Here is a 72089-nt window from a genome sequence, read left to right on the forward strand (position 1 = left end):
TGAAATATAAATTACTGTTTCAATATTACAAAAAACAGATGATTGGATAAAAGATGACTATTAATTAATCAAAATGTAGGATCACTGTTGGTGAGGATTTATTTTAAAATGGTTTAAATATAAAAAAATGAATCAAAATATTTAAAAAATATAGTAAAATTTTAGAACTATCAATGATAGATGCTGATAGACACGGATAGTTTATCATTGATAACTCTAAAATTTTGTTACATCTTGTAAATATTTTCAACCGTTTTACCATTTGAAATAATTTTCCTTAAATTTATACGAATGTAACTAATAAGCTTTCATTCAAATATGTTAAAAAAATATATAAAAAATTACAAAATAAATTTCCAAATCAGATCTAAAAATTATGTAAAAAATATGAATATGCTATTTTATTTAACGTGGCAAATAAAAATAAAACCTAAAAAATAATATAATTAAAATTAGGGGTTTTTAAAAATAGAAAAATAAATATAAACTATTTACATAGCAAAATTTAATCTTCTTCGATCGAAGCTAGACCGATAAAAATCTATCATTTTTTTTCTATGTTGTAGACAGTTTGACATTTTTCTATATATGAAAATTTTCCTCAAAATTATCTCATCTATCCATATAACCATAAAATAAAATGGACAAAAAAAAAAAAAAAAAAAAAAACTCCCATTAACCCCCTTTTATATAGTACATAGGTACACATATATAGATTTGCCACATCAAAATTTAAAAGACTATGTAAAAGTACGAGCAAGATTATATTCAACTACAATCTCCTTCAAATTTATTTCTCGTTCACTTAATCTATCAAAACCCAACATTAACATGCTTTGCTTGACTATGATATCAAGAATTTTTTGGAAGTACAAGAGCAATCTAACTATCCATAAGGTTACGTTATATCATGTTTCTTAGTACGTCTCTAATTAGCTAATCCCAATCTAGATTTGATTAACTAATCGTTGTTTTTAATTTGAAATGAAATTGACAACACAATAAAATAGAAATACTAAATTCAATTCTAACTTATTTTAAATAATCCATCCATCTATTTATATATATTGAAAATATTTCAAAGCTATAATTCAATCTATTTAAATATTATTTTACATTATAATATATATTAGGTTGATGGGTAATTATATTATTTTATAATTCGACTTTTCCCCGGTATAAACAAATTTTAAAAAAAGAAAAAGTAAAAAACAGTGAAGATATTATTTCCATTAAAATCTATAATTTCTACCGAGGCCGGGCATATTTAACTCGTTGAAGTAAAAAATATATAATTGCATTTGGTACCATTTTGTTTTTGCACAGTATAATAGTTTTAAAGTTTCGCGGTTATGCCCCCAAATCCCATTGTTGTTCTGCATCTTCTTCTTCATCTTCCTCTTCCCCTTCATTATTGTCGACTCTCTGGATTTCTTCGTCGCCTTCTTCTTCTTCTTCTGCTTCATTAATCGCTTCTTCAACCTCTTCAGTTTATGCTCCTACTGTTTGTTCTATGCTCTGGACCTAGACGCGCTTTGACGGGGACCAGCCATTTGAAAATCGGTAATAATCTCATCTTTGCATCTGCTAGGGCTGTTTGTTGATGACAAACATTTCTCTTCTTCTTAATTCTGTGTGGATTTTTCTTTTCGAGTGAATTGATGGAGACTTGTATTTTGTTTTCTTCTTGATGTCGCATTTCTCTAACTCGGTTCGAAATTGAGATCACTTCATTGATACGGTTCTATCCAAGTTTTCTTGTATCATTTTCTTCTGTTTATTCTTCAACTACTGGATTTTGATGGAGTGTTATCGCAATTCAAATATCGATTTATTCGTTTCATGCCGTTTTGTTAGTTATTAGCTAACATGCATTGGGTTACTTTTGATGAAATCATGTTTCATCGCTTCTCCAGTTGCAACGGTTTTCTTTTGAGTTCTCCTACGCATTTGACCGGAAGCTGAGCAGCGGAAAAAAGGCGATTTTGTTTAAATATTGATTTGTTTCTTTTTTCTATTCGAGTTTTTGTATGTTGGATTCGTTAAAGGAAACAATGGCTGCCTTTTCTTTTATTATTGTTTTTAAAGTACAATTTCTATGAAGAGGTTTTTGGGTGAATGTAAGTGCCGGACTGGTGCTTCAGTGGATATTTAAATCAGTGTGCTAAAACATATCTATATGCGTGTTACAGATTGCTAGAGCTCATGGCCCCGTCAAGAAAGTCCAGAAGTGTTAATAAGCGGTTTTCTTCTTCTAATGAGGCCTCCTCAAGTAAATACGTGGAAGATGCTAGCAAAACCAAGCAGAAGGTATGTGTGTTTGTGATGGAAGATGACCTTTCCAAGATTTTGTTTAGTTGGTCGACTTTCCATTTGCTTCTATATGAAAATGTATGATATTTTGTCGTTTCAATTTTGAACTTGAGTTGCTATTTTGGTCCCGTTACAGGTTATCTTGAAGTAAATTGCACAGTGTCAGTCTATCTATCATTATTGTATTTCAGTGTTAAAAGCTAAATGTCTAAATCACAATTTAAGAAGTAGGGAGACTTTAGCTTGGCAAGTGTGTCCTTGTCCGACATGTGTTGGACACTTGGACACTCCAACACTTGTTCGACAAGTATCGGACACTTGTTAGAGTAATAGATGTGTTAGACGCCAGTTGTACAAAGTCAAAATAGGACCAACATTTGATATACATGCATCAAACACTTGTTACATAACTAAATCGACTCATATATGACAAACATAATAAAATTTAGGAACAAAATATGTCAAACTAATTTTTTTAAGCATATAAATGAATAAACTCATTGACTTTGAATTTTCTTATTGTTTAGAAATGGTATATATTTTAAAAATATATGTTTTATTTTAACGTGTCCTTGCTGTGCCTATGTTCTAAATTTTTAAAAAATGTCACGTTGTCATGTCCGTATCATGTCGTATCCGTATCCGTACTTCTTAGATCATGACTATATTCATATTACTGTACTGTTAATGTAATGTAAACTCCATTTTCCTTTTATTTCTGTAGGGCTTTGGTTTTCTATTTTTTTTTTTCTTTTTAAATTTTCATCAGTATATCATACTTGGGATTAGAACTAATATGGAGTCAATGCCACCATTGATTAATGTTGTCATAGAAATCTCATTGTGAAAGGAACATAACAACAATAGGTTCAGTTCAAGGTAGTTTTGTAACTATTTTCTGATTATTTGCAGAAGAGGAAATTTGCTGACCTGTTAGGGCCTCAATGGAGTAAGGATGAGGTTGAGCAGTTCTATGAAGCATATCGTAAATATGGAAAAGATTGGAAGAAGGTTAGTACCAATCTAGGGAATGGCTACGACAATGTCCAAGTGCCGTGAGCCAAGTGAATTTCTTTGGCACATCAAACTTGAGCTTTGTATTTTTAAGTATCGTATCTCAAAATCATGCAATACTTTCTTTTGAAGTATTTAAAAAATGGGCTTATACTTTTAATTTTCTTGTAGATGTTAATAATAATTTGTTACTGTAGTTGCACCTCATTCTTTAATCTTAAACAGGTATAGTTCTATATTTGGGTTGCAACATTTTTATTTGGTACTTTTGCAGGTTGCTGCTGCAGTAAGGAACCGTTCTACAGAAATGGTTGAGGCTCTTTTCACCATGAATAGGGTAGACCCTTTTTTTCTAATGATCTCAGGCCTCCCAACTATTTATCTAAAATATTTGTATTGCTATGAATATTTATATACAAACGACTTTTCTTGTTTAGTATCCTGTAAACTTGTCTGTTGTACTCCTAGTATCAGGGACCTATACTTTGTTAGTTTGTATTCGTAGGACACAATCCAGTTTACTTCTCCAAACTTATCATCTAATCGTAATGTCCCCACTGCACGTTTATATGTTGCATGTGTATTCGCTTATCTCTATTATCATGCACTCAAGATCTTGAAAACTTTGAGTTGTCATTTAATATTGATTTTTCTTATATCTGATCAAAGAACCTTTTAATCCTTGTCCACTTTGATTGTTGAAGCTCTTTTGGAGTTTCACTTACCTGACAAATTGGTATTAGATTTATCTTGTTACCTTTCCCAAATCATTGTATTTTTTGAAATTCTGGGTTTGGGATAACCCGGCTTGTAAAATTGATTGAAAAACTTAAATAGTTAATATTTGGCAATGTCCATACAGTGACACTATCTTGTTATTGTGGTTTTTCTATGCATTTTCTGCTGATTTCAGGCCTATTTATCACTTCCAGAGGGCACTGCTTCAGTCGTTGGGTTAATTGCAATGATGACTGATCATTACAGTGTACTGGTGAGATTTCTGTTTTACCTGTGGGTGCTTTTCTCCACTTTCCTTTCTACCATCCCCACCTTGTGACAGATCAGTTTATTTACTCAATTGATTTTTTTTTGTCTCATCAATGTAAGTTTTGGTTTCCTCAATATCGGTCTAGAAGCAAATGCATTGCTTGGCCTTTTGTTTTCGGTTTTTGTTTATTTGAAAATAAGATACTGTATGCATTGATAAACATGATGTAAAAAGAGGCTTATAAAGGTTAAGAAGGCCTTTTAATCTACAAAGCTCTGAAGATTACATAAGTGCTCTTGCTACAAAAGGAGAAGGAGAAGAACGCTATTCAAATAGGATCTTTATGATACATCGGCAAGCATGAGAGGAATCATTTGTTTGGTTTGCACTTGCAGATTCTTTCTCCTCTAATAGCTCAGGATTCCCTCATGACCCTACTACTGATCTGAAAGTAATTCTCCTTTTAGACTGACATAATAATGAACCAAAATGTATACTAAAGTCTGGACATGGGAAGGAAATGGATAACACTTTAGCTTTATTGTGTTTTATTGATCGGAAGATATGTTGGGTGGTTTCCATCCTTCATATACTCCGAAGACATCTTTCCCAGCCTCGATCATGGCGATAGAGTATTGAGGTTTGAAATTCAGGAAAGGTTTCTTGCAAGACCAGGTTTCATTTATTTTTGACAACATGAAGTCTACCCAAAATTGTTTTGTCAAAAGAATGTAGAATCTCGAAGTGCAAAAGGAAATCAAGTTTTTCATGTGGACTTTCTTCCATGCTAGAATCAACACTTTGATGAATTGATTAAATTTAGCGAGGGAACAGTAGTGTCTCTCTCCGACCCTCCCTCTATTGGTTTATGCTGTGAAATAGCAATGAAAGTTAGAACTTATCTCCCTTAAGTCCTTTGTGCTCCTTTTCCATATTTGGTTTTGGTAGTATTTGTTAGGAACCAAGGTAGTATGGGTTACCTTTGTCCCGCATTGGTTAGAATGTGATGACCGATGTTTTACTTGAGTGGCTTGGCTCTCTCCAATGTTGTTGTTGAGGCGCAGCTAGGCGCTCGCCTTAGGCGAGAGGTGAGGCGATGGGAGGCCATATTGCCTTGCAAGTACCTCAAGTGAGCACCTTCAATGGGGCCCTCACCTTTTGTGCCTTTATGTTCAAGGTGACACAGGCGCTCACCTTTATGTTCAAGTTTTCTAGTTTTTTGCTTTCTTCAAACTTTCTTCTTTAATATCAAGAATCAAGATTTAAACAAGAAGTTAAGAAAAACCAAAGAAATGGAGAGGAAATGAAGAAAAAGAATAGCACAAGTAGTAGAAAAAAGTTGAAGATGTCATCTTTTTGTTTACCCATCGGGCCATCCATCGGTTGCTTTTCAAAAATGAAGCAAAGGGAGAGGAAGAGGGGTTGAAAATCAGAAGGGAAGAAGAAATATTCTTTTATTTTTTACATTTCCTTGAAGAGAAATGAAGGGTTGGCTGCCAGCATTAAAGTTATGTTGGCTGTATGCCAACGAAACTGCTAAATGGCAAAATTTCTACCCCATTACTCAAAGAACTAATTTTTACCTATTTAAAATCATTTCTATTTCTATTTCTTTTTCCAAATATATATTTCTTTCTCATATTGTTTTAGTTAATTTTTTATTTTAATTCTTAATAATTTTGTTAATATTTTAATATTTTAACATTTTAAAAATCCATGTATTTTCTTTTATGAATAATTGTAAAAATAATATTTTTTTATTAATTTTTTTTAAGTGCGCCTTGCTTCAGTCAGGCAATGCTTTCTGGTCGCCTCTCGCCTCGAGGCGATTAAAGAGCTTGTCGCCTTAAAGTGCACCTTGTGCTTTGAAAACACTCTCTCTCACCTCAATAGCTGGCTTTTGGGTATGGTTCTCCAAGGTGCTTAAGTACCTATCAACGCCAATTGTCGACGTTCTGGAGAGGAGCACCGATGGAGGGTTTTGACTGGGTGTTTTCGAGTGAAGTCCTGTCGGTCTAGTCGCAGGGATGTCGACTTTCCAGGAATATTAAGAACCAAGGTAGTATGGATTACCTTTGTCCCACATCAGTTAGAATGGGATGACCAATGTGGTACTTAAGTGGCTTTACTCTCTCACCTCAATAGCTATTTTTTGGGGTGTGGATCTCCAAGGTGCTTAAGTACCTAACACATTTATCAAGCTCACGTGGGACCGGAAAACATTGGTTCGGAAAACGTGGGACCAGAAAACATTGAAGCATCTTCCCATTCATTGGTTATGTATGAAATATAGGATGGGATTGCTGTAGCACATATTTCTTCTGCAACATTTGGTTCAATATATTTTTGTTTTGTTTTGTTTTGTTTTTTTTTTCTCTACATCAGCATATGGATTTTACATGGATGTTACAGAATATTGTAAAGCTATTGTTGAGGTCGTATGGTTGTTTTTATGGCTCTTCTGAGGTCTAAATTGATAGATTAATTGTCAGAGGGATAGTGAAAGTGAACAAGAAAGCAACGAGGATTCTGGAGCAATAAGAAAGCCTCAAAAGCGACTGCGTGGAAAGCCACGAAATAACAATTCTAAAGGATCAGATGCACATTTCGGAGATGCTTCACAATCACAGTCACTTCCAGCAAATTATGGCTGCCTGTCATTGTTGAAGAAGAGGCGTTCTGGTAGGAAATGTCTCAAATTTCTCTCTTAGGTGGTTTAGGTTTTCTTTACTTGTACTTCATTCTTCACCTTAATCTGTGGAGGTGCAATTACTGTATTTCATTTCATTTTTGGGCACATGGATGGGCAGTTTCTGGAGTTCTATTCTGGAGCCAGCCATGTTTCTTTTCATACACTGTCTGTTATTTAACTTTTAAAATCATTTACGGGAAATTCTGTCATGTTTTCGGATTTGATTTAGTGATGTTAATGTGGGTGATGTTAGGAATTAAACCTCATGCTGTTGGAAAACGGACTCCACGGGTTCCTGTATCATATTCATATGATAAAGATAGTAGAGAGAAGCTTTTTTCACCCTCCAAGCATAGTAGCAAGGCAAAGGTTGATGATCCAAATGATGATGATGTTGCTCATGAGATAGCTTTAGTTTTAACAGAGGCTTCACAACGAGATGGTTCTCCTCAACTTTCACAAACACCAAATCCAAAAATAGAAGGTCATGTACTTTCACCTATACGAAATGACAGGATGGTAATTATTCATAGCTTTTAGACACATGCTATTGCTTTCTTTACTATTATTTTGAACATGATAACGATCGACTGATAAGTTTGATATTCAGCGAAGTGAATCGGACATGATGAGTACGAAGTTTCGTTGTAGTGAAATGGATGAAGGTGGTTGTGAATTAAGCTTAGGAAGCACTGGAGCTGATAATGCAGACTATGACCTGGGGAAAAATACTCGTGAGATTCAAAGAAAGGGTAAAAGGTACTATGGAAAGAAGCCAGAAGTTGAAGAAAGTATGTACAACCACTTGGATGACATTAAGGAAGCTTGCAGTGGGACTGAAGAGGGACAAAAATCGAGCAGTTTGAGGGGAAAACTTGAAACTGAGGATTTGGATGTAAAATCTGCGAGATCCTCTTTTAAAGGCCAGAGGAAAAGAAGTAAGAAAGCTCTATTTGGAGGTAAGCTGAAATATATATCTGAATTGGGTCGTTGACCCTGTTCTTGTATTTTGTATTTATCTGTTTTATTAATTATTTCAGGAGGATGAATTCTTAGTTTAGCTATTGTTCTTGACTAAAGTTGTACCTATTTTCCCTCCTTTGTAATTACATTTCAATGGTGCATATTCTCTTTTGTATGGGATGGTTATGTGAGTTGTGAAAGGGACGGGAGATTATAACTGGAATGTGAATTCCTTGTTCATTAAAGTAGTTTTTATTTTGGCTTGGTGGTCAGTGCATTCATGTTTTCAGAAGCTTTAACAGTTTATGGTTTAGTTGTAGCATTAGCACTTCTAGATTTTGAGTCTATTTTAAAATTATTTTACTTATCACATATCATTAGAATTATTTTGCCTTTTTTGCAATCTTTTTCTTTTAATCAACCAATTAATTGATGTTCAAAATACAGTAAAAATTCGAAGGATAAGTTAAAGTGTCCTACTTCTGCTATTTTAAATTTGAAAATGTGAATTTGTATGGTTTTATTTTAAGATGTTGCTTCAAGCCACTATTTCATTAGATATTCAAATACATGCATGCCTATGGATATTTTCATAACTGAAGAAGCAAGTTTGTGTTTGTATCTTCATTCTTTTGGCTGTTCTCTGTTCAGATGAATGTTCAGCATTTGATGCACTGCAAACTTTAGCTGATTTGTCTCTAATGATGCCAGACACAAATGCAGAGACTGGTAAAAGTTATTCTTTGATTAAAGTTTATTTTTAAGCTTGTCTCATGAAAGCTACTTTTACGACATGTCTTGGTTTTTCATTATTATTATTATTTTCATTTTTTTGGGTTGCCAGCAATCCTTCATCACTTAATGCATTTATCTAAGTTGCATGTTTTTTTCTGTCTTCTTTCTTTTTAATACTAATGGGGGAAGCTTATGGAAAGGTAGCGTATGAAACTGATTTTCTCAAAATATGAAGAAAATGTGAGGCAGTCAGAAAAATTCAGTAAATAACGTGCCAGCTAGAAAAAGATTAGATGTCAATCAGTATAGCATGTCTGCAATTGCTAGAGGTCAAGTAAGTTGTAGTCTTCAGCTATTTGAAGCTGGGGGCTAGCCATAAGTGGGTAGGATGTCATAGAAAATGGTAGCTTCATTGACACTTGTATTACTCAACGTGCATTTGTTTTATTCCAGCAAAGAAGCTTGACTTGTCTCATTTTATGTTTGAGTTATCATTTTATAATTTGGCATGTTGCATCTAGTATCTAGGATGGATGCACACATTTGATTTAATCAACGAACTTTGGGCACATTCTCTATGTTCAAACTCTCCCAACTTGTTATTTAAATGATGAACACCTGCAATTCAATTCACCTTAAATTTATGAGATGAACTTAAATTTGGTGGCTATCAAATTAACTGTTTTGTGACTCTCAATATCAATTCTTCCCCCCTCCCCTTCTCCCTGAACTGTTAAGAGTGATGATGAACCTCATCTTTTTGTTTCCCTCTATTAGAGCCTTCTGCAAAGGTTAAAGAAGAAAATCTTGATGTCATGGGCAAGTCTAAACTGAAAGGGAGTCATTCAGTTGCTGGTGCTGAAATCTCTGCTCTCAAAACATCTAAGACGGGAAAAGCTTTTGGCAACAATGTTGGCCCTATTCCTGAAGCAGAGGGAATTCAAGGATCCAATATCGGAAATCGAAAAAGGAAACTGAAGTCTTCTCCATTTAAAGTAAGGATGGTTTACAAACATATTTTTTCTGGTTTTAAATTGCCAACTCCATCTTTTAAATAACTTGTCTGTTGTGGAATAAATTTTGACAATATGGGAATTTATGGTCTCAGATATCATCTAAAGATGAAGATAACAATGATTCTCGTGTCAATGACATTCTGAAAATCAAGGTGTGGCTCCTATTTGGTCATTGTTTTAGAAGAGTCCCCTCCTATTTTATCTTAATTTTTATTTTTGAATGTTATAAGAAGGAAATTCAAATTAACTTACATTTGAATGTGTGAATTTTGTTATCCTATTATTTCTTTCTTTCTTTTCCTTTCCCAACAACAAAAAACTTTCTATTGATGGATGAAAAGATAGAAATATGTTCTTCGAGCTCTCAAATGGAGTCAAAAGGAAACCAAACAACCAAATAAAGTAAAAATCTCAAAATATTAAACATTGAAGATGAGAATGCCTGTGAAGATCTCAACGAGCCAAACACCCGAAGTTTGGCTTGTTTGGTTTTCAAACTGAAGTGAAACCAATTGGATTACAAAAAGTTCTGATGTATTTACAATAACCTCTCATTCTCACTTTGGCTTCTTTGGTTTTCAAGCCTGACAAGTGAAACCAATTGGATTACAAAAAAGTTTTAAGTACTTACTGACTGTAACCCCTCACTCTCATCAATAGAAAACTTATCAAAATTAAATTTAAACTCTCAAGTTTCCAAACGCACGGTGAGGGGGAGTGTTAAAATTTTGATATAATTACATTTACCAACCCACCAGCGTAAAGTTTTGATCGAATGGTGATTTAACTTAACAAAAAACTTATATTAAAAGTTAATAAAGCTTTGAAAAAGAAGATGACAATACATCAGCCCAACCAAAAACGATTGGGGTTTTATAATGTGCCATACCCATGCATCTAGAATTCCTCTACAGAGGTTGATCTTCAAAATCTGCACTCTGTCTCCTTAGGTACAACCTATTGAGTAGATCCTGTTCAAGTAAGGTCGTAAAAATCTGCACCTAATTCAGACTTTAAGCTCATCAACCACCTCGTTTGCCACTAAAGCTGAGTCAATAATTTGTATCGACTTTCCCATTGATAAAGGCTCAGAACTTTATGATAGTGCTAGGAAGAACCATTTTTATATCTATCTGCCAACTGAAAAGTCATTACAAATAATTTTAATTGCTGTTCATTAAACTAATCTGAAAAAGCTATCACCTTTAGGGCCCTATCCTATTCTTTTTTGAATGAGGCAAATATATTTTTTTCAAAAAGGAAACAAGACTTTTTGTTGATGAAATGAAAGGAGACTAATGTTCAAAGTCCAGAAATCCTGAAGGAAGAAAAGAAAAAGAACACCAAGAGAATAATGACTAGAGCCACATTTTTCTTAAGGAAAAGGAAGCAAACAGAGGGAGACGATGCCCAAATTGAAAATATCCTCTGATGCTTATCTTGGGTATTGATACTTCTGTGAGCAATAGCATATAGGAAAAATTCAACTTTCGTGGAACTGTACCTTTCCAGACTTCCCTTCCTGTTTCATATTTATCTCTAAAAGCTGTGCCATTGAAGTTTTACAGAGTCCATGTTCAACAATTAACCAATACTTTCATTTTTCCTTTGTGTTTACTTCATAGATTTTGAAACCCCCACCATCAGCACAGTCCCTCTTAATTTCATAGTTTTTGACTTCTGTTTTTTGTTTTTTGTTTTTGTTTTTCATTTTTGTTTTTGTTTTTTTTTGCTTTAGGCTGCGGATGAAGCAAAGAGTTCTGTTGGTAAAGTTAAACGTTCCCCTCATAATGCTGGACCTGCAAAGTCTGGCAAAATATCAAAACCTCTAGATCATCACTCATCTTCAAGTACTGACCATAAAAGAGAAGACGGTGACTATGCTTTATCCACAGCCCAAGTTCTATCAAATAATCCAATCAGCTTACCTACCAAACTGAGGAGCAGGCGGAAGATCAACCTGTGGAAGTCACAAAGAGAGACAAAAATTTCTGATAGTACTTCGATCGATCAACTTAACATAACTGCTCAATCAATAGATGATAGATCACATGATCTCAAGGTTAAATATTTATGGTCATGGCATAAATTTTCTTGGATGCTGGATTCTGTATAATTTACTGTGTATGTTTATAATTGCAGGAGCGGCATTCTAATTGCTTATCTTGGCATAAATTGCGTAGATGGTGTGTTTTTGAGTGGTTCTATAGTGCAATCGATTTCCCATGGTTCGCGAAATGTGAGTTTGTAGAGTACTTAAATCATGTTGGATTAGGTCACATTCCTAGATTGACACGTGTTGAGTGGGGTGTTATTCGAAGGTATTCTCTTTCAACTTGTCCATTTGTATCCTGTAAACTCATTTTGAGACACTTTCTATAGAAGGCCAAATATTCTAGTTCTGCCTTGATTCAGTTCCCTTGGGAGACCACGGAGATTCTCAGGTCAATTCTTGAAGGAAGAAAAACAGAAGCTAAATCAATATCGGGAATCCGTTAGGAAACACTATGCTGAACTTCGTGCAGGCACAAGGGAGGGACTTCCAACTGATTTAGCTCGGCCATTATCTGTTGGACAGCGTGTTATTGCGATTCATCCAAAAACAAGAGAGATCCATGATGGAAGTGTACTTACCGTTGACTATAGCAGATGTCGTGTTCAGTTTGACCGCCCTGAACTTGGGGTTGAATTTGTCATGGTAATTATGTTTTCATGAGTTTATTTTTATGGCATTTTATTTGTTCATTTGAGAATTGAGATTAATGTCGATCTTTACAATTTCTTATGGGCCTTCTCATCCCCAAGTGCTAAAGAGTAAAGATTCCCAATCAAACAACAGTTTAAACTACATGTTGGAATTATAAGCCACTGTTTCCTGCAAGATTTCTTAATATTAGACTATGATTATGGGCTTAACAAATTGCTTACCGTTGGTATTCTTTGCCACAGACAATAACTGTTCACTTTTTATTCTTCATTTTATATTTACTTATGTATGATACTGTTTATATTTGTCTCCTTCACACAGGATATCGAGTGTATGCCTTTAAATCCAGTTGAAAACATGCCTGCAAATTTGTCAAGACACGGTGTGACTCTTGATAAAATATTTGGGAACCTCAACGAGGTTAAGATTAATGGCTTACTGAAGGAAGCGAAGATTGAAGACTACATAAAATCAACCAGTAATGATAAACTTGAAAGCACCGAGGGTTCTGTGTATATTTCCCCTTCCACTCATCATATCAACAAACTAATTAAACAAGCAAAGGTTAGTGTTCTGTTGTTTTCTTGAGTTATAAGATATGCATTAGAATTACTTCGTGCTTACTTCTCCACCAGCCATCCCATTAGCATGCGCATATGTAACTAGAATGTTGCACAGAGGCCATATTATTACCAATATAGAACTACGGATTATGTAATAGGAATTTATTTTTCTACATTTTAGACATGGATGATTGGATTCCATGACAGCATTCTTTGAACTGGAAGAACTGAATGTCACTGTAATAGAACTCCATCAAATATAGGTAATTCAACCTCACCTAGAGCTTTTAGAGGAAGACATTAGAATCAAGTATCATGCGGATGATATCCATGAAGAAAACCAAGCACCATGCTTAAGGAAGTTACAAAAAACTCTTCTAAGTTGTACTAAGAGAATTTAGATTGCTGACGAAGAACACATAAAACTTGTGCCAAGAGTTAAAAGCAATAAAAATGAGAATATCCAAAAATTTACAAAAGGATTTTTGTATGGTCGTTGAAGATTCTACTGGTAATTTAAAGCCATAAATGTTAAGACTTAAGAGAAGGTTCTAATAACCTGTAGTCATAGAATTTTCTTCTCTTTTGAAAGGGTGGTTATCTAGAACCAAATTGAGGAGGCTTTTCATGTTGAGGGAAAGAGCAGTGTGCCAATTGAAGTTGAGAACCATGAAATTCCAAAATTAGATTAGGAAAACGGCAATTTAAAGGAAAATGACTTTGTAGAAGAGGAAGTTGGAAACTCTGCAGCAAAAGAAGGGTCAAAGAGGTCTCAGTATGAGAGGAGTTATCTGGAGCTTCTAAAGTCTTCCTTTGTATAAATATGTCCACAATGAAGCAAGAATCTGGGTGAGGGGCAGGGGCACTGTCTGCAAAGTCGGTGTTCTCCAATGAGGAATAGAAGGGCTTTCCTCATGGGATTAATAGCTGTTTAGGCCTTAGGGGAACTTGGGGTTGTTTGCGGGTGGAAAATGTCAAGCAAATCATCCGATTACCTACCTTTTCCTTGGAGGAGGATTTCCCCCCCTCCTTTTTGGGGTAGAAGACTTTTCAAGGCCAAACTTTTGAATTGGGTACACCCTAGGGCCGTGAAATCGAAATAAATTAACCTCTTGATGGGACGTTCGAAATGGAGGGATCTGAATAGCCCTGATATGTGGGGGTGCATACAAATATATATTATGTTAGCTTCATTTTAATACTTCAAATTTGTGTAGTTTGTTTGTTTTATTATTTTTAAATTTTTTTCTTCTAAGAGGGAATTAAGAGAATCTTCCACTGATGGTGTATAAAGAACAAAAAGAGGTAAAAGCGCATCTTAAACCAAACCAAGGGTGTCTCAAATAAGTTGCTTCAATTGGTAAGAATAAAAAAGATACCCTTACTTCCGAATACGGGAAAATTATACTAAAAAGCATATAAATGCATGTCTCCTCCATCTATTAGCTTTATCGTTAAAAAATTGTTATTCCTTTCAACAAAACCTTCCAAAAATAGCCTTAATTGCACACAATTGAAAAACCCTAGCTTTTCTTTTGAACAAATTGTGAAGAATATATTGAAAAGATCAAATTTATCCTAGCTTATTAGCCCAAGTCTTTGAGTTGGAATGCTTACAGTATGTTTTCTTTTTCTCCAATCCATTCCAGAATATTATTGTGTGTTCATCCAAGCTTACATGTTACATGTGAAGCAAAGTGTTTAAGAATATATTGGAAAGGCCCTAGCCAACTTATCTTATGCTTCTGTGTCTAACAATGACATAATACATATTATCAAAAAGGAGTTGCTGTATACTGGCGGATAGCTGCTTGGGTAAACACAAGCCATTTTGACCCAAAATCATTCAAAAGTTTGGTCCAGAATTTGGAAGTAGATGCTGCTTCTCCAGATTATGATGGCATAGATCACACCAGTTAGGGAACAATCGACTTACGGATAAAATCCTAACTCCATTTTCTTTTTTCTTTTATTTTTTTTGGTTAGGTTTAACATGAGAGACAACACAAAATTTTATGGTCTGAAGGTATATTTTTTTCTAGATTCCCTTAGCCAAGCTCTAAGATAAGGCCGGAGCTCTAGAATCAATTATCTAAAGGAAGTAATATATTGACCTTAGCTGCTTCAAATCCATATAATCCTATTCTGACCAGTTGTTTGGCGATGATTATTCAAAATCTCTGAAGAAATTCCCCACTCTGCCTAATTTTCAGTAGATATCTTCTAAAGAGAAAGGTCACACTTCCCTCCAAACTGTTTGATTACGGAATTTGGTTCCAGAAGAAGCGGCACTGTACTTCCTAGGGAAAGTGTCTTTCAAAGGCCAGACATTTTTCTGGAAGAGGGTTTTATTTTCAATACCCGAAGTAAACTTTGGGGGTATTTGGGGCATGTTTGGGATGGAGAGTTGAAGATGGAATTCTTCGATAAATGTGCAAAATTGAGAAAGAGGGAAAGATGAAGTTTCTCAATACATGTGCAAACTTTAATCGTATTCACTATTGAAGTTAAGCTGTTTACCACCAACTTTATAAATTGGTGGGCCGACACTCTCTTTGAGAAATGTTTTAGTGGACCATTGCTGCTGGAAATGAAAATCCACATGCTCTTAGCACTTAAATGTTTGACCTTCTCGAAGGATCAGCGGGCCTCATTTATTTTATATTTGTAACCGCCCATTAATCACATAGGGATTTTCCCTTCAGGTGAAAACTTTGTACTTTGTTTTCTAACGTTAAATTTCTAAAGGAGTACAGTTCTTTTTGAAGCTTATATAAAAGTATGTATATCTAATTGTCAATGTTGCAAAATAATTAAAGCAAATAATAAACCTGTTATTTTCCTGATTCCTCTTAACTGAGATGGGAGATTCAGACAGGAGAAAAAAGATGAGCTTTAATCAGTTTTAGTTTTAGTATAGGACTTCTCTCTCTTTCTATGGACAACGAAAACAGTAAGGGACTTAATAGGAATAGGTTCAAGTCATAGTGGCCATCTACATAGAGATTGAATATCATATGAGTTATGTAGGCAGTTGAATGTAGTAGGGTCAAATAGTTGTTCCATGAAAATGGTCGAGATACGTGCAAGCTAGCTTGGACATGCACAAAGTGTACACACACACAACACACTACAGATATTTAATAGCTTTGGGAAAAAAAAAACAAATTAGTTAGTTTGGCTAGCATGTTCATGTCTCACACTTGTTTGATATGTATTGGACACCTTTTCACACAATAGATATATCTTAAATACTAGTTGTACAAAGTCAATATCAGTTCAATATTTGTTAGATATTTTGAAAACATGTTAAATATACTGTATAGCTCATAATAGTATAGGACAAACAAATAATGTTTGAGATTGCAATACATCACACTGATTTTTCTAATCATATAAATGCATAAACGGTAGGGATGCTTGGTTCCTTGCTAGATTCTATGTTTCTCTTTGGTTGTTGGTTTCAAATTCATTTTGTAATTATCCTTTAGGTCTTATTTTGGTTGATTGAACTCCCTTCCTTTAGTGGGAATCCCTCTTTTAGTGGGCTTAGTTTTTTTTTTCTCCTTGCATTCTTTCATTTTTTCTCCAGGAAAGTTTGATTGAAAAAAACAAAAAAGAATCATATTTTAAAAAGTGTACATTTTAATAAATTCCTTACTGTCTGTCCTAGAAAAAGAAAAACATGACATGTCACAATATCCGTATTTGTGTCTTATATCTGTACTGTATCCACCCATCCACGCACATGCACACGTGCACACATGTGTGCATACACAATATTATATTGACACAGATTAAAATTTGTGTTCATGAGTTCTCTCTGAAATCTAAATTTGTCCCACTGTTTCCTCACCTGACCAACTCCATTCTGGCTAACATAAATTATCAAGACTGAACAGTTACATTCTTTCCTCATCTCACTTGTTATTATCAGCTGTTCTCTAGCCCCAGCGGGACATTTGCATAAGCAATACAAATAGTTGGTTGATGAGGCCTTGTGATTACACGAGGGTTCTTTATGTTCTGTCTTGAATGCTATATAGAGAACATTCTGTCAAATTTGTTCAAATTTTACCATAGCTAGTATTAAACAGATCATGAGGGTGCATAGACGTCTTTCTTTAAGAAGATAATATATTTAGAAGTACAAGCATGTTGCTTCAGGTTATTGCAGGATTTAGGAAGAGCCATATGTAAGTTTGTATTCGAGTGATTATTCCCTCATCAGACCCATTCACATTCTACCAAAATAATCTAGTTAGAAACTGAATTGCCAGTCACCAATCAGTACTGGACGGGGTTTATTATCATCAAGAATGTTTTGGTATTTTCGTCCCTTTCTAGCAGTGAGTGCCTGTAAAAACGCTGTACTCTTGGTTTGATCTCTTATATTAAGAGATGAGACCTTATCTCCTAAATTTGTTCGTTTACCACTTTTATTTTACTCCTTTAGTTGGAGCTGTTTAGATAAGGTCTTCTGTAACTATTCCATTATGTATATTCAACGTCAGTTGAAAGTCTATTTTATTATTTTTTTAGTACTGTTCGAGTGATTTCTGATCCCCTAGGATTTCTTCAGTCATTCCGCTGTCTAATACACACTTACTTTCATAGATAACAAAGACTTATCTTAATTCTGGGGTTTTGAGATGACTGAGTTTAGCATAATAATGCTTACTCTACAATAATGCCAAGACATGATCATTGACCTGCCTTGATGTAGAAACATCTAAAGAGTATCGATCCTTAATTTCAAGAATTTTATAAGTGATAAGGAGTTGTTCTGGCCAGGTTGACCTTGGGTGCTCTAATCTACCAGCTAAATTTGGGCTTAGTGAGACTGTCGGTATTCAACAGGAGACAAGTTCCCAACCTTGTGCCCTTGCTCAAATTCAAGCAAAAGAAGCTGATGTTCATGCTCTTTCTGAATTGTCACGTGCACTTGACAAGAAGGTAGTACATCATATTAGCTTCATATTATCAACTTTATGTAAGGATTTCGATTGTAAGAAAACAACCGTGTTATTTTATATTGCAGTATCAAATAGAAATACAAATACAGAGGATTATCTCTCTCCCAACTCCCAAGTCTCACAATGGACTGATTCCCCAAACTTTGCCTAACTCCAATCTTCCTAACTTCCTCTATTTGTAATCTTACAAAACCCTAACTAATTACCATAAATTCATTAATAGTATCCTAATAATATTCCCAATATATTCTCATTAACATTCTAACACTTTATTTGTCCTACTCTGGTGGAGACTAGGTTGAAAGGCAGAACACTATTTTGCTAACATTTACATCAAATTAGTATGTCTTTTAACCTGACCGATACATGCTGAAATTTAGGAGGTGGTGGTATCTGAATTGAAGCGCTTGAATGATGAGGTCTTGGAAAACCAAATAAATGGAGACAACTTACTCAAGGATTCAGAGAACTTTAAGAAGCAATATGCTGCCGTGTTATTACAGTTGAATGAAGTTAACGAACAGGCATGAGTTTTGATGAACCCATTTCCAGCTTCATCCTGTTTTTTTTGATTCAATTACTTATTTTTCTCAATACATATAGGTTTCCTCTGCTCTGTATTGCTTGAGGCAGCGCAATACATATCAAGGGACTTCACCATTGATGTTCCTCAAGCCAGTGCCTGATTTGGGCGACCCTTGCTCTCATTCTCAAGAACCCGGTTCCCATGTGGCTGAAATTGTGGGAAGTTCCAGAGCAAAGGCTCAAACAATGATCGATGAAGCAATGCAGGTTTGATCTTTACTATTGTCTAACCAGACATTTTTAGCATCGGTTGGTTGGTCTTTAGTAATTATGGATACTCTCTATCTTGCTCGGGGTGTCAATGTCAAAAGTGGACATGCATGTCTAATCAATTGTTAATTAATATTAATTTTAACAAAGTACTATTAGTTATAAAATAATTAATATCACTGATTCGTAATTTAATATCACTGATTCGTTCTTATACATTTAACTAATTGATTTCATAAATCTACTCTGTAGACAGATCTATAAAACAAAAACCCAAAATTATTTCCCAAACATTAATTCTCTTGTATTTCCGTACATATATTTTTTTTTTAAGATTGCATTAATTTAAATCCCATATTCTTTAACCCTCAAATATTTAATGTTTATTTCCATTGAACAAAATTCACAATCCAAATGAACCATTAGAGAGGAAATAATCTTAGATTGGCTTAGAGGTAACTAAGAATACAATTATCATGGATGAATTTTTAAATCTTTACAATGGAAATTTCATCAATTTGTTTAAAGCGTCCCAAGTCCTAAATGCATCCTTTAGAGTCCATGTTCGAGATTTCTTTTCCTGTAGATTTCGTGCCTCTGGCTTCATTTGCTGTTAACAATCATTTCAGGCAATTCTAGCTCTGAAAAAAGGAGAAAGTAATATGGAGAATATTGAAGAAGCCATTGATTTTGTGAGTAATAGACTCTCGGGGGATGATTTTGCCTTGCCATCTGTGAGATCAACAGCTGCAGATACTAGTACTGCCGCTCTATCATCTCAGAATAATTTGAATGCGTGTACTTCAAACCCATCGTCTGCTAATTATGTAGTTGGTCCCAAGTCCAATGGCTCATCAGAAAAGACTGAAGTGGAGATCCCGTCAGAACTTATTGCACACTGTGTAGCGACTTTACTCATGATTCAGGTAAAGGAAGCTTCATTTCAGTCTTCCTCTCAATTATGTTCTCTTTCTTGGCATATCGATGTTGAATCATTGATTTATGATCCACCAATTTGTTTGAGATTTTCTGTTCTGCATGATTAAGAAAATGATGATTTGGGTTGTTTATTCATCACCAACTGTTTCATACAGTTGAAAGGGAGTGTTATATTGTTACTGTCGATATATTGAAGTAGCGAGTTCTTGTTTAGGAGAGGGTCTGGGAAGTTGTCTCAGCTAGTAGCTGGTTGACTATTGTGTTCTTGCTTAGTATTACTGTATAGTCAACTATGAACTTTTCCCGTTTGGTTCTAGTTTCCTCACATGCATGGTGATATTAGTCTTAGATCTCCAAATCCTGATTGTTCCTAAAAACATGCAGAAATGCACAGAACGACAGTTTCCACCATCTGATGTCGCTCAGGTACTGGATTCTGCCGTCAGTAGTTTGCAGCCTTGTTGTCCTCAGAACCTTCCACTATATGCGGAGATACAGAAATGCATGGGAATTATAAGGAGCCAGATACTTGCGCTTATACCCACATAGGTTCGAATCCACTTCCCTTGTATTAAGACAAATTGAAATGGTGAGTAAATACGTCTTAGATATAATATTTTGTCCGCACCTTTTTGAATTATAGATGTGCATCTCCTTGGCTATCAGTTTCTTTGTTCACTGTATCATAGACTGGAATTATGTATAAATCATTATAGTTTGATCAAATTGTAGTTTCATTGAATGAATTCAATCTTCCACCTGCTTTTGCATTAGTTGTATTGTTCCTTCCTCTTTTTGCTCAGCTTAATTACTTATTAATTTCCTGATTTTGGCATTAGATTAAAGCTTGGAAATTATCCCTTCGTAGAATATCTAATTTAGTAGGAAATAATTAGGTTCAAGGCTCGTAGTAAAAGCTAAAGTCAGTCAATGAGTAGAACTGCCATTTAAGCGATAGAAGTGATGAATGTACATATAGGGAAACGACTTCTCATACCAAGAATGAATTCAAACCATTGGATTTAAAGAAAGTTGCAATTTGCCAACCAAAAAAATGTTGCAACGAGTAAAAGAAGCTAAACAGCATTCTTCCACTAGAGAAAACAAGTCAATAAAGTGTTTTATACTCATGAATATGAGGCTTAATAGTTCTCCTTGCTCAAAAATATCAGGAACAGCAACCCTGTAGAACTGCCTTGCTTCCAAAATGGTTTCATCCAACTCCTTCCAAGTTAATTCCCCAATCTTCTGAAGACTTGGATATCCTCCAGTTGCGTTTCCTTTCAGCTCACAATCTCAACTTCTTTTTGGGTTTTTTCCCAACGCCACACCCGGAGTCATTAACAATCTGCAGTACAATCACAACAGATTTATCATGAGGAAATATAGAGGCAACACTAAGACTATATAGAGCTGAAAACAAAACCATGAAGGAATTCCAACCTTCTGCCTTTTATTCTTCTTATTTTTCTTCTTCTTCTTCTTTTTCTTTTGTTGTCTAGGCTCAGAATTCATAGCTTCCCCATCGTCCAACGAGGCCTGAATCATCACCATTATCATCAGTCAAGTTATTACTAGAATGATGATAATACATTAGATTCAAGAATTCTGAATGGAAAGAAAACCTCAGGATCATCAAATGTGTCCACATGGCGAATATTTGTGCCAGAACCTGACGAGCCACCTGATAAAAACATCATAAATATATATAGAGAAAAAGAAAAAGGAGAAGGTGAGACAAGCAAAGTTTCAAGTTGATTTGATCAGATTAATTAATTTTATTTCCTATTCAACACATTTCACAAGCCCATTTCCTTAATTCCCTCCGAAGATCGATCCCCACTTGAAACAACAAAGGAAAACAGAGATTAAAACGGGGAGGGAGGGAGAGAATACAAACCGGAAAGAACAGAGGCTTTGGCATTGCGAACAGCGAGGTCCAAAATCTGGGGATCAATAGAAGATAAAGCATTAGGATCTTGGTGCAATTTCCTCTTGAGAAACTTAGCCAGAGCCGCCGCTTTGTTGGTCTTCAATGGCCCACCTGGATGAGCCAACCTTTGAATAGAAAGCCATTGATTAGGATTTACAGAAGAGAAAACCCTAGAGACCGAAAGAGAAGAAGAAGAAGAAGAAGAAGAAGAAGAAGAAGTAGAAGAAGAATAAGAATAAGTGTTTTCTTTAGTAATTACAAAACCTTGGCTGAGATCGAGAGGAAGTGGATTGGGATGGGAGAGGCGCGAATTTGCTGCCCCGTAAAGCACGTCTTTCTTCTTCGGTAAGATCCTCCATGGCTATGATTTTTCTCTATTTTGTTTTTCTAAAATCTGAATACAGTTCCCTTCTGCAGCTTTTACGACTTCGTCTCTCGGGGATGAGAGCGAATGTCGTTTTGTCGTTCCCCTGGAGCGGGAGGTTGAACGACGTGTCGAACGAGTAAATTCCCTTTTCTTTTCTTTTTTTTTTTTCTTTTTAAAAAATAAAATCTATTAACATTTATAGCAAATGGTAATTTATACCCATGAACTTTGGAAGTTGTATCAATTTAAACTCTATATTAATAATTGTACCTATTTAAATATCGATCTTTCATTAATGTATCAATTTAAAACATTCATTATGTTTTATTTGAAAAAAATACCGTGCTAGACTTGTAATTTTATTAATTAAATCCCTAAATTTATATATGTAAATTAGTTTAGACTCTCAATTAAGATCTTTTTGAAAATTGTCCATTCAAATTATAATGTCAATTTTTTTAAATCGACATTTATAGAAGTCTACACATAGATGATTTTTAAATATTATTTTAAAGCGACTCACTTCTATCAAATTATAAGTTTAATTGAAAAAGATTAATGTTTTGCATGATATTTTTCAAATTAAATATGAAAGAATATGTAATTATTTACGAAAGTCTAGAATTTAAATTGAAACAACTCTGGTCTAAATTGATACAATATTAGTTTAGGATTTAAATTGATATAATCTAAAAATTTAACGGAATAAATTGATATTTATCTCAATATTTAATTCTTAATTTTAAAAAATGATTATTAGATCTATAAATTTTCAATTTGTATTTAATAGATTCTCTAGTAACTTTATTTGTATGTCTAGCAGTCGATCTATGACTTTAAAAAAATATTAAAAGGGAACGTTTAGGGCGTAATTTTTCCTGAAATTCATTCTTATATTGGTTAGAATGATCATTTCTTTTTAATATTTCAAGGATTTATTCGTCATAAAATTAGGTCACCAGACATTTTTAATATCTAATAATTATATGACCTATTTTTTCTATTTATGGTATAATTTTGTCTTTCACTAATTTAATCATATACATTTTTTTTTCTTTTATTATTATTATTGAATATAAATAAACATTTAGGTGTGGGTTATTTTATGTTTATTAAAATTCTCTTGAAGAGAGCCCTATAAATGTTAGTGCTCCCGAGAACGAGCACATCTTTCCTTTCATGCGTCTTTCAAATTTCAGTGAATACCAATAGGATAGCAATCAGAAACATTTTTAGGGATAATATTAAACTGTATAATAACGTTTATTTATTATTATTTTTAAATATAGCAAAGTTTATCAAGAATAGATTTTTATCGACGTTTACCGACGATATGGTCTATCACTGATAAATTCCTACTAACAATATGATCTATCGATGACAAACTATCTAAATTTGGTCATATTTATAATTTTTTTACATTATGCTATATTTATTCCTACTTTGAACTTAATTGCTATATTTACCATTGTCTCTTTTAAATACTATTTTCTAAAACTTATTTTTACTTTTCAGTATGAAAATCTTTTCATATCTCCTAAAGGTATCCACCAGAGTTCAATCTAAAGCCTCCTCAGAAATAGCATAAGAAAACCAAATAGGCAACAATGATGCATTCATAACTTCTTCAAAAAAAGGAGGAAGAAAGAGATTACTAAAACAAATCCCAAAACCCAAACTCCGTCGTTGTCCCATTTGTTGCCCTCAAACACCAAGCGAAGGACACCATCTGGATAGTCTCAGATAGGGAGACAATCAACTTCACTAAACTACTTAGTTTCATCAAGTCACAACCTAAATGATTGTCGGCGATAATAAGCTTAACACAGTCAGATTCAACAACCAAGGAGAGGGGGGACCAACCATGAACACGATTAGGAAAGTCGAACAACTCCTTAATCACCATGAGCGCCTCCAAATTATTGATAGTCTAATTAACCACCACCTTCTCACAACTTGCAAATGTTACAAGTTATGTGTTGGCAATATTTGTTTAAGGTAGGTAGATGTTGTTTGAGTTGTCTCTACATTTGCCCTATCTTTTTAAGGAATGTTTTCTGGAAATGTTGTTTCTGTAAAATACTTTTCTTTTGTGGAAAATCTTGTCTACATTATTTTTGCAGATCTTTTTCCTTTTCCATGTGCAACTATTTTTTGGAAATTAGGGTCGCCCAGTTGTGTATCCGTTGTGCATATTTAAAGACCCTTAGTCTTTTGATTCGGGTTGGCCCTTTTTACGAAAGAATTTGAGTGCCACTATCTTATGAAATTCTTCTATCACAAGTGTGTTCTGCCAATCTTTGAAGGCATTGAAGATTGTGCTTTGCTATAAAGTTGGTGACATACTCTAAGCTATTTGTGCGCGTCATCAGTAGATTGTTTAAGAAGAGATTCTCAAGCTTAGGAGGAGCCTAAGCAAAACGAGTAAAGTGATATTTGCTTGAGAGGGAAAGATAACGATCAAGTGAGAGAGAGTCTCATGACTTAAGGGGAGTTAAGTCTAGCCGAGAGGGAGTCTCAATCTTAGGGGGAGCCTATAAAGTTCGTCATTGATATTATTACTTAGGGGAGCCTAAGTTACCAACAGGGAGGGAGTCTCAAGTTTAAGGAAAGCCTAGGTGAATGGTCGAGTAATTAAGTCATTGTATCTTGTTGTCATTACATATAAGTACTATGTTGTAATTACTTATCATCCATATTAGTGAATTGATCTTTTTTGAGCACATGCCTCTCAAACGTAGGTGGTATTCAATGAATTGGGTTACCAATCTTTGGTATTCTTTTTATTGGTTATGTATGTCTTTGAGATGTCCTATAGAACGTTGTAATATTATTCTTAACAACGTTTAACGTGCGGTAGGTACTCTAATATTATTTTTGGCAAAGAATAGAGATCCAATAGAGTCATGAACGTTTACATCTCTCTCTATCTTTTTGGGTTAATTACAAATTTAATCTTTGAACTTATAGATTTATATATCTATCTAAAACTTTAAGATTATTTAATGACTTCTTAAACTTTCAATTTGTTTATCTAATAAGTCTCAATTTTTTTTTTTAATTTTGTTTGTAACATAGATTGTTGGCCTATCCAACCTATTTTAAAACTTACGAATCTTTTAGATGAAAAATCGAAAGTTTATGGTCCCGAGTGCTGTATGTTTATCCTTCATGAAAATGAGTTGAAATTATTATTATAAACCTATAAGTAGTGTTTACTTTCATGAGCAATAAGAATGAAATTTGGATGATTACCAGTCTCCTATTTATATTTTTAATAAATTTAAAACGAATTAACTAAAAGTATTCTACAGGAAATAAAATGTTTTAATTTACTTATCCAATTATTTTATTTTATTTACTTATTTCAATTTTTATACTTGAATTTTTTTTAATACTTAAACTAAAAAAACATGTAGAGTTGAAAAAAAGGGAAAAAGAAAAAAGAATAAAATAGTATATCTTAAATTTTTCTTGTCAATTTTTATGATATTTAGGTAATTAATTCTCTTAGTGGTCAGCACTTAAATGATTGATACTTATATATATATAGATGTGTGTATATATAAATTCGACAGAATTAATTTCTCTCTGATTTAATAAGATTCATCATAAATAATTTTTTTAGTACAATAATGGTAGAGGAACTTGAACATCTGATCATTAACACATTTGTATGCCAATTAAGTTATGATTGCTCTGATAATTATAAAGATGTTAATTATTTTTCATTTGGAAGGACAGTCCACTCATTTTTAAAGCTACAATTTAAGTTTAGCTATATACTCCAAATTTCCAATTAAGAAAGTAGTAAAGCTTGTGGCCTTTTTTAGGGCCACTTGATGAGGCATGATTGAAGGCTTTGATCAATGTTGTAAAAGGAGAAAAGCAAGTTTTGATCACCTCCCACTACCCTTATTATAAGTTAATCCAACCACTATCAACATTAATTTCACTGTGGTTTGTGGGTCACTACCACAATTTGCTTGTTGAAAAGTTCTTGGAATCTTCCTATGCATGAGAAGATGCTCCCACTTTGTTCTTTGTTTGCTAAATTACTAATTTCTTTTATTCATAATTATATCCTCTGTTTTGGCATATGGATTTAATTGGATATAAGTTTAAAGTTCCAAAATTTTAAAATATGGAAGGGCTGCAGTGGTGGGGGAACTAAGTTGATTTAAAATTATTAAAATTTATTTAGATGCTCAATTGGAATTATAAAAAACCTGTTTTTTAAAGTACAAAATTCTACTGACATAGCTTACATGACATTATAATCAATAATAACAAAACGTTGTAATATTAAACTGCAATGCATATACGACAAAAGAGTTTATTGTACCAATGACCTTCCATGAGAGTCTTTATGTTTTTTGACCCATCCCTCACATATATATGAAATCTAACTTTTTGCTTATATCATATTAACCCACTATCGAATTTTATAACTTATCGTGTTAGGAATGACCGAATCTATTGCTTAACGCAATAACTATCTCTATTGTGATCTCACAATAGAAATGATTACCACGTTAGGGTTACACATAGTCATCCCTAGCGCGATAAGTTATAAATAACATAAGTTTGTTGTGTTTTCTCCAAATTTATCACAGTTGTAAATTTTTTTTTATCACAATAAGGTTGGCCATTGCATCAAAGATAGTGGGTATGACGTAAACAAAAGGTTAGATTTCATATGTGTGAGAGGTGGGTCAAAAACTATTGACACTTGTAGAAAGATCATCCGTACAAAAACATCTATAACAAAACTTGACAAAGAAAATATAAAACTAATTTAGAATTTACTTAAATGACAATGAGTTTGCTAAATTGAATAACATAGAAAAACTATTTATGCATATGAATGAAATGACTACATCGATATAATGAGGTCTACATTAGAAAAAAAATGGAAACGAATTTATGTCAATTTAAAACCGATTTCAAGTTTCTTTTACTTTATATTGCAACCACACGTGAAATAATTTTTTTCAACAAAAGACAACTGTGAAATAATTTCAAATCTAATTCAAACTCTCCTAGAGTTCCAAACAGAAATTAAGAGTTGTATAAAATAAAAGTTTAAAAAATACCTAATAAGTTTATGATTTTTTATCCTGTCTAATACATCAATGATCAAAGTGACTAACAGCCATTGACCAAAAAAAAAAAAAAACTAATATGCTCAGTTACTACCATTACTTATTTGACATTTTTTTTAAGAAAATCATAACTTATTAATTAAAAACAATTAAATTTTTTATCTAATACAACATTTCATTCAATTTTTAGGTTTGTGTCGAATATGCGTGTATGTATATATATATATATTTGATTTTCTGAAACAAGAGAACAAATATCATAGGCTGTAAACATAGTATAATCAGAATCTAATATTCCACAAAGGACTGTTAAAGAATTAACCGAAAGCAGGATGTGCATACTTTAGTTTTTTCTTTCTAGGATTAGTATCTAAGCTAACGGCATAGCATATTATTGGTCCACAAAATGGAAAAATAAAACAAAAACATTTTCTTTTCTGAAGAGAGTTTTCTTTTTTTTTTTTTTTTTTTTTAAAATAAATATTATGTAAATGATGATTGACTTGAAAAACAGAACAAGAAGATATGGGTCATAAGATTGGCTGACAGAACTCTCAACTTCAACTGTGTAGAAGAGCCATCAGCAATTTTTGCTTTGGAAAAAAAACAGCTTCAGAACCCAATCTTCCAAAATCTTGCTGTAACAGGAAAAGGGAACACAAGGAATTAATATGAATGACAATAAAAATTAATCATGTCAGGGAGGAAATAAAGCAACATTTAAAAATCATAAATGCTTTAATATAGTGTTTGTCAAATGTAGCTGTTAAGGCAGGACGAGAATATAAAGGCGATATGGAAACGGATGTAAAGAAAGAAATATTTAAGAATGATGGACCCTAGAATGAAAAACATTAATAAACCATCTAAATGATGTGTCAAATATTAAATAGGAATATGAACTACAGTGGTGTTAAAAATTTTCGACATTTCACATCTCTAATAGGTAGAATAGAAATAAGATGCATGTCATATCATTCTTAAAATTGTATTTATTAAGGCGTAATCATTTATTTTTTAAAATAAAACTTATTTCGTCCACATTTATTATAATGATTTGTATATTTCTTAAAGATAATGGTTGAATTTTTAGCCAAATTTCAAAATAAAAACAAATTTTTAAAAACAATTTTTTTTAGTTTTCAAATTTTGGCTTGATTTGTTAAACCATAAGTAAAAAGTAGATAATAAAATTTAAAAAACTTAAAGGTGAAAGTAGTGTCAATAAATTTAATTTTCAAAAAAAAAAAAAAAATTATACGATTACCAAACGGTATCTTAACAATTCCATTAACACATTTCTCGAAAATTTAAAAAACTTGTATATATAGAGAGAGAGACAAAGAGAACGAGGGAGAGAACTAGAGTAAAAGCGTAAAATTTAATGGTAGAAATGTACCCTTTTAAAACCTAAAAACGTTCACAAGACTAAGGAATTAAAGTATTTTTCACTTGTAATTAAATAGAAGGGTAAAAGTAAAGGGGAAAACGACAGAAGCATGTAATATTGTGTAGAGCTTGGAATATAATTGCATACTTTTAAAGGAAAAAGAAGAGAGAAACATACGGGGCCTCTATCAGAACAAACAGCGATTTCAAGTAGCAGTGAGTGAGAGTGCCCCTGCATATCTGTCCTACTCCTCCAATTATTTCATAACATACAAAAATAGTAATTCCAAGGAAACCAGAGAGTTCAAGGAGGGTTTGGAAGTCATGTACAGTACCATCAAGGAAAGGCTGCCTTTGGATAGGGAGAACCCCCTCGAGATCACCAGAGTATACCAAATTTCTATTAGGCTGCCTTGGATAGGAGAGCACCAAATAACGTATCGATTCGTAATCATTTGAATTTTTTAATTAAATTTTTTTAAAATTAAACTTATTTCATTCGTATTTTTTTACCCCGATAAAAATCCACTTTAAATTGATAAGGAGAAAATCAAAGATATATAATCAGGGACATCTTAATATAGAATTTTTGGGTGGAACAAAAAGTAAAGATAGGAAGACTTATGCCTAAAGTAGACATTAGACAATATCACGGTTTTATATCTCCAACTCATTATGACGTTTATTCAATAGGATTTTTTATTTAAATTTTATGAATAAAATTATTATTTATTTTATTTACAAATTTGGACGCATACACATACTGACAGACAAAACTCGATCTTCCTATCAAAAAATTCATTTTCTTGAAATGGCATTCCTAATTTCCTACAAGTTCAAAGATGCTAATATTTATTTATTATTATTTTTTTCCTTTTTTTTTGCAAATATATTGAATTACAAGAAAGACAATGAGATCTCACGACTTGAAGTCAATACACAGACAAAATACAATCACAAAAATTAGAACAACAAGATAAAGAAAACAGACAAACTTATTCCAAAAATCCCAAAACATACCTCAAGAGAACATATCTTAAGGAGAAGAACCTACATAAATCCCTTCAATGGAAGCTCCAAGCCACTTGAACAACCTGATAAATCACATGAGGAGGTGCAAGATAGCACCAAGGACTCGAACGTTATATTACCTACAAATATAATATATGACAACACATCAAACTACTTCTTAGATTCTTTAACTTGTTTTAAGAAGTATCAAAGCACTTTGAGTTGAATTCTACTAAACTAAAGTACTATTTTTTGTCTATGTACTTTTAGATTCATTTAATTCAAGTCCATGTAGATTTAAATGTTCGTATTTAGCTTTTACATCATCAATAAATCTTAAAATTAGTTATAATCCTTAATTTAAGTTAATTTTTATCAAACTTTTAAAAGGTAATAACAATAATTTCCATTCAACCTAAAGAGTTTTCATTGTTTTAAAACGATTAACCACAAATTAATCATAGAGAGTAATTTTAAAAATTAATAAAAGTACAAAAATTAAAATTGAACCAATTTCAAAATACATAAACAAAAATGATGTTTTAATTCTTTTAGTAATACTTTTAAGAATATCATATCCATGTTTTCCTTTCACCTTCATCGATATTTTTTCATTCAACGGTAAAAAAATCAAGATGTGAACGTTTGATTGACACCTAAATTAAAAGTTTTGCTGGGACTTGGGAGAAGTGGAAAGAGGTGGAAGGCAAAAGCAAAGGATGATTTATGACAGCACTAGGATGGATAGGTAGCAAGATCTGTAGACACCAAATCAAATAGGAAACCAGAATCTAATATGGCCCCTAGGCCCTACTAACTGCTGCTTCTTCTCATTGTTCCCAATACCACTTCAGGCAAGTCAATCTACTAAAGTACATTTCTGATACCACACTAAATATATCAAATAGCTAATAATTTTAGGGTATTCTCCTAAATTAAAATTTGATAAAAAAGTGGGTGTTTTTGACCCAATAATTTGGAAAAGAGTAAGGAAGGACTTTGTGAACTTCACTTCCTGTTTGGCTTAAAGAGTTGGTACATCTCACTATTAAAAAACTTAAATTTTATATCTTATCAATTCTTTACATTGTGAGCGACATGAATTTACAACTCCCTAGATTTTATAACTCTTTACTCCTCACTATTCCACTGCTTACCCCAATTAATTTGTATAATTATTACACAAATCATAATAATAATTTTCATGCAAGAGAAGACACTGCGTGAATATATTTTTACAATGTAAAAAAGAAATGCTAATAGTGACTATTTTTTAAAAAAATAAATAAATAAAAATTAAACTAACTATAGGTACTAATTTTAATATTTATTGAAAGAATGAAGGCTAAAATTGGACAATAAAAAATACCAGGACCAAAATCGTATTCTACCCTAGAAAATTTATTTACCATTTAAATATTATATTAGGTAAAAAAATTTAAACAAAAAGTCCAAATAGAAAGCATTATAGATTAAGAGCAAAATTAATTTTTTTTCTTTAAAAAAATTAAAGATAAAATTGAGAATGACCAAAAAGAGTATTGACCATTCGGTATATTTCCCCTTCATCAGATTCCATTGCTTTTAAAATCCCATGTTCCACCGCCACCACCAAAAAGGAAAATAAAAATTCAAAGAGTAAAAGTAGACTTAATTTTCATCAAAGATGGAAGAAAAAAGTATGGAAAGACGTACACTTGTCTTTTGTTGCCTAACTCATACCTCGTTCTGTCATCAACTAGGTATATAATATTCTCACATGGATGAACTTTGAATATACACGATCTGGCCACTGCCGAAGCCTGGAATTAGAACAAAAAGACTTTAAACCGTAATACAATCTACTTCAAAATTCAGTCACCAACTCAATACATCATTCATCATAGAAAAGCGAATGGTATTTCCTCAGTCAAATCCTGATTCTTGCACAATTCGAAAGGGAGCTTTAAAATATATTCGATTTCGCGTTACCCTTTTCAGCCGTCGAAAATGGAAGAGAATCTTGCATTTTAGTTTCATGGCATACAAAAGTAACACCACTTGCTGCTTTATTACCCACTCATATTACAGGTAAAAGTTACTTCAGTCAAATGAGGTGAGATTCATGAAATGATATATTATTATTTAACCATTTGTCAAATTATTATTTAATAAGTTTTTTTCTTTTTAAAAAATACATTTTTTATTTCATCCTTAAATTTAAAAAAGTTACATTTTTTTCCTTGAGTTTTGAGTTTACTTTTCATTTGATCTATTTTAATATAACTAACTGAAAATTAACATAAAAGACTAAAAGTGATATTAGTGAGAATTCCACGGTAAAAATGTAACATCTTAAAACTTATGAACCGAATTCAAACAAAACTCAAAGTTGAGAGATAAGTAGGTAACCATTTAAAATCTAGAATCAAATGAAAACTATATTTAAAATTTAAAAATTAAAAATAAATTTTTTCCTAAAATTAATATGTGGATCTGCATGTAAGAGAGAGAATGGGTGGTATTTACATGTTAGAGAGAGAAGAGTGAGGGAGGGAATCAGAAGTGGTGGAGACTCTCATGATAGAGAGAGGCAAGAGAAAAGAGAGAACAGGTAGACAATAGAAGAGAGGTAGATCTCAATTTGCATGCTAAAAAGAGAGAGAATGAAAAGATAAATATTCAGGGTTGGGTCCTACCTATCTTTGCCCAACCCATTAGTTGTCCCATTAAAAATTAACATGTGGTAAGAAATTTTAGTTTTATTAAAAAAAAAAAACTAAAATTGTTGTTTTTTCGCTAGGTAATAAGAGAGCATTTATATGGAATAGGTGCAACCTAGGTTGCAATCCATACCTCATACTATATCGGGATCAATTTGATTAGTTTCGATGGGTAAAGTTAGTTTTCTGATTTTTCTTAAGGACAGATCGGCTTAAAAGCAAATCAAATATGTCAAAAGTTTAAATAACTTACAGGAAAAAGATACAACGTAATTTATGTCTCAAATATTGCACCAAATTCCAATGCCCCACGAATCTCAAAATATTGACAAAGAAGAAAACAATGCATCAAGTCTCTTTTATGCATGCTAATATTCGCTCTATTATATTAAATGAAATTTGATTTTATTTTTTTTTAATTCAACAACAAAATTTAAATAAAAATTTTTAAGGCTTAAATAATTTTCGGGAAAAGATATGTAAGTGTAATTCAAGTGTCAAATAATGCCCCAAATTCCAATGTCCCCACGAACTGTAATATATTTAAAATAAAAAAGAAATAATGCATCAAGTAGCTCTGAATGCATGCTTGGGTAGCTCTATAAATACAGGATCATCTTAGTGTAGGGATACTTGCATTTTAAGTTGGACTTCCAAGAGTTTCAACCTTCATCTAAACTCATTTCTTTCTTCAGAACTCTGTTTCTAACTCTCTACTCTCTATGGCTCCAGTACCTATTTCTCCAATTAACGTAGGACACATTGATGATGTGCAAGAACTCAGAAAGTTTAAGCCGAACACCATTCCCGAGAGATTTATCAGGGACATACAAGAGAGGCCAACACCAGCAACACCTTTAATCTCATCCTCTGACATTCCTACTATAGATTTATCCAAGCTTCTAAAAGGAAACAGAGATGAAATTCTGCAACTAACCACTGCCTGCGAGGAATGGGGATTTTTTCAGGTAAAAACTGATTGTTTATTTCCTTTTCAGTCACAGCATAAGGCCGGCTGTGGAGACTAATGCCCTGTTGATCTATTAGGTAATCAATCACGGAATTTCTCTGAACCTACTAGAAAATATAGAGGGGCAGGCACTGGAATTCTTCAGGCTACCTTTGGAAGAGAAACAGAAGTACGCAATGGCACCGGGCACAGTTCAAGGATACGGACAAGCATTTGTGTTCTCTGAGCACCAAAAACTAGATTGGTGTAACATGTTAGCTCTAGGGGTTATACCCGACTCTATAAGGAACCCTCTATTATGGCCAAAGAAGCCAACTAACTTCAGGTGGTTGTCCGTGTTTTTCCTTTCTCAAATACTGTCACCATTGCATTAGTCATCCAGTATCTTACAATTATGCACCTTTTTTTGGCAGCAATACTGTGGAGATTTACTCAAAAGAAGTAAGAAAGCTTTGCAAGAATCTATTGAAGTACATAGCTTTAGGCCTTGGTCTAAAAGAGAACCTATTTGAAGAGGCGTTTGGAGTGGCCGTACAGGCAATAAGGATGAATTACTATCCACCGTGTTCGAGACCTGATCTTGTTTTGGGGCTGAGTCCACACTCCGATGGAAGTGCTTTAACTGTTTTGCAGCAAGGAAAGGGCAGCTCAGTAGGCCTCCAGATCCTTAGAGACGACAAGTGGGTTCCCGTTCAACCCATCCCAAATGCACTTGTGATCAACATTGGCGATACAATGGAGGTACGAATGAAACTTTGTCTAATTCTAGAAATGATTATCTATCTCATAATGGAGACTTAACCCTTTCTCATTGTTACATATGCAGGTTGTTACAAATGGCAGGTACAAAAGCGTGGAGCACAGAGCTGTGACTCACAAGCAGACTGACCGACTTTCCATAGTCACATTTTATGCTCCTAGCTATGACATAGAGCTTGGTCCAATGCCAGAATTCGTGGACAAAAACAATCCATGCATGTATAGAAGATACAATCATGGAGAATACAGTAAGCACTATGTAACAAACAAGTTACAGGGAAAGAGAACCCTGGAGTTTGCCAAGATTCCAACCAAAAACTCCTGCTAAAGCACCACTAACTTTCCCACCTAAGGATACCAACGCCAGAAAATGTATAGAATTTAGCACAGCGGTACTGTGACGTTGGCAACATGGAAAAAAAAAATGTCAGTCAACATGCAGAATGTACATCATGTCTTTAATTATTTATCAATTTAAATGGATTGAACTCTCTTATCTAGTTAAGCTTCGTAAATTCTGACAAATTGGTTTTTGGGGGCCTCTGGGATTTGACGCTTCTCTTGTCAAGTCATGTTTGTCTTTGGGGATTTCAACCAAATAATAGCTGTACTTAGAAGAAAACAAGAGTGACGCGACGAAGATGTCTCTTTTCAACTAGATTCTTACATACGAGCAACCATCTAACAATAATATCCATAGTAGATTGTTTAATACCACAAAAGGAGTTAATCGACGAGGTCTCTATGACCTATTATTTTGGCAAGAGAACATCTGGGTGGTGGTCAAAAAAGAGCTCATAGAATATGAATATGTTCAAATCAAGTGCTTCAATAGAAGCACAAACCATATTACTAGTTTCTTTTTGTTCTTAATGTTATATTTAGTTCTGAGTGCTAACAACAAGTAGTCCACAAAGCAAAGCATGATGAGACCGAATACAATAATGGCTTGAACAAACAAATCAAAAGATCCCGTGTAATAATGGCTTCATACGGACCCACCACGAAGCTTGGCAGATTAGTAAAACGGTGTTTCATCCACCACGAGTTAAATCAGATATGGCAGAGAGTGCCGATGCAAGTAGTATCTCCATTAGTTAGAAAAGGTTCAATGGACAGAGTGGTTGTAGATAAAGTCCGCATGCAAAGACCAATATATCTGGTGCAATGTCTTGGAAGAAATGGAAGAATATAACCAATTAGGAATTTGTAAGTTAAATATTCTAGTTACGTCCTGAGGATTTTGTTTGACAAGGATCCAAAATCAACAATTTTAGTCCATGATTCTTGAACTAATTCGAGGAAAAAAAAAAAAAAAAAGACACAAACGGTTCAATGGAAGAACCAAAAAATTTAGAACATCTTATCGTCCTAGAAAAGTCCTGTACCTTGAAACTAATCCATCTGGTTGAAGAAAAATAGACTGGCGTTCTCTTGTAGTGCTCGGTATACAACAGGTGGAATAGAAAATAGAATTTGGAAGCCGGACAATAGGTGGAGAAATTGAAAGATAAGGCAATATAAGGATTATTTATCTCCATATTTTGAACCTCGTATCTTCTCCATTTTTCAATTTTAAAAACTTTATTTTAGATAGCTACGCAGAAGGATTAGGAAACTAGGCAGAAACGAATGACTAACATTTTTTTAGCATTTAGAAGGTTGATTAGCAAATCATACAATTAAGAAGGATGACTTTTTTAATGCTATAATATAATTGTTGTTAACTTGCGAAATTAATAGGACTAATTATTTTATTGGTAAGAAACGTTTTAGGTAGTGACCTTCAATTGGAAAACCTTAACATACGGAAACAGGAAATTTATAAATCAACTTAAGAGTAATTAATTAATAGTTACAAACGAGAAAATTTCTCTTGTTGCTTAACAAATTATAAAAGGCTTGGCCAAGTAACAATAACAATAGGAAGGTTCAGGTGAACAAAGTGCATGCTGTCATGTTCACATTGCTAGTGCCAATATAGGTATGATGAATGTAAGCAGTCATAATCGCTCAACAAAAGCAATTAAGAAATGATTGCAGTAGAAGAATTTCTTGTCATACATACCTCATTTACCATCCAAATTCATCAGCAATCTCAACTAAAAGATCGCAAAATTTATCACGGGCATCAGCTGATTGCTAAAATAATCATGGGAAGCTAACACTTGTCAATTACTCCAAATTCTAAATCAATAGGGGAAAACGAGTAAAACAGATAAAAATAAATAATATTGATGGTAATAAAGTTCAAATATGGTTTTGGTCCTATATAATAAAATTGAAGTAATTACCTAGAAATACCTAAACGTTGTATTATGTTTTTCATTTTCGAATGAAGTAGATGATTCAAACTTGCTAAAAGAAGTAGAGATTTCTTAACAATTGAATTAAGGCCATGTTTACATTAGGAAAAAAGTAATAAATGAATGGTAATCTAAAAAGTGGGCTCTAATGTACTTGTACTAACACATGAGACTCACTATCCAATTTATGATAAAATAATATAAACGATAATCATAAATGTGACAAATTCATATTTCTAAGTAAATGTGATAAAAGTAATCCAATTAGATTTACGATTTTGACCCATTACGATTGATTTATAAAGAATCCTATTAGATCACACTAATTTTTATTATGAATTGATAAATGTGGTCTAAGTTCATGATCGCTTAGAACTTTTAGGTGGTATATTCTCTTTAATGATACAGAAATAAAAGGTTTAGTCTTGCAAAATCATATAAAACCTCCAAACAGAGAAAGACAGAACATGAAAGGGAACCATAGAATCATCGGAATGTGGTCGTTATTATTGTGCGTGAAAAAGGACCAGAACCCACTAAGAAACAATTCAATGCTCACACGAAGGAAGCCCTTTTCTTTTAAAATCTCTCTATAAATTTCCATCGGTAATAGTGGAAGCGTCAAATAACCCTTCACAGGAACGCTAATTTTCTTAATGAATAAAGGAAACATGATCTCAGCGCAGGGGCCCCAAAATCCCACCCTCAGGAAACTTTATTAAGTTGCATTAGTCAAACATGATTATTTCAATGATTGAGATTTATAATATAAAATTCACAAGAAAAATTAAAAAGATGCAAGATGCAAGATGCAAGATATTATTTGTCTAATTGCTTTTGGATACCTCGTGATTTGGGAATCTGAAGAGGACCGTCAATTTTGCTTCACTAACTTCTCCATTTCTTTCTTCCACTACTCCATAAAATTGAAATCCCTCACGCTTCGTTGGCTATCTATATGCTATGTACATTAAGAATCCCTTTTTCTTTCATATCGAATCCCGACCATTACTGTTCATTCATGTTTCAAAAATAAGAAAGAGATTCATGTGCGAAAATTAACAACCGTATAAACCTTACCTCACAGACTGTATTGGTTGGAGTTGATGAGGCATTGGCGGAGCGTTTGGGCCAAATGTTCCATCACTGCCTGCAAAATTCGTAGAAATTGCAATGTGAATAATGGAATTTCATTTAAACTTCGTAAAATTTTCATTGTACTGTATGCAATTCCACGATTGTTCCATCATTCGTCATTACGGATTACTATTTTTCCTCAATAGAGAGAGAGAGAGAGAGAGAGAGAGAGAGAGATCGCACCTTTGGCGCCAAAAGAATTCTGAAAATATCTGCAATCGGCGGAACCGTCCAAAGAGGAGGAAGCTCATTGAGCTAAGAACAACCCGTTTGGTTCGACAAATAGTATTTTTTTCATAATCATCTAAATAGCTGTCTTACATTTTATATTTACATTTTATTTGTTTTTATTAATTTATTAATTTTTTAAATATGTGTAAATTAAACTTATCATTTACATATATAATTAATTTTATTAATAAATATGAATGTAATAATTTATTTTATTATGAATTAATATAAAATCCAAATCTTTTTAAAACAATATGGATAACCATAATTATATTTTTTTAAATCTCTTTTTATTGGTAATATATATTGATATCATAAATTATTTATTAGAAGTATTAATTAGTCTTAAAATTTTAATTAATTAATTAATAATAAAATAAATTAAAATTTTCAATTAAATAATCTTTTACACTTGTATTTCTAGTTTCAGTCTATAATTATATTTATTTTTCAAAAATTAAAAATATTGTTTGAAGAATTAAAATCAATTAGTTTATGTCAACTTCTTTTGTATATATATAAGGCTTATAATCGACATTAAACAATTAGCTAATTAACTCTTCAATTAATCAAACTATAGGAAAAAAAGAAAATAGATATTTAAATCAATTATCAATATTTAAATTGATAATATAAATATACAATATAAAAAATTTAATTGATAATAAATATATTAAATTGGAGAATGAGTACATAAATTTAATTAAATTTTAATGGCTTAAAATTAATTTAATAACTTAATGTAATAAAAATAAATTAACAAACAAAAATTAATTATTAAAATTAATTTTGATTAATTTTATACTTTATAATTGCATAAAATATACTGACATTCTATTCTCATTCTTATACATAGCCAGTATACATAGCCAAGCACATCTTTGATTCATAGACATCTTATTTTGAGACATTTTATTTTCAGGTATCCTTTATTCTCATACATCTATAAAACCTTGAACTAAACGACTTCTAAATATTAAATTGTTGTGAACTTGAGGAGTACAACAGAAACATGGATATAAATAAAATATAATATTAAAATAAATATAATAAATAAATAAATAAATATTAAAATAAAATAAACATAATATATAAATAAACTAAATAAACTAAATTAGCAAAATATAAAACAAGAAATTTCTCTAAGTTCTCTATTTTTTCCAATTTTCATGGAATTTGCCCAATGAGTGTGTCTTTCAAAACCCACCAAATGCTACTATTTATAGACAATTTGGCAAGTAGGAGGTGGATATGGAAACTAATAATGTGTAATGTTGAGACAAATGAACAACATTTTGGGAAATGGGAGCATGACACATGATCAATGAATACTAAGCATGAACATTTAATGAGTATCTATTATCATGATATTTATAATACTCGACGCTCATTATATATATATATAATATGACTCGTTAAAGTCTTATTAAGAAAAAATTCAATGGGAAAAAAATCCTAAGGGATTCACATAATTTATACTCCTAAAAAATATATTTACTCCCTCTCATGGAAACATCACTTGAGATCTCTGAATCGCTGCATTCCAATGTTGTGCATCAGTTCTTCAAAAGTTGCAGTTGGCAATGATTATGTAAATAAGTCTACCAGATTATTATTCGTACAAATTTATTGTATAATGATGTCACCATTTTCTTTAAGATCACGAGTATAGAAAAGTTTTGGTGAAATATGCTTTGTTCTATCTCCTTTAATATATCCTTCTTTGATTTAAGATATGCATGTCGTGTTGTCTTCGTATAATATTGTTAGAAGATTTTTATTAGAAGACAAACCACATGTTTCACGAATGTGTTGAGTCATTGATCTTAACCATACACATTCTCGACTAGCCTCATGAATTGCAAGAATTTCAGCATGATTTGAGGAAGTAGCCGTTATGGTTTGTTTCACTGATCACCATGATACGACAAGTCCTTCACATGTGAATAGATAACCTGTTTGAGATTTAGTATTGTGTGGATTAGATAAATATCCAGAATCTGCCTAACCAACTATATCAAAATTTGATTTATTTGAATAAAACAAACCCATATTAATTGTTCCTCGAAGATAGCGGAGTACATGCTTAATTCGTTCCAATGTATTTTTGTTGGAGAAGAACTATATTTTGCCAATAAATTTACTAAAATGCAATATCTGGTCTTATATTATTAGCAAGATACATAAGTGCACCAATTGCACTAAGATATGGTACTTCAGGACTAATAAGTTCTTCATTATCGTCTCGAGGTCGAAATATATCTTTCTTTACATCTAGTAAATGAACTTCAATTGGTATATTCAATGGATGTGCTTTGTCCATATAAAAATCTTTTCAAAATTTTTCCTGTATAAGTTGACTGATGAACAAATATCTTATATGCTAAATGCTCAATTTGTAAGCCAGGGCATTTTTTTTTTTGAGTTCTTTCATCTCAAATTCTTTCTTAAGATATTTTATTGCCTTTGAAAGCTGTTCAAGAGTTCCAATTATATTTAAATCATCAACATATTGAAGGATCTCATATCTAAGAGTTCTATGAGCGCGTTCGGATTGCTCAAATCTCACAGTGACCGAAATACAATAATATACATTCATACAAATAGTTATGCAAAAAAAACTTAATTAATAGCATAATAAGAACAACAAAATCATAAGAGAAAGAGTTCCATACCAGTTGAAGATGTTCTTCACACTTCGGAACTCCAACGCAGCGGAAACCCTCCACGCGATTTACTAGCGCCTAGTAGCAACGTCAACAAAATTAGCACGAACAATCGCACGAACACGAACGCCGTGGGGACGACACCACTACTAAAGAGCCCTGGGTATTCTCGGAGTGAAAACCCAAAGGGTGGGCTTTGGTGAATTTGGTAAAGGAAGGAGGAACACGAATCGTGAATTTGGTACCTCGGGCTTGAACTCTTTGAACTTTCCAAAGGATTCAGACTTCCGTTACATAAGATAAACATACCCGTACCTGGAGTAATCATCAGTAAAATTGATAAAATACTCATAGCCACCTCGGGCTCGCACATTCATAGGACTACAAAAGTCAGAATGTACTGACTCAAAAGGCTCCTTGGCTCTATAACATTTTCCAGTAAAAGGTCGTTTAGTCATCTTACCCTCAAGGCAAGATTCGCACACAGGTAAAGAATTTTCTTCTAACTCACTTAGAAGTCCATTCTTTACCAATCTCTCAATCCTATTGAGATTGATGTGCCCTAAACGTAGATGCCAAAGTTGGGCATTTTCTTTTGGAGAAATTCGTCGACGTTTTGATTGAGTTACGACAGTTCTGAACATTTCAATATTATTGAGGGAATTAATGGCTAACGACCTTAGCACATATAAATTCTATTCCAGATTTGCTGTGCAAATAAAAACACCATCTTTATGAATAAACGCTTTATTCGCATTAAAAGAGACAGTATATTTACATTACAATAAACACTTTACATAAATGAGGTTCCTCTTTAGTTTAGGAACAATATATACATCATTTAAAACAAGACACCTGTTCTGTAAAGCTAACTAGAGTCCTCCCACTAGCACAACTGAGACGACGTGCCCGGTGCCTACTCGCATCGTCATCTCACCAGCCTTCAGCTGTCACCAAGATCTAATCCCCTGAAAAGAAGAACAAATATGATTAGTGGCGCTTGAATCAATTATCTAGGCAGAATCATCATTCTCCACTAAACAAGTTTCAAGCACAAGTAATTCCCATTTACCTTTATCTGCCTCGGCCTTAGCCTTGGCTGCTTTCTTCTCTTTCAAATACCGAGGACAGTTCCTCTTCCAGTTTCCATCTTGGTTGAAGTGGAAACACTTTCCTAACTTGTAGACACCTCCTTAGGGCGATAGGCGGTGGGTTAGCAGGTGCCTTCCCTTTACCCTTATCACCTTTCTTCTTCTTCCCCTTTGTAGAGTTAGAAGCAGAAGGTGCAGACTTCGTTCCTGAGGTCGAACCTCTATGGAACGTCCTGGAGGATGAAGCAACATTTTCCTCACCCTTCTGCCTCTCCTTACTTTTCAGTAAAGATTGGTATGTCTACAACTCGTTGAGGAGAGTTGTAAGGTTATACTTTACTTTGTTCAGAATTACATTACTAACAAAGTGTAGGAAGTTCTCCGGCAAAGAATGCAGGATCATGCTAACCTGGTTGCCCTCATCGATGGTAGACCAATTCAACTCCACCACATTAAAGTGGACCATCATGTTTAGCACATGTTCACGAATAGAGGTGTCTTCTTGCATTTTGGAGTTGAATATGTATTTAAGAGCCTTATGCATAAGTTGTTCAGACGGTTGTCCAAACATCCCTCGCAGGGACTTCATGATCTCACGAGCTGAGACCATAGGCTCATGTTTCTTGGCCAAGAATTCAGAAAGACTTGCCAAGATGTAGGCTCGGGCCTTCTCATTCGCCCTTGTCCATCGCTCGTATGCCTTCCGAACATTTCGAGCGGCATTTAGAGCTGGAATAGGAGGACAAGCCTCCGTGAGAACGAACATGAGATCCTCGATAATCAGGATCGTCATGATCATGTGTTTCCATGTTGCAAATTATCGCCAGTAAGTTTTTCGGTGCTTAGCAATGCTAACGTGTCTGTTTCCATTTTGAAATTGTTGCTAAAAATACGAACAAAACTTTATTATAATTTTGCTAAACCACTTTTAAACCAATCAGTTTTGCAAAACAATTTCAAGTACCTTAAGTTATAGACTTTTATTTTGCAATGATGCCCTAGTGAGACAGGACAAACGCCACCGGTGGGGTGATCAGTTGCCCCTTCGCTATGATGAGACATTCTCAACCATTAGGCAGAACCAACTCTTGGAACTGAACTAACAGCCAACATTTTTCGATCCAGAATCGTTAACCTTTAACTATTTTGCGTAAGTGTAACCCCTTGTTTTTGGTGCTAGAGTTCCGCCTTAATGAGCCTACCATAGGGAAGAAGCCGATTAGGACAAGAGACTAAGTTACCTTATCCTCTTATAGAAGATCAAATAAAGAAACGCGCAAAACTATCATCCTTTAAGGGGACACTCCCAGGGTGCCTCGAGGCGATGCGCAGTAATTTTATTCAACCTAACGAGAGAGACCGAGGAATATGCTGTTGCACTTCTCGCTCCCACTTACCATGAACACTCTCTCCATCCACCTTAATATTGACCTACCCAAACACTATCCATTGGGGTGACACGCCAAAGGTGCCGTGAGGCTGAGGATAGATCTCACGGTGTGGACTATTTAGGAGAAGCGTGAAAGGTTTAAGTGAAGCATCTCATGCCTCAAGTACCTCCCACTAAATGTTCTACCTATGGATTGATTAACCTAGAAAATCTGGCTACTGATTTTAGTCTAAGTCGTCTTTTTAAACTCTGTTCATAAACAACATTTGTCTATGAAATATAAACAAGTTCAAGTAGTCACATTTAAACACTTTAATGGACTGTCCTTGACTTGCATGCATGCATTAAATCTATCTAATTCACCTTTTCAGGTAAGTTCCCAGGTAGTGGTGTTACGTTTCCGTCAACTTAAATACCCCAGCCTAGACAGAACCGCCTTAGACAAAAGGTCACTTATAGATAGATTTGCTACACTTTAACCTTTTATTAGCCAATTTAATCCTATTAAACTGATTAAAAGATTAAAGTCTTAGGATTGCTAATCGTATTAGAACCGTGATCTTAGGTCTATGTGATCCAAGTTTTAAACACTTTAAAACCATGAATTAAACCTAAGTGAGCATGCATGTCTTTCTTATTTCTTTTAGTTCTAATTTCTCTTTAACTTTTAAAAAGAAACAACTAAAAGCATTGCACACAACGAGATGTTTATAACATTTATAAAGTAACCTATGTGTCATGCTTCATGCAATGTTCGGTCATTACTATATATAACTTTTATATAATGTGTAACAACCAAGCAAACATGCTATCATTCACCCTTATACTATAACATTTATAATATAAAGATGATACATGTCAATGCTTTTTATGCATGCATAAATATAACTCTTATATTATATGATGCATGAACATGCTCTTACATAATTAAATCATGCTTCTTTAAATTATAACAATTACAATAAAGAGATGATGCATGACCATTGCATAACCTAAGGTGGGATTTACTATATGTGCATACCATATGACATATAAAGACATACATCGCATGTAATAATCAAAGGATTAATGAACCGGGATGGGCCTTTACAAAAATCGGAATGAAAAAACCCTATCTATTACATTTTTCATCAAGCAAACCAGTTCAAAGGCGAACTGGGTCTTGAACCGCCAGGAGGCCTTCATCGTGTAGCATACTTCAGTAAGTAGACGATCGTTTAGTGCGCACTAGATGATAGGAGCAATATTAAACAATCGCGTAGACGACTACGAGGCTGCGAAGCCTGATCGTCCATGCGATCGTGTAGTGCGACGATAGGTAAACGATTTACCTCACGTTATTAAGCGATCGTTTAGTCAGTTACTAAGTGATGAAGTTTCTAACCTAAACAATCGTCTAGCGTGCGCGCTTTAAATGATACGCGAGCATCTCATCATCAACACGATGTGTGCAACCAGGTAAACGATTTACCTTGCGATGCTAAGCGATCGTTTAGTCAGTTAACTAAGCGATGAAGCTTGCCGACCTTAACAATCGTCTAGCGCGCATGCATTAAACGGTACTTAGCGATCGCGTACTCGATCGTCAACCCGATGCGACCAACTCTTGATCGGATTCCCCATCGTTTAACTGATGCATTCATCAGTGATCGCGTAGAACACCTTCTGCACGATGCGATCAACCCTAGATCGCCTCCTTGCTCGAAGAGCCGTAACGCTTGCCCAGAACTTCGACGAACACACTCAAAACTTCAAACAGCTTTGAATACAGACTCAATTACGATTATAATAATACCCAAAACACAGGGGCCTTTATAAACAATCGCAAATGTAAAAGGATCTAAATCAAACCGAGGCTAAATACCCAAAAACATCCATTAATCCACACATCCACAACAGATTTAACAATTAAACAGCATAGAAATACACCCACCATGAATGTAAATCTCATTTCGTTGCAACAGATGAAATTGGAGTATCAGAACCTGGCTCTGATACCAATTGAAGGATCTCATATCTAAGAGTTCCATGAGCGCGTTCGGATCGCTCCGATCTCACAGTGACCGAAATACAATAATATACATGATAACTTGTAGAAATACAAGTTATTTATGCCACCTTATATAGATATTGCGGCCAAAAGTTAGTAATTATGCGCAAATTGTATGAAAATTAACCTAGTATGACAATTATAAATGTTTGCAATTACACCAGTTAATGCCAAAAAGATAGAGGACATGCCAAACTTTACTCTGTTTTGTAGGAGACCAAGTCACCGTTTGCGCTCAAGGCTCATGAGAAACTAATCAACGCATCTCTATCACATTGCGCCCGTCGATCAACCATGAAGAGACGATTACCAAAGTAACGACGCAATACGACAGTTGGTCCAGAGCTATGCTTCGACTGCATGCGGTAATAAAAACAAACACCGCATGCGAACCCATGATCGAAAGATACAACTGAGCAATGCGAGAGTGGAGGATTGAAACACGTGTACAACTAACGGTTGTGCAGAATTGATGGTCTGATTGCATAACAGAAGGAATAATATCCCTCCATCTGCGGAATTACCATAACCATCACGTGGGGACCACAAGGCCGGAGTCAAAGGATCTGCTTCTATAAATACCCTAGTGATTTAAGAGAAAAGTATGCTATTGGATATTGGGCTAAGTGCTGTAAGATTTTAGAGAGAAAAGGCTAAACTGAGTGCTGAAGAGAAGAAATCCAGGAAGAGAACAAGATAAGGCCAAGAGGTAAATCTCAGATCCGACCTGTCATATACCCGATTGAAGCTCTATGCAGAGACCCCTGCTACCGGTGGAGCGAGCTTGAGAGGGAAGCTCTTCGTGCCATCGAAACCATCCGATCCAGTAAGCAGATCTCCATCAAATCTGTGCTAAGATATTGGCACCGGATTGTATCTGTTCTATCTCTCTTTCATTATATTCTATATTTTCTTTATCTCTTCATTCACATATCATGTATCAAACACTTAGTAGAAATATTAAATGTTTCGATAGATTTCGTTTACCATTTTCTGTCTATTTCCGTTCACCCATTAGTCACTTTCTTCATGATGTTTTCTTAATCCCTTGATGAGCAATATGAATCACCAAGAACTTAATATGTATTAAAGTTATAAAATACGTTTAGCTAAAGCATGCTAGATGACATCTTCATCTGTGACAGCAGAAGTGAAGATGTCATTCTGATTTATCGAGAGAAGGTCAGAAGAGTGCATTAACTAAAGCGAGTAGTACTTCCAGACATGGAAGCAACCTTGCATTCATTACGTTAGACTCTGTTTCACCACAGACATGTGGGAAACGCGGCCGATCACTGAGAGGTGTACGCCAAGAGAAGAACGAAACAATATTTGTACTTTCAATTCAATTAAGAACTTGCGTTGTTTGTAATACTTATCTTTCTCTTTCTAATATATTCACAAGACTTGTCGTCGCATCTCACGTCTTTGCACAACCTTCACAGCCAGCCTTAATCCTAGTTTCTTGCACATAAAGCCTGTATCTTGTAACATCTAGCTTAGGTTTATTGTATTTTTATGTCTTATCGCATCTTTATCGCTTTCCTTTATTTTACTGCAATTTACATACTGTACACACCTTTTATAAAGAATTAAAACCATGGTCACATATACCATGAACATACCGCAATAACCGACACCACTTCCCCATGTTCGACCTTGGATCACACCGAGAAACTTGCGGTGGAATTACACTTGTTTCCATCGTAAGGAAACCTGTGACAACGCAGGGCATACTACCTGAGCAATCCCTAATTAACGCATAAATAGTAGTAGTATCGCATCATTGTGAGCATTTAATATCATACATACTGAATACATTACAAGTATACATTCATACAAATAGTTATGCAAACAAAACTTAATTAACGACATGCTAAGAACAACAAAATCATAAGGGAAAGAGTTCCATACCAGTTGAAGACGTTCTTCACACTTCGGAACTCCAATGCAGCGGAAACCCTCCACGCGATCTACCAGTGCCCAGCAGCATCGTCAACAAAATGAGCACGAACAACCGCACGAACACGAACGCGGTGGGGACGACACCACCATTAAAGAGCCCCTGGTATTCTCGTAGTGAAAACCCAAAGGGTGGGCTTTGGTGAATTTGGTAGAGGAAGGGGGAACACGAATCGTGTATGCGATAAGCAAGTGGGAAGGAAGAAAATGCTATCGCATAGCAGAAATGCTTATCGTTTAGGAGGAGCTACACGATCGTGTAGGATTTACTGAACGATCGTTTAGGAAAAGGTACACGATTGTTTTGTAAAATTGGCACACTATGCGATCGTTTAAAGAAGCTATCCGATCGTGTAGGAAATAGAGTCCTATCGTTTAGCGCAAGGTAGACGATCGTCTAGACGAAGAGCGACTATCGTATAGACTCTCGATCGTTTACTTTCACCAACACGCGCTTCCGAATTCTCTTCGAGCGATCTAACGACAGGGTTTCAAAATGAAAATATTTTTCATTTTAACTCATCTGTTACAATAACCGACGTTCCTCACTAACCCACGTCCAAACGTGAAAATTGGCTTAATTATCATATAATTAACCCATTAATTAATTAATAAATATAATTATATTATATTTTTATCATATAGTTTGATATCACATATCTACTATAGTATTTTCTTCTCTACTTGATATAAATCTTATTTATATCTAATTTCCTCCAAAATCTCATACATTTAGCCAATTATATCATATATAATTAACCAGTCCAATTATATCATATATAATCAAACTTTCTCTTGTCAATTTGAACATTTCAAATTAAACCAAATACTGGTTCTCGACTTTATCCAAGCTACCCAGGGGACCTAATAAACCTGTGGCTTCGGAAACTCCAACGGTCCGTGAATAGCTGACTAAACTCTTTAGCCACGAGATCCACCATCCGTTAACTGTCAGGCATTCCACTAAAGACCAACAACTGAACTCTTCTTACCACAGTATATTTATGTGTCCATCGATTATAACCAATCATGAGTATGATGACCCTTCACAGATACTCGAAAGTACAGCTGAGCCAAATTACCGTTATGCCTCTGTAGTTACATCTCACTCCTTAAGTACCACTGATTCCTCTAATGGAATAATACAACATAGTCCAACTATGTGTGAACACCTTTCAGTCAAGAGAAGGTGTGTGGCGCCACATCGTTCAAGCCCCAGAATCAGTCCTTAAGGGAGCCATCTATCTACTTACTCCTACCTCGGGGAAAGAGTGAATTCCATCTTTTGTGGCTGAGTTCTTAGCTCCCAAATTAGACGAATCCCCAAAATGGTAGGTTTGAATTGGCGACCTGGGCACTCGTACCCATACAAATCAAAGGACTGCCCTCAATAGTAGGAGTTCCCAACTCACTCAGGATTGAGGTCATGTTACCTATGGCCATCTTAGTGAAGTGAAGTCTCTGTCATGAACAGTGTCATATAACGAGACGTTAACACTTCGTGGTTAGGACTTATACAAAACTCTTTGTATAGGACGCCCCCGCTTGCATATCCCCAACACAAATGATCAGGATCAGACCATCTGTGACAAGTCACAACACTTGTGACCATTCCACAAAGCGGCCCACATCCGTAACGTTACCAGGATAAAGTTTCCCTCCTTTATCCATATACTACAGACCATTTTGGTTATCATTCAAGACATGATCCACTTTTATGTCACCACATACATGCTTGAGTCACATACAGATAACCAGGGATTTTATGTTTATTGGTTTGTGGTAAAGCAAATAAAACAAGTAACTGAGCAAAATTACAAGATGTGAAGTAAATATTATATATTAACAACACAAGCGTTCGTACATACTGTTTACAAACTACAGGACACGAAACTTTAGGGCATCAAACACAACACATATACCATTATAATAGCAAATCTAACTGTGATTTCCTTATAAAAATACATGGACATATTGGATTGTTTTGATTCCTTTTTTTAACAAATATTTGAAGGAACCAGTTAAGGTTCATGAGCAGAAACGGGAATCAAACCCAAATCTCAATTTTTACAGAACTCACAATTTTACAGAAAACATATAGAAACATTATGCATTCAATTAAAATTACAACATGCCAAAATAAATGGAAAAGAAGAGAGAATTAGATTTTTAGGAAAATCCTTACCTTTGAAGAATCCTTCTTAAAAAAAAAATCCATTTCCAAAATCATGACGTACAAAATGAACTCCAAATGGCCACCACCATGAATGAGTTCTCTGTATTCTCTGGGCTGAGAATCATAGGAGTTTTGTGGGCTCTGAGATTTTTCGAGAGGGAAAGAAGAATTGAGAATTGAGAGAGAAAAATGGAGATTGAAAAAAAAAAAACTGAGAACATTTTTCAGAACTGTTCTGTATGATCCCTCTCCTCTGTCAAACGAAGAAGAAGATCAAACTCTCCTAACTACCTATTCATAACGTGAGAAGAAGAGAGAATTAAAGGGAGGGAAGTTATTTCCCTTCCACTTAAAATCAAAATTAATTAATTTTAGTTTAATACACAAACACACACACATATATATAAAATAACTAACTTATTAAGTATAAGTAAAAACTGTATGTTATATCATATATAACATATAACTTATAGTTTAATATTGTATCATATACAAGTATCATAATTTTAATCCTCTCATCTATGACATTTAATATAAATCTCATTTATATTAATTTCAATTATATGAATCTGGTTCATATAATTAATATTTAAATCATATTCAAATTTTTATTTTGTGTCAAATAAACTTTATATTATAATGTATCAAATACATTATAGTAATTATATCATATATAATTACATTAAATTAACTACATCACATATAATTAATTCCCTCAATTAATTTGAACAATTCAAATTAATCCAAAATTGATTATCAGTTAATCTCTGTTGAGCTATATTGGGGACCTTATGGACATGTAGCTTGAAGCTCCAATGGTACTTGAGTAATTAATTAAACTCCTTTAATTATATTATTCAACATCCATTAACTGTCAGACACTCCACTAAAGACTGGCAGCTACACTCTTCACATTACAGATATATTTCTATGTCCATTGGATATAACCAGTCAACTGTGCGATGACCTTTCACAAATTGCTCGTAAGTACAGTTGGACCAAAATTACCGTTTTGCCCCTGTAGTTATATCTAACTCCTTAAGTACCACTGATCCCTCTAATGAACAAGAAGTCATAGTCCAACTATGACCATACCCCTTTCGGGCCAGGAGAGGGCGTAGTGCCACATTGTTCAAGCCGTGGAATCAATCCTTAAGGGAGTAATTTATCTACTTTCCCCGACGTTGGGGAAGAAGTGAATTTCGTTTTGTGTAGCTGTGTTCTCAGCTCCTCAATCAGACGAATCCCCAAAATACTAGGATTGTTGAGTCGGCAATCTGACCACTCTCACCCATACAAATCAAAGGACCACCTTCATAGGTAGGAGTTCACAACTCACTCAGGATGCAGGTCATGTCATCTATGGTCATCCTGGTGAAATGTAAGTCTCTATTATGAACGATATTATATAATGAGACTAGTCATTTCGTGGTTCGGTCTTATACAAACTCCTCTGTATAGAATACCTCCACTCACATGTCTTCACATGAATGATTAGGATCAGATCATTTGTAGCACTTTACAAAAATTGGAACATCTACAAAGCGGGTCGTACTCGTAGTGTACCAAGATAAGGTATCCAACCTTATTCATCTACTACATACCATTTAGGTTATCACTTAAACACGATTCACTTGTATGTCTTTACATGCATGTTTAAGCTACAAAAGATAACCTTGAATGTTAGTTTATTGGTTTGTGGGTTTAATGCTACTAAATGTCAAACAAAATATCTCATATTTTATTGAATAAAGAAAATGTTTGTACAATACAATTAAAATGTATAGGACTGTAGGAACTCTTATCAAAGAGACTAGTGAGCGGAAGCGAGATCGTTACAAACCCCATTGTCACAGAACATACACATTTATAATCAAACAGTAATGGTTATGCAAAACTCTAAGTTACAGCATGCCACAATAGGGAAATACTAAGGTTCAAGAGAACTTACCCTTGAAGAACTATTCTTCTCGTACCCTTGAACTTACTGCACGATCCTTCACCAACACGAAAAAATCTACACTCGAACAATAATCTCCTCAGCAATCTCCTCGAATAAGAACAGATCTACACTCGACCCTCGAACAGTAAGAAGACACCACCAGAAGGCTACCTTGGTATTCTCGGTGTGAGAATCTAGGATTTGGTAGAGGGTAGGAGGAATTTTACAGATCGTGTAGATGATCGAGTAAGTGGGAGACAACTTTAGTCTATTGTAGACAGTGTACTCGATCGTTTAGGAAACAAGTTACTATCGTATAGAAAACTCTTACACGATCATGTATGCTCTTAAGCTATCGTATAACTAATACTTTTGATCGCACAATTCTCAATCTATGATCACATTGTGTAAAAATGAAAACAATTTTCATTTTATCCATCAGTTACCATAACTGATCACAACTTCCCACTAAGTTGGTTATGGGAGAAAAAACCGTTACCAATTATACTATAATTGATTTAATTACAAATATAATCAATATATTCATAACCTATAGTTTTAATATCACATCTCATGCAATATATAAATCATAGTTCTTTTTCTCCCTTATAGCATTTAATAATAATTCCTCCAATTATTGTATCTAATACATTAAGTCAATTATATCTTATATAATTGATGCAATTTAATTATATCATATATAATCAAATTTCCTCTTGTTAATTTGAACATTTCAAACTAACCCAAAAACTGATTCTCAACATGAATCCATTGGCTACCAAGGGGACCTTATGGACTTGTAGCTTGAATTTCCAACGGTATATGAATAACTGACTAAAATCTTTAATTACGATATCCACCATCTATTAACTGTTGGACATTCCACTAAAGATCGACAGCTACACTTTTTGCGCTACAGATATATATCTGTGTCCATTGGATATAACCAATCAACAGTACGATGACCCTTCATAAATCGCTCGTAAGAATAGCTGAGCCAATTTACCGTTTTGTCCCTGTAATTAGATCTAACTCCTTAAGTACCATTGATTCCTCTAATGAACAATACATCGTAGTCCTACTATGAGTAAATCCTTCTCGAGCCAATAGAAGGTGTGGTGCCACATTGTTCAAGTCTCGGAATCAGCCTTTAAGGGAGCAATTTATCTACTTAACCATGAATCGGGGAATAAGTGAATTCCGTCTTGTGCAGCTGAGTTTCCAGCTCCCCAATTAGACGAATCCCTAAAGTGGTAAGTTTAAGTCGGTGATCTGGCCACTTGCACCATACAAATCAAAGGACCGCCCTTATAGGCAGGAGTTCTCAACTCACTCAGGATTAAGGTCATGTTACCTATGGTCATCCTAGTGAAATGGAAGTCTCTGTCATGAACAACGTTATATAACGAGACTAAGCATTTCATGATTCGGTATTGTGCAAACTCTTTTGTATAGAACATCCCCGCTCGCATGTCTAATACATGAATGGTCCGGATCAGACTACTTGTAGTACTTTACAACACTTATAACATCTACAAAGCGGGCTACACTCCTAGCGTCAACAGGATAAGGTTTCCCTCCGTTATCCATATACTACAGACCATTTAGGTTATCACTTAAAGCATGATCCACTTGTATGTCATCACATACATGCTTATGGACCCTACAAGATTCAAGGCATCACACCCAACAAACCAGGGATCTTAGTTTAAAGACTGTAGTAAATAAAATATCTCATATTATTACATCACAAAATGTTTGTTCATCAGGTATTTACAAATTACTGAACCCTACGAGATTCAGGGCATCACACCCAACAATCCCTCACTTGTCCTAAAGCTAGTGGGGTGTACAAGAAAATTACAAGTACAAAACAATAAACTAAGGCACAAAGCCCAGTACAACAATACTCCCACTCGCCGTAGTCCAGCCGCGGACGGTCCCGTAGACCCAGGCTTTAAAGGTGACCCTCAAACACTGTAGCCGTGAGAATCTTCGTAAACGGATCAACAACATTGTGCTCCGAAGCTATCTTCGTGACAATCACATCTCCTCGATGCACAATCTCTCTGATGAGATAGTATTTCCACTCGATATGCTTGTCGCGCTTGTGACTCTTAGGCTCTTGGGAATTCACTACAACACCACTATTATCACAATAAAGAGGGATGGGCCTAGACATGTTTGGAACAACTTTCAGATCAGTTAGGAACTTCCTAAGCCAAACAGCCTCCTTAGCAGCTTCACAAGTCACTACATAGGTCTCCATAGTGGAGTCAGCGCTACACCCCTACTTAGTGCTTCGCCATACTACAGCTCCTTCGTTAAGAATGATCATTGATCCTGAAGTAGATTTATGAGAATCCTTATCAGTTTGAAAATCAGAGTTTGTGTATCCAGTAAGGATCACATCCTTAGATCCATATACAAGCATGTAGTCCCTCGTTCTTCGAAGATATTTGAGGATGTTCTTGATGACAGTCCAATGACCCTGTGCTGGATAAGACCGATATCTGACTATCCCCATAGAGTAGCAAATGTCAGCTCTAGTACATAACATAACATACATCAAACTGCCAATGACAGATGCGTAGGGGACTCGTCTCATTTCCTCAACCTTTTGATGTGTCTTAGGACATTGCTCTTTTGACAATGTAACTCCATGAAGAAAAGGTAAAAGGCCCTCCTTGAAGTTCTGTATCGAGTACTTGATCAACATCTTGTCATTGTACGACGCTTGAGACAGTGCTAACATTTTGTTCTTTCAATCCCTAAAGATCTGAATCCCAAGAACAAACTGCGCCTCTCACAAATCTTTCATTTGGAATTGGGTCGCTAGCCAGTTCTTAACTGAAGCCAGTAAACCTACATCATTCCCAATGAGTAGGATATCATCTACATATACCACTAGGAAAAAAATTGAACTATTGATGATTTTCTTGTAGACACAAGACTCATCAACGTTTTGGTCAAAGCCATAAGATTTTTTTCGCAGTATCAAACCTTATGTTCCAAGATTGAGATGTCTATGTCAGACCATAAATGGACCTATTCAGTTTGCAAACCTTTTGCTCCTGACCTTGGGCTATAAATCCCTTGGGTTGCACCATATAAATAGTCTCCTCAAGGTTACCATTCAGAAAGGCAATCTTGACATCTGTATGTCATATTTTATAGTCATAATATGAGGCAATGAATAGGAGGATGCAGATAGACTTAAGCATGGCAACAGGTGAGAAATTCTCCTCATAGTCAACTTCCTCCACCTGGGTATAACCCTTTGCTACAAGTCTAGCCTTAAAGTTTGTACCTTCCCATCAACACCCCATTTCCTCTTATAGATCCATTTACAAACTATAGGTGTAATCCCATCAGGTTGATCTACAAGATCCCATATTGAGTTGAAGTACATAGATTCCATCTCGAGATCCATGGCTTTGACCCATTCATCTCTGTCAACATCCTTCATTGCCTTCTTATAAGACAACGGATCCTCAACCTTGCCATCGACTACCATATCTAGGATTTCAGTTAAACCCATATAACGAACAGGTGGGTTCACAACCCTCCCACTATGTCGAGGTTCCCTAAACTCTTGAGGTGGATTTGACCTACTAGATGAACTTCCATCAACAACTCTTATCGATGTAGCAGGCCCTTCAACAACTCTTGAGTGTCTTTGGAAAGTTCACTCAATACAATTTTACCTCTCGGACCGTGCTCCCTTATATGATTCTCCTCAAGGAAGGTTGCATTTATCGACACAAACATCTTGTTTTCCTTAGGATCATAAAAGTAACTCCTTCGTCTCCCTTTAGGGTAGCCTACAAATAGACACAGCCTCGAACGTGGTTCCAATTTCTTAGGATTAGCCTCAAGCACATGTACTGGGCAACTCTAGAAGCGGAAGTGGCACAAACTAGCTTTACGCCCATTCTGCAGCTCCAAAGGTGTTCTAGCAACACTCTTGGAAGGAACATAGTTGAGGATATAGGCTATAGTCTCTACTGCAAAACCCCAAAACGAGTCCGATAAGAAAGCATAACTCATTATCGATCGAACCATGTCTAATAGGGTTCTGTTTCTCCTCTCCGATATATCATTTTGCTGAGGTGTACCAGGTGCTGAGAGTTGGAAAACGATTCTATGTTCTATCAAATAGTTCTGGAACTCGGAATCCAAAAACTCTCCATCCCGATCAGATCGAAGTATTTTAATCTATTTATCCAATGTGTTTTCAACTTCAGCCTTGAATTCTTTGAACTTTTCAAAGGATTCTGAATTATGTTGCATCAAATAAACATACCTATACCTTGAATAATCATCAGTAAAAGTGATTAAATACTCGTAACTTCTCCTGACTCGCACATTCATCGAATTACATAGGTCTGAATGCACTAACTCTAGAGGCTATTTGGCTCAATAACCTTTTCTAGTAAAAGGTCTTTTAGTCATCTTGCCTTCAAGGCATGACTCGCACACAGGTAAAGAATTTTCCTCTAACTCATTTAGAAGTCCATTCTTCACCAATCTCTCAATCATATTGAGATTGATGTGCCCTAATCGAAGGTGCCAAAGTTGGGCATATTCTTTAGGAGAAATTTTAAGTCGTTTATTTTGAGTTACGACAGTTTTTAACATCTTTATGTTATGGAGGGAATTTATTGCTAACGGTCACAGCACATACAAATTATTTTCCAGTAATGCTGAACATATCTCAACACCATCTTTTAGAATAAACACTTTATTTATTGAAATGTTGAAAGTATATTTACATTCAAGCAAACATTTTACAGAAATTAAGTTCTTCTTTAACTCAGAAACAACATATATGTCATATAAAATGATAAATCTATTATGTAAAGTTAACTGGAGGTCTCCCACTGCCACAACTGAGACGACATGCCCGGTGCCTACTCGCATCGTCATCTCACCAGCCTCAAGCTGCCTCCAGGATCTAATCCTCTAAAAGGAAGAACAAACATGTATAGTGGCCTCAGAGTCTATAATCTAGGCTGAATCATCATTCTCCACTAAACAAGTTTCCAAAACTAGTAAATCACATTTACCTTGTTTAGCCATGGCCTTAGCCTTCTTCCTCTTCTTTAGCCAACATGGGCAGTTCCGCTTCCAGTGCCCATCCTGGTTGCAATGGAAACATTTTCTTTTTCATCCAGTGTTGGTTGCCTACCCTGCCGTCTGGAAGGTTGTGGGTTAGCCGATGCTTTCCCCTTTAAAGGAAATCACAAAACAGGGATCTCCATAAACAGCGAAAGGGATCGTTCCAAATTCCATTCAGATTGAATGCAAATAATTACAGTCTAAAATGGAAACTAACAGGTCATACATAAATAGAATTTACAGCATGCGAAGGGATAAAGTATACATACCTTTGAAGAACCATTCTTCAAGAATCCCCCGATTAGAATCCAATGCGTCCAGAATAGCACAAACACCTTATTCTCACTCTCAGTAATTTCACTAGAAATCTCATGTAAAACAAGCTTGCTTCGTGGTTTATGATCCCTAATGTGGTCTTCTTCCAAGAAAACATTTTTCGACATAAACACCTTATTCTCACTTGGATTATAGAAGTATCCACCTCTCGTTTCCTTGGGGTAGCCTACAAAGAGGCAAACTTTCGAACGCGGTTCCAACTTTTTAGAGTTAGCCATACACATGTGGGCCGGACATCCCTAAATCCTGAAATGGCGTAAACTACCTTTACGACCTCTTCACAGCTCAAATGGAATTTCAGAAACACTTTTCGAGGGAGCGTTGTTCAAAATGTACATACAATCTTCACTGCAAATCCTCAAAATGAGTCTGGAAGATGAGTGTAACTCATCATAGACCGAACCATGTGCAACAGGGGTCTGTTTCTCCTTTTTGATACACCATTCTGCTGAGGTGTACCTGAGGCCAAGAGTTGGGACGTGATTCCATATTCTATCATATAGTTCTAGAATTCGAGGTCCATATACTCTCCACCATAATCAGATCGTAGTGTTTTTATCTTTTTACCTAACAAGTTTTCAACTTCAGCCTTATACTCCTTGAACTTGTCAATGACTTCAGACTTGCGTTGCGCTAGGTATAGATACCTATATCTTGAATATTCATCTATGAAAAAGATGAACACTCATCAGACCACATAGGTCTGAATGTATAAGCTCTAAGGTTTCCCTAGCTCTATAACCTTTTCCAATAAAAGATTGTTTGGTCATCTTGCCTTCAAGGCATGATTCACATACTGACAAGGAGTTTTCTTCTAAACTCTTTAGAAGTCCACATTTCACCAACTTCTCAATCCTATTGAGGTTGATGTGACTTAACCTTAGATGCCAAAGATGGGCGTTTTCCTTAGGAGAAACCTTTGGTATTTTTACAGTTGTTACCATCCTGAACATTTCAGTATTAAGCAAGGCTTTTATGACTAACGACCTTAGTACATACAAGTTATTTTCCATTGAACCAAAACCAATCTCCATACCATTCTTGAAAATAAACACTTTACTCTCAGAAAAGGAGACGGTATAACCTTGTTCAATCAAATAAGAAACCGAGATTAAGTTCCTCTTGATATGAGGAACTACAAAAACATTATCCAGTAACAGATAACGTTTCTGGTCCAAAAATAACTTTAGCCTGCCTACAGCAACAACTGAAACAACCTCACTAGTACTGACTCGAAGAGTCAACTCTCTTTCTTCCAACGTTTTTCAGGAACTAAATCCTTGGTAGGAAGAACATATGTGATTAGTAGCACCTAAATCAAGTATCCAGGCAGAATCATCATTCTCTTCCAAACACGTCTCCAAGACAAATCAATCATATTTACTACCTTCAGACTTCTTCCTCTTCTAGAGATTAGTGGGATAAGTATCAGAACCTAAATAAGCTCCAAGTTCCATTTCAGAGAACAATTCTCGTCGATGAACTTTATCAGAGTCAGCAACAATTGCTTTCTCTTTTAGTCCCTTGACATTCAAGAAAGATTGGAAGTTATCTTGGGAATTGACACTATTGGTTTCTTTGTCATCCATTCTTTTGTGCTAAAAAAGTGAGAACTGATGTTCAAATAATTCTTGCAACGAGTCCATGATCTCACATGCAATGACCATGTTCTCAACCCTTTTGGCCAATGCATCAAGTATGCTAGTCAAAATGTGAAGTCGGGCCAACGAGTTAGCTTTCATCCACACCTCATATGCATTACGAACATTTCGCGATGCATCAAGGGTGTGGACTTGAGGACACTTCTCAACCATGACAAACTCGAGGTCATTACCACGAAATATATTTTAAGAGACTCTTTCCAATTTATGTAATCGGTCAAATTAAAAGAGGCAACTAATAGAAAATCATTCATGTTGCTGAAAAAACAAACACATTGATCTACATTAGATTTTAGCAAATACTCTTTAAAAACAACATCCAATATGGTTTAGCAAAACTTAAATGAACCTCGGGTGACATCTAGTTTTGCAATGACACTTCAATGATTTAGGACAAAAACCACCGAAAGGTAGCCAATTTATCCCTCCTCTAAATTGAGACACTCTCAACCAGTCATTAATACCAGAACAACTCTTGTTCCTATAACGACTAGCCATCATTGATTTGGTCAAGAAATCATTAACTTACTTAACAATTTCCTGTAATTGTGACCCTTCATTTTAGATCCTAGAGTTCCACCCCAAGCAGCCAACCCGAAGGGAAAAAATCCGATTGGGGCAAAAACTAAAGTGACCCTATCCATTTTTGGAGTTCACCTTGATATTGATCAACTGCACAAAAACACTTTACCCCATCGTTCAACATTAGCTAAACAATCATTTAATAAATATTACACTATCGGGCAGAACATTACTACACGATCGTTTAGCCAAATCTCAACGATTGTTTAGCTAGGGCTACATAATCATATTATATTTATATCCTATAGTTTGATATCATATATCTACTATAGGATTTTCTCCTCCACTTGATATAAATCATATAAAACGAGGATTTCCTCGACTACCACTCTGATGGTTGATTGGCCCCCCTTGGTTAGGATTGCCTCCCCACTCGAAGTTAGGACTGCTCCTCTAGCCAGGATTGTAGGTGTTGCTGAAGGGGTTGTTTTGGATGGCGCATACTTGCTGGGCACATTTCTGTTACATGAGCCCCTCCACAATTAACGCAACTTATTGCGGCCATTTGAGTCGATGTAGCGGGTTGCACTGATTGTTGGGAGATGGCTCCTTGATTGATTGCCATCGATTGAAGGATCGAGGTCATCGCGGCCATCTGAGCAGCCAACGTGGTTATTGTCTCCGCAGGGACAATGGCATTCTTTCTTCTTTCGGCGCCTTGGCCTCCATAGCCATCATCAATCCAGTCATCCATGTTCCGTGATATACGGTCAAGGATGACTTTAGCCTCAGTATACATTTTTTCCATAAAACCTCCTGCCGCAGAGGCATCAACAACAGCCTGCGTCGATTTGTTCAGGCCTAAAAGGTCTCCATCAAAACGCAATCGGGTATCCCGATATGCGGGCAGTTTTTCACCAATCGTCAAATCGCACCCAGGCGGTGCTCAGGGTCTCATTCTCATTTGCTCAAAGTTCAACACGTCCTTTCGTCGCCTTGCGTTGACGGCCGACTCAAAAGTTCACCTTGCAGACCCCCAAATTGCCTTGCATTTTGGATCATTTGTAGCATGACCGACTTTATTTCGAACCTTGCGTTCTCCTCAACAATAGGCCTCGAAATCCCAAGCAAGAAAATAGGATCCTACGCTGGCCTAATAGCCTCTTGATTTACTATGGGAACCACATAGTTGTTATTATCTGCCATACTCGCTGCTTTCTTTCACCTTATCCGATTCTAACATGCCCGTGCGAGAAAGGTATGTCGATCTCAAGGTCAGCTTTGAATTCTGGTTCAGCACCAGTACTTATAAACCGTCAAGCTGCTCTCCACATTGAATAGCCAGTACAATGAGATTTGTCCTGCAAATACCATAAACACACTCAAACAATAAACTGTTAACCAATCCCCAGCAACAATCCCCGGCAATGGAACCATAAACTTATTGACATAAATATTAATCTAATCTACAAGTCCATGTTCCTGTTACCAATTCCCCGAAAAAGGCGCCATAAACTTGTAACGCAAATTTTATGAATGTTTCTATCTTAGGCATACGCTTAGCGATATATGATGATATGTGATACTACTTCTAGATATTTGTTATTAACGAATGTTTTTGTAGTATGTTGTGCGTTTCACAAGTTTCCTTGCGTTGAAACCAAGTATAATTTCACTGCAAGTTTCTCGGTGTGATCCGAGGTCGAACACAGGGACTGTTTTAAGTTATTGCATTATGCTTGTGATACATGCGAACAGGGGTTTGCAATTTATAAAAGAATTTGTGTACAAAAAATTAAACATGCGATAAAGTAAAGTAAAGTTAAGATGATACAAGATACAGGTTTCATGGTACAAGATACTGAGGTTAAGGCTGGCTGTGAAGATTATGCAAAGATTGTGTAATGCGGTGACAAGTCTTATGTACGAAGCAAAAACAGAAAAGATAATTAATACAAACATCGCAAGTTTTTTAATTGCGTTAAAGATATAAGTACGGTTCCGTTTTTCCCTTGGCATACACCTCTCGGTGATTGGCCACGTTCCCATATCTCTATGGTAAAACAGGGACGAACATAATGAGCGTAAGGTTGCTTTCATCTCTAGAAGTACTAGTCGCTTTAGTTAATGCATTCTTCTAACCTTCTCTCGACAGATCAGAATGACATCTTCACTTCTACTCTCGCAGGTGAAGATGTCGATTTGCTTGCCGGTGTGGATGGATCGTGCGGAAGGATGAGCTTCCCTCTCAGGCTTGCTCAACCGGTAGCAGGGATCTGAGCACAGAGCTTCACGGCGGGGATATGACAGAATCGCACTGAGACTTACCTCTCGGTCATGTCTCTTCTCTTCCCGAATTTCTTCCGATCAGTACTCAGCTCAGTCTCTCTCTCAATAATTCAGCAGAAATTAGCCCTCGTATCAATTATACCCGTCTCAAGTATATCTTCTTTAAATTATATGGGGGTATTTATATGTGAAAAGCTTTGACTCTTGGCTTGTGGACCCCACTTCTTGTTATGGAAATTTCGAAGATGGAGGAATAAATATTCTTTCTGTTATGTAATCAGACCGTAAAATTTGCACAACGGTTAGTTGTACATATGACGCAATCCTCCGCCTTTGCGTTGCTCAGTTGCATCTTTCGATCGGTTGCTCGCATGCGGTATTGTATTTATTACCGCATGCGATTGAAATTCAGCTCGGGATCGACTGTCGCATTGCGCCATCATTGCGTTAATTGTCTCTTCATTGTTGATTGACGGGGGCAAGGTAACCGAGATGCATTGTTCAGTTTCTCGTTGAGCCTTGATCGCAAGAGGTGACTTGGTTTCCTGCAAAACAGAGTAAAAAATATCCTCTTCTACCATATTGACAATGTTAATGGGTGTAATTGCATTAATTCATAATTATTGTATTTCTGAGCTAATTCCTTCTCTTTTGGCTGCAATATCTAGATAAGGCAGCATAAATAACTTGTATTTCTATAAGTTATCACCTTTCACAACTTAACTCTTATCAACATGGGTTTCCCCATTGCATTGATAAAGGAGTTATTATTCTAAAAAATTCTCACTTTTTTTTTAACATTGAAGGATCTCAATGTAATGAACACAATTTCTCCGAGACCACTGCCACCCCCAAACTTAGAGGTTGGCAGCGTTCTCACCACAAATCTAAAAGCAAAATTACAGGAATGTGGTAACAAACGTTTGAGCGAAGGTTTGCACAAAATAAAACTTAAAGACTTTCAAATTTTGAAGAAACTATTAAAAGTAAGGAGTGCCTTGCGATGCTTAGTTAGAGGATGCAGTGAATTATATGTACCATCATAGAAACACCGCAAAGCAACACAATCGAAAAAGAAAGAATTTCAAAAGGATAATGCATAAAGGATAACAAGAAAAGAACCTTAGGCGAAATAATGCATGCGATCATGCATTGGAATTCACACGATCGAAGCCATGCGTTGAAGGATGAAAGGAGTTCTTTGATCGTACTGCATACCGAGGAGACTTATTGTTGCATTTACAAAGAGAAAACGCACCACAACCAAGGAAGTAGCCGCATATCCAAAATAACAATAAACATCAAAATAAACTAAACTATGAAAACAAGGTAAAGATAGAGTAGAAAACGTCCCTGGAAAAAAATTTGAGTGTTGTCACCGCAAGGAGTCTTCCATGCAAGAGATTACTCTCAACTGCTTGGGTCAAGGAGCTTACCCTGGCCATTGGAACTTCCAGCAATTGTTGGGCACATGATGGCCACCTGTACTTAGAATTACCTTCAGCTCATGCAACTGATTACCCTTCTACCTTAGGGTCAATACTGGCTTTCAGCGCATCGCCTACACTTCAATATTAGTTGCAACTTAATCGCACAAGCTCTGATACTCCCAAGATAAAAAGGTTGCTTGTAGAGACACAAAACTTAACAAACAATTAGCTACCAAGTCCCCGGCAACGGCGCCAAAAACTTGATGACGGAAAATTAGAGGTCAATTGCGATGCATGTTCCTTGATGCAATAAGCGATGCATGTTCTTAAGGTATGCGTTGATTGTCATGCATTGGTGGTCATGCGTTGGACTTATAATATATGTTAACAAATGTATGCGATGACCATGCGTTCCTATCACAAGTTTTCTTGCGCTCATGCCAAGTATAACGCGAACGCAAGTTTCTCGGATGATCCGAGGTCGAACACAGGGACTTGTAGCTAGATGAATGCGGTAATGTGCATGCGGCGATTGAATAAAAGAATGGTGGAGGGGTTTCTATGTAACACTACTCCTACTTCTAACTAACAGACAATGCAATGAGAATATGAATGAGAGGTAGAGACACGACAACTATTGACAAGAAGTAAATGGATGGAAAAATAGATAAAAAGTGGAGATGTCTTCATTGCAACCCTTAAGAGTGACCGCAAGGGCAACCTTAGTTAATGCAAGCTATGCGATCATGCTACACACACTTGAGCCTAATTCTAGGACGTATGTGATGTATATGCAATAGTGCCAGGAAGCCTATGCCTGCCTAAACCTCTATAACCCACTCACGTGCTCTCGTCGCATGAGCGTGATAGCCACATACCATCGTATCCTACTTTTGGATGCATGCAATATCCTATCCGTAGGGTGCATACGTGATAACGGGCAGAAATGCATGTTATCATAATGCTAAGTTCTTAAACAATGTTGGATTGCGTTCATAAAACATGTTAAATTGCATCTATCAAGCATCAATTTCACAATATTATGATCGCATGCGTTGATCGCATAGGAACAGTTGATTTTAGTGTTTTTATGCAGAATATGCATTGACGCAATGCAAAAATTGCGATCATAGGAAATCATTGGTCGGGCACAACTTCACCGCAAGGCTTTGCGATGATTGTGTTCACAAACATTCGCTCGAGAAGGATTGCCTCAACTTGGTCAGCGCAACATGGTGGGCGCATCTGGTGAAAGACTAATTAATCACGATAGGACAGAAAGCTGATGACAGTCGAATCCGAATTAAGTTGACAGCCGATAATGATCACAAGTACATTCAGCTTTTCGGTGACAAATATTCGACGCATCAGTCAGGAATTAAAGCCGTCCCATCTGTACAATCATGAGAGAGAAGTCGTCGTTCACCTTGGATGTTCTATAAATACCAATGGCATCCTTCAGAAAAGGGGTTGACCAGTTCACCATTCCTTAGTTCGAAGTTTCATACATCCTTGTTCATAGTTTTCTTTCATTTTAAGGCAGACGTGAGAGAGAGGAGGTTGTGCCGATTGATCGTTCCGGTAAGCTTGGGAGAGCGCCGGAAGCTTCAAGTACAGAGAGAGGGCTGACGCTTGCAGAAGCGAGAACATCTTTAGAACCAAATAGAGATTACAGTGTAAAAGCCTCGGTCAGCAAGGAATTGCTACCAGGTTCTTTACCTTTAACTTCCATTATTATTTTGTACTCCACTCATTTATTGAAATAGAATCTACTTCTCTATATCTGTTCACTCTCTGTTCTTTATGCATGAGTAGTTAAATTAGTTGAATGGGTTGAAAAGCATTTAGCTAGCACAACTAGGAAATCTTCATGCTATGCGACTAACTTGTATTATGTATGCTTCATTCATCCATTAGAGATACTCGGGAGGGTAGTCTAAGGACAAAATCTAGGCTTGGGAAGGTCAGGTTAGAATTTAGGCTCGGGAGAGTCAGATTAGAATGCATAATTAAGAGATAGAAGCTTAGGAATAAGCACTATTTGTTATCAACGCATTGCATGCATTCTAGAGATTGGATATGATTGTATGTGGTCACCTTGCTGTTATGCATTTTGCATCATCGCATAGGACAAAAGTAGAGACTTAGGGATAAGCTCTATGGACACTTTTGCATTCAACACATGCATCCTAGATTTAGGAGCATTGCATTTGCATTGGAAAATGACTTGTTGTGCATGGCGGTAGCATGATCGCATAGTCTGACGCATTCCCAAGTAACGCTGGCTAAAGATCTTCTCAACCCGTTCATCACATACTCAATGCATCTATCACACAATTGACTTTTCTCAAATCTGCCGCATTTGTTTATTTTCTCATTAACGCAATCAACAACAAACCAACAATTTATTTATTTGGCCACCGCAAAGTTTTCATAAAAATTACCAACGCAACCTGTTTTCACAAGTCCCTTCAGTGGAATTTACACTTGGATTCCGCTGAGGAAACGTGAGTGCACAACGCAATTTCACCATCGCATATCATCCATAATTCACTTTATAAAATCGAGCATCAAGTTTTTGGCATTGTTGCCGGGGACTTCGGCAAAATAGAATGCTAACGGTAATTTTTTTATTTCTTTGCAGACTCTCAATCTCTGGCAAATTATAACCCAGAGATTGAGAGAACATTTAGACGCAGACTAAGAGACAACTGCCAACAACAAGAGAGAACACCAAGAATGGCGGAGCAACCAGAAGCAAGGGCCGCCAATGCAAATAATATAATGGCCAACCCCATCCTTCTGGCAAATGATCACAATAGACCAATCCGGGACTATGCGTCACCTAACCTCTATGATTTCTCTCCATGAATCATGAGGCCGACGTTAGATGAATCGAGGTTTGAAATGAAGTCGGTAATGTTGCAGATGATCCAGGCTGCTGGGCAGTTTGGAGGAAGGCGTGGCGAAGACCCGCACGCCCACCTCCGGAGCTTCATAGAGATTTGCAACACTTTTGTTTCCTGAATATCTCTACCGAGGAAGTTCGACTAATTCTGTTTCCATTTTCTTTGTGTGATCAGGCGAGGGAAATGGATATTCTTCTCGAACTGGGAGAGATAACTTCGTGGGAAACAGTGGTGGAAAAGTTTATGAAGAAGTATTTCCCCAACTGAGAACGCTAGGAGAAGAAATTAATAACAAATATTTGAACAAGAAGATGACGAATCGCTCAATGAGCCTTGGGCGAGGTTCAAGCGGCTGGTAAGAAACTATCCACACAATGGCTTACAGACTGCCTGCAAATGGAGATGTTCTACAAGACTGAATCCCTCTTCGCAGGACCGTTGCCAATGCAGCGGCCGCTGGTGGTCTGCTCGGATAAAAATATGAGAAGGTAAAGAGTATACTTGATGCATTTCCAAAAACCACGAGGATTGGTAGGAAAACGATCAGAGATTAAGAATAAAAGAAAATGACGCAAACAATAAGGCCATCGAATCCCTGCAAAACAAATGACTGCGATGATGAGTTTAAAACAAGGCATCACAATTTATATACGGGAGCGAAGAAAGGGCAGGTCAGCGCAATTACTCAAACGACCGCAAGTTGTGTCATTTGCGAGATGCTCACCCGATGGAGGAATGCCCAACAAACCCGCAGTCAGTAAGCTTTATGAGAGATAATCCTATTCCAATACATATACCCGGGTGGCGAACACACCCAAATTTTGCTGTGAGAAAAATAAACAACAAGCCTTTCAACCTATGCATAAAAAGAGGGCCACCCGGATTTTCTCGCAAAACAATGGTCCAGCACATAGCCAAGCTAGCAGCTCACAAACACCGCAATCTTCGTCCTTAGAAAGCTTGTTGAAGCAATACATTGAGAAAAATGAATCAGTGCTTTAGAACCAAGCTACATCCATTAGAAATCGTCGAAATCCAAATGGGACAAATTGTAGCGAGCTGAAAAAACGATTGAAGAAGCAGTTGCGCGAGCTCAACTGACTCCTCACAATTGCTGGGTAACGGGAAAGAACAATGCTTAGCAGTCTCCTTGCTAAGCGACAACATGACTGCGAAAGTAGGGGAGAAGCCCATTGCGACCAACTTGAATGCGGTGACAACAAAGACCCATTGACCTATATTTGGAGAAGCTCGAGAAAATAGACCCTGAAGTTGCGCCACCTTTAAGCCTCTAGATCTTGAAACAGAAGAAGTTCAACCACCAGCAACTCTGCAAAGATTGAAAAAGAACAAAATGAGAAGGAAAGATCACAATAGTGGTTGCAGCGCACATGTTATGAATCCCACCTAAAATGGCGCCTAGGATCTTTTACGATACCATGCTCTATCGGGGTTAATGGCCAAGCACTATGTGATTTGGGGCAAGTATAAACATAATGCCGCTATCAATCTTCAAACAATTGAATACCGGCACACTTACGCCCACAAAGGAAACTTTCCTGCTCGCGAACAGATCTCAAATGCACCCTGAAGAAGAGTTGAAAAATGTCGTAATTTCAATCGATAAATCCATCTTGCCGGCAGACTTTCTCATTTTGGATTATGAAGTGAATGAAGATGCGCCCATCATATTGGGACAACCATTCCTTTCAACCGGCCGCACTCAAATTAATGTGCGCAAGGGGGAAATTGTGATAAGCATTCATGGGGAAAAAATTCGGATTAAGGCAGTAAAGATCCTAGAGGACCAGAAAAGAGAGAAAAGCTACCATGGACGTGGACAAATCAACCTGGAATAAGTGGTCCCTGAGTATTATATGATTCAACCTCATCAGGGACGCAATCCTTTTGAATATCCTTTTTTCGCATCAATTACTTCATGAACTTTTATCATCTCCTTATTATCTCTTATCGCAATTACTTTGTTTTACTGACTATCTATCTACACTGTTCTTATTCTAAAAAAAAAAAACCATTTGTTTTGTTTAAAAATCATTTGACCCTCTCTTTTTTTGTTTACAATGATTAAGGCACAGGATTGCGGAGATGTTATATGAAGCAGCAAATTATCTCACTCCATCACCGCAATCCAAAGAAGAGAGATCGCCACAAAAAAGGATGCGTTAATACACAATGTGGGCGACAACGCAAATTTGGGGGAGTATTCTTCCTTATTCTTTATTTCAAATTTTGCGCTATCGCATTGTATCTTAGTTTTAAAAGTCTTATCACTGCATCCTCTTTGATCACCGTAATCATTTAACATATATAAATTTAGTAAGTTACCGCCTGTTTCTTCGCCAAGAATGATTTCAATGATAAAAAATATGTTTCTTTCTCTTTCATATATACTAGAGTCAACTTAACTTTAAGATAGTCACCTCATAAAATATTTCTAGAAGTTAGGGGTTTGCTAGCTTTCTTTTAAACTCTCTTTACAACGCATTCTAAGAACATCGCATGACTCATTTCAATCTTTTGGCAATGAGGACATTACCGCATTTTAAATTTGGGGGTGAGGTATTTATTTTCGACCTTGCTATTTTCAAAAAAAATTTGAGAATAACAACTCCACTGTCAATGCAATGGGAAACCCATGTTGATAAGAGTTAAGTTGTGAAAGGCACTTACCCATAGTTGGATGTCCGCATGACACACGTGGAGCAAGCCAAAACGAAAGTAAGTCACCAGGATTAACACATAAATAAATGACCGCAACTCCGCTGCCAAGTAGGTATGAGTTTAGTCTGAAGAAGAGTGCATTACTCATAGTTGGATGTTTGCATGACACCCGTGGGGGCAAGCCAAAATGAAGGCAAGGTCAGAAAAAAAATAATAATGTCAAGAAATATGCAAGGATAAAATTATTTGACAGCCCGGTGAAATTTTTTTTCCTTTTGAAGTAAATCATGCGATGTTCTGGAAGTTCGTAAAGTCTTTTTGAAGGTTAAGCTTGCAGTCCCTAGGTCTAGAAATATTTTGAGAAGAGACTTGAATAAGACTTAAGGAAACTTTGGTATATAGGATTTGAATGAAGTATCCTTGAGAAATCTAGGAAAAGAACATTGCGGTTGACTTGCTAAAGGAATCTTTAGCTTATGCTTGAGAACAAGCATTGTTTAAATTTGGGGGTGTATGCACGTTATCATAGTGCTAAGTTCTTAAACAATGTTGAATTGCACTGATAAAACATGTTAAATTGTGTCCATCAAGCATCAATTTCATAATATTGTGATCGCATGCGTTCATCGCATAGGAACAGTTGATTTTAGTGTTTTTATGCAGAATATGCGTTGCCGCAATGCAAGAATTGCGATCATAGGAAATCATTGGTCGAGCGCAACTTCACCACAAGGCTTTGCGATGATTGTGTTCACAAACATTCACCCGAGAAGGATTGTCACAACTTGGTTAGCGCAATATGGTGGGCGCATCTGGATGAAAGGCTAATTAATCGCGATGGGACAAAAAGCTGATGACAGTCGAATCCGAATTAAGTTGACAGCCGATAACTATAACGCTAAAATGTGTCTTTAGCTTACAACATGCGAACAAATATGAATATGGATGAATGAACAACAAGCTCATGTTGCCATAAAATTGATGACGTAATGATGGAAATGGAATGTGGATGCTGTGTTATGCATTACTACTTCTAGATATATGCATTGTTGATTATATGCTTGTAGTATGCTATGGAGTAATGCATTGTCACAAGTTTCCTTGCGCTGAAACCAAGTATAATTCCAACGCAAGTTTCTCAGAGTAATTCGAGGTCGAACACAGGGATTATTTTCGTAATGTGTTACTTTCGTGATATATGCGACTGGTTTTACAATTAATAAAAGATTTGGTTTGTACATGAATTTAAATTGTGATAAACATAAATTGCGTTGATAAAATAAAAGTGCGATAAAAGTAAAGTCCTAAACTATTATGATACAAGATTCAAGATACATGATACTGAGTTTGAGACTGACTATGAAGTTATACAAAGGATCGTGGTATGCAATGGCAAGTCTTTATGTATGAATCAGAAATAGAAAGAATAATTAGTAAAAATTAAGTTTGTTAACTGCGTTAAAGATGTAACTAAGGTTCCACTTTCCCTTGGCGTACACCTTTCGGTGATCGGTCACGTTCCCATATCTCTATGTTGAAACAGGGATGAACGTAATGAATACAAGGTTGCTTTCATCTCTGGAAGTACTTCTCGCTTTAGTTAACGCATTCTTCCAACCCTCTCTTGATAGGCGGAATGGCATCTTCACTTCTGCTCTCACAGGTGAAGATGTTGTCTAGCATGCTTTAGCTAAACATAATTATTTGCTTAACACATATTAATTTAATTGCTTAATTCTTATTAATTATCTAGGGAATTAAGAAAACATCATGGAGAAAGTGAATCATGGATGAACGGAAATAGACAGAGAGATGATAATGGAAATGATCATAGCAATTAATACTAAGATTAAGCATCTGATACATGGTATGAATGATAGAGTAAAGAAGATGAGTACAAGTGATGAAAACGAGATAGAAGCAAATACAGAAGAGTGTCAATGTCTTGACACAAATTTATGCAGAGGTTTTGCTTGTCAGCATGTGGAATGGATGAAGAGAAGAGCTTCCCTCTCAGGCTTGCTCGTCTGGTAGAAGTGACCTTCGTATAGAGCTTCAACGGTAGGGATTGAAAGGATTCTTTGCTTGGAGACTCACCTCTCGGCCTTCTCTCTTGATTTTTTCCGGATCTACTCTGATTAATCGCTCAACCAGTCTCTCTCTCCGATCAGTATTCAAGTCTCCCATATCGAGTATATCTTTCAATGGAATTACAGAAGCTATTTATAGGCGAAGCTTTGACTCTTTGCAGTGTGGTCCCCACTTTATTGTTAAGGCAGTTCTTGAAATGGTGGAGTGAATATTCCTTCTGTTACACAAACAATCCCGTTAGAAATGCACAACTGACAGCTGTACACACATCTGAGTCTTCGCAATTGCATTGCTCTTTACATCTTTGATCGTTTGCCCGCATGCGGTATTGTTTTTTATTACCGCATGCAGTTAAAATTGCGTTGATCACAAAGCTCTTGATTGATTATCGCATGCGCCGTCATTGCATTGATCATCTCTTCATTATTGATTGATGGGCGCAATGCGATGTAGATGCGTTGTTCAGTTTATCTTTGAGCCATGAACGCATGCGGTGACTTGATTTCCTACAAAACAGACTTGAAACATTCTTTTCTACCATCGCAATGGCGTCAGTAGGTGTATTGACGACAATTTATAATTCTCGCATTTCTTAGCCAATTTCCATACTATCGATGTAACTTTTCTTTCTTTTAGCCTCAATATCTAAATAAAACAATATAAATAACTTGTATTTCTACAAGTTATCACACCCCCAAATTTAGATATATGCTTGTCTTCAAGCATATCTTCTACTAAGGCAATATTGGTCAATTCTTATCCTAAATTTTTGTGTCGATTGGTTGCTCCAAATGCTCCACCTAGGCAACATTACTTAACAACGCAATTTCCTTCTATCCTTGATAATTCATAACAAAGCCCTACTTTATTCTTCTATACAACAAGTTTCTACTAAAAAATGCTTTTCTAGTTTTAAAGGGAATGTTTACTTCTTCTTGCGAAAATAACTCGATGTGTCCGGATGTGGTGGTCAAATTTGCGTCATTCATTTAGAGACTGTTGATCATGGTTACACTCTTCATTTTGACTTGTTCCCATAGGTGTCATGCGAACATCCAACTACGGTTGTGTGCCAATCTCAACTTTAACTCTTGAATTTCAGCTAAGTATAACTTTTGCTGATTAGAGGAGTAGTCTCTTATATTCTGTTATTTTTCTTTTCTCTTTCTTTTCGTATTGCGTCATTCTTGGAAACCCACCTTCGTTTTGGCTTGCTCCCATGGGTGTTATGTGAACATCCAACTACGAGCAGGTTCCTTTCACGACTAACTCTTATCAGATTGGGATTGTTTTAGGATTTCCTTTGTGCTGACATTGGAGTTTTGTATGAAAAAGAAATTTTTTTTTTTATGATAATGGAAATAATAATGAATGCATTTTTCTTAATGACTGTATCTACTTGATCGCATCTGCTCAGACCTTCCCCACCCCCAAATTTAGAGATGCGCGAGGTTCTCATTGCGTTGTTTGGACAGAATAGACAAACACTTAGACAAAATTTTGAAAAGAAGGTTTGAGCAGAATTTTGAAGGATAAAAGGTAAAATAGTGCTATAGCCACGTATTAACTAAGTGTTAGTCAGAAAATACAAAGTGTGGGAAATGCTACTAAGTGTATGCATATCACTCATCATGGCAGTGCAATGAATAACACAAAATAAAAGATCAAGAATATCGCAAATAATGACAAAGGATGATAAAGAAGAGGCTAAGGCATATGGAAAGAATTGCTACTCAGTTGTATTAAAAATTAACTAAGTATACAAAAAAATACAAATAACGCAATACAAAATCTTATCATGTACAAAGAATCAAAGAATTAGCTTCTATACATAGAAAAATAATGAATTAAGTCGTCTTTTGTATTTGATTCAGACGGGTGCACGATTAAAAATTAACACCACGCTTCCATTAACACAAATGCATATTTGCAGAGGACGGGCAACAACGCATGTATCATCACAACACACCCCTTAACTCAGTGCATTTCTGGAGGACGGGCGCACGGTATTTCTACTGGCGCAACACTACCTCGACATAGTGCGTTTTCGCTAAGGACGGGCGATGTCTCTTATACACATCTAGATGTGTATAAGAGACAGGGGTATGCATTCTACTCATCAGGGCAGCGCAATTAATAACGCAAAATAAAAGATCAAGA

At 35.5% G+C, this 72089-nt stretch overlaps 3 protein-coding genes and 1 long non-coding RNA gene across 15 annotated transcripts; 2 read left to right on the forward strand and 2 right to left on the reverse strand.

Annotated features, from left to right (window-relative positions):
• Positions 1–1310: 1310 nt before the first annotated feature.
• LOC120080265 (protein ALWAYS EARLY 3) lies at positions 1311–20474 on the forward strand. 5 transcript variants are annotated; one of them, XM_039034887.1, is made up of 20 exons: positions 1311–1563; positions 2193–2310; positions 3226–3324; positions 3602–3664; positions 4241–4318; positions 6796–6997; positions 7261–7526; positions 7618–7966; positions 8622–8699; positions 9483–9700; positions 9814–9873; positions 11460–11783; positions 11864–12042; positions 12137–12419; positions 12750–12992; positions 17786–17947; positions 18348–18491; positions 18571–18759; positions 19392–19688; positions 20086–20474. In XM_039034887.1, the coding sequence occupies exons 2-20, from the start codon at positions 2206–2208 to the stop codon at positions 20248–20250; spliced, it is 3504 nt and encodes a 1167-aa protein (XP_038890815.1). In that variant the 5' UTR covers positions 1311–1563; positions 2193–2205; the 3' UTR covers positions 20251–20474. The 5 variants fall into 5 exon arrangements, with proteins under 5 accessions (XP_038890815.1, XP_038890822.1, XP_038890846.1 ...); XM_039034894.1 differs by having other exon boundaries at positions 6808–6997; XM_039034918.1 differs by lacking the exon at positions 17786–17947.
• Positions 20475–20662: 188 nt separating this feature from the next.
• On the reverse strand, positions 20663–22094 carry LOC120080295. Its single transcript, XM_039034927.1, has 5 exons — positions 21899–22094; positions 21602–21759; positions 21327–21385; positions 21145–21240; positions 20663–21049 (listed from the first exon to the last, which is right to left on the reverse strand). The coding sequence occupies exons 1-5, from the start codon at positions 21991–21993 to the stop codon at positions 20990–20992; spliced, it is 468 nt and encodes a 155-aa protein (XP_038890855.1). The 5' UTR covers positions 21994–22094; the 3' UTR covers positions 20663–20989.
• Positions 22095–27361: 5267 nt separating this feature from the next.
• LOC120091353 lies at positions 27362–37679 on the reverse strand. 8 transcript variants are annotated; one of them, XR_005485698.1, is made up of 6 exons: positions 37564–37679; positions 37324–37393; positions 37089–37254; positions 36006–36079; positions 31229–31308; positions 27362–29646 (listed from the first exon to the last, which is right to left on the reverse strand). It is a non-coding gene; the product is annotated as an uncharacterized LOC120091353 (long non-coding RNA). The 8 variants fall into 8 exon arrangements; XR_005485701.1 differs by having other exon boundaries at positions 36006–36098; XR_005485700.1 differs by having other exon boundaries at positions 36006–36124.
• Positions 31232–35257, forward strand: LOC120091344 (protein SRG1). The gene is made up of 4 exons (XM_039049344.1): positions 31232–33176; positions 33256–33503; positions 33592–33919; positions 34005–35257. Exons 1-4 carry the CDS (start codon positions 32931–32933, stop codon positions 34263–34265), a joined length of 1083 nt encoding a protein of 360 aa, XP_038905272.1. The 5' UTR covers positions 31232–32930; the 3' UTR covers positions 34266–35257.
• Positions 37680–72089: the final 34410 nt, after the last annotated feature.

This window comes from Benincasa hispida, chromosome 1 (genome assembly GCF_009727055.1).
Source record: "Benincasa hispida cultivar B227 chromosome 1, ASM972705v1, whole genome shotgun sequence".
Taxonomy (NCBI): domain Eukaryota; kingdom Viridiplantae; phylum Streptophyta; class Magnoliopsida; order Cucurbitales; family Cucurbitaceae; genus Benincasa; species Benincasa hispida.

What these genes read in the sequence shown, in the direction of transcription:
- LOC120080295 (XM_039034927.1), bottom strand. Translation starts at nt 21,993, where the DNA reads ATGGAGGATCTTACCGAAGAAGAAAGACGTGCTTTACGGGGCAGCAAA. An exon ending in TCCTCTCGATCTCAGCCAAG is followed by an intron (nt 21,760 to 21,898) that starts GTTTTGTAATTA and finishes TTCTATTCAAAG; the next exon opens with GTTGGCTCATCCAGGTGGGC. An exon ending in AGAAGAATAAAAGGCAGAAG is followed by an intron (nt 21,050 to 21,144) that starts GTTGGAATTCCT and finishes ATTGTACTGCAG; the next exon opens with ATTGTTAATGACTCCGGGTG.
- LOC120080265 (XM_039034887.1), top strand. Translation starts at nt 2,206, where the DNA reads ATGGCCCCGTCAAGAAAGTCCAGAAGTGTTAATAAGCGGTTTTCTTCT. An exon ending in GTTGAAGAAGAGGCGTTCTG is followed by an intron (nt 6,998 to 7,260) that starts GTAGGAAATGTC and finishes GGGTGATGTTAG; the next exon opens with GAATTAAACCTCATGCTGTT. An exon ending in GAGTGGGGTGTTATTCGAAG is followed by an intron (nt 12,043 to 12,136) that starts GTATTCTCTTTC and finishes GCCTTGATTCAG; the next exon opens with TTCCCTTGGGAGACCACGGA.
- LOC120091344 (XM_039049344.1), top strand. Translation starts at nt 32,931, where the DNA reads ATGGCTCCAGTACCTATTTCTCCAATTAACGTAGGACACATTGATGAT. An exon ending in AGGAATGGGGATTTTTTCAG is followed by an intron (nt 33,177 to 33,255) that starts GTAAAAACTGAT and finishes TTGATCTATTAG; the next exon opens with GTAATCAATCACGGAATTTC. An exon ending in ACATTGGCGATACAATGGAG is followed by an intron (nt 33,920 to 34,004) that starts GTACGAATGAAA and finishes TTACATATGCAG; the next exon opens with GTTGTTACAAATGGCAGGTA.